This window comes from Salmo salar, chromosome ssa08 (genome assembly GCF_905237065.1).
Source record: "Salmo salar chromosome ssa08, Ssal_v3.1, whole genome shotgun sequence".
Lineage (NCBI taxonomy): Eukaryota > Metazoa > Chordata > Actinopteri > Salmoniformes > Salmonidae > Salmo > Salmo salar.
This window is the reverse complement of record NC_059449.1, coordinates 1,902,794-1,963,741: the sequence shown is the minus strand read 5'-3', so window position 1 is coordinate 1,963,741 and position 60,948 is coordinate 1,902,794. Positions and strand designations below refer to the sequence as shown.

Sequence of the window (60,948 nt, the reverse complement as noted above, 5' to 3'; positions counted from 1 at the left end):
TCTGACATGCACTGTGGGACCTTATAGAGACAAGTGAGTGCCTTTACAAATCATGTCCAATCAATTGAGTTTACCACAGGTGGACTCCAATCTTGTTGTAGAACATCTCAAGGATGATCAATGGAAACAGGATGCACCTTAGCTCAATTTCAAGCCTCATAGCAAAGGGTCTGAATACTTTGCAAATGCACTGTATGTGCCCTTCAGAGGGCACATACAATGGGCAAGGCAAAATATTTAATTGCCTTTGAAAATTGTATGGCACCGGTTTGTGTCAAGAACTGCAACGCTGATGGGTTTTTCATGCTGAACAGTTTCTCCATGTGTATCAAGAATGGTCCACCACCCAAAGGACATCCAGCCAACTTGACAACTGTAGGAAGTATTGGAGTCAACATGGGCCAGCATCCCTGTAGAACACTTCGACACCTTGTAGAGTCCATGCCCAGACAAATTGAGGCTGTTCTGAGGGCAAAAGGAAGGGATGCAACTCAATATTAGGAAGGTGTCCTTAATGTTTTCTTAGTGTTAAAGGGCCAGTGCTGACGGTTCTATCAATATCAAATCATTTCTGGGTATGAATATAATATTCCAGTTGAACTAGACCTACAGTATATACGCAATCTGGAGCAAATTATAATGGAATTAGTTTAACAGTTCAAGTTTCAAAAGTTAAAACAGGACTCATAAATGGTATGATAAATGACTGAAAAAACTAAAGGGACCCTTTCAAGAGTCCATACAAAAGTATCTCTAAATCAACTGCACAACTCTTTATGGAATCAAATTCATAAATACTGAATAATAAAAACACAAAATGAATAGAACAAAAAAACTGACTGTTTGGCAGTCTTTTCTTAAACAGATTTTACAGTATATTGCTCTGAATGCGATGCTATTATCTGAGCCACATTGATTTTGCATGAAAGACCCCTGTCATAAATATATCTTAGCTAGGGGCCCATATTATTCATGTTTTTTGTGGCATTCGGTCACATTTAGTGCACAATACTATTTGAATGTTGCTTAAATGGAAACGTACAATAAATAAAATTGTCTAGCTAGCAACAACCGTCCAACGCTAAATATAATATTTTCTTTGAATCAAACTGCACAACAACCTTCTCATAAATACATTACATTCACACAGAATACAACATCAGCAACTGGTAAATAATTGATGCGTAAGGCCTAAGGACAAAAAAATAAATGCTGTGAAGGCATACATACACTGTATGATAATGAACACACAATATGCCCGATAGTCAATGTCAAAAACATTCAATTCCAGTGGCTCAGCTCATCGAACCACTTAATGATAGGGTATCATTTTATTAGTAGCATTACTGAATTTTCAGTATAGTGAAATTAACGTTACAGTATAGTGCATAATGCTTGGATATAGTGGATTGTTGGTTGAGTGGCAGCTGTAGTTCGAGGCCTGGAAACTACCCTCGGGGGAGATATAAATAAAAGCTGCAGGATGTCAAACACACCAAGGACAGATACACAGATGAGAGACCCCACTGTCCGAAAGGCAATATATCCTGGCTGTCACCAGAGTCTGAAATAGGAACCATATTCTCTAAACAGTACAGCACTAAAGAGAATAGGGTGCCATTTTTACACTAGAATAGGATGCCATTTTAGATGCACGCTTGAAGTGCCCCCATTTCCCTACGATCCATCCATGTTATTTCCTCCTTGGTGAAGTGTACTTCCTGGTTCCCGCCATCAGAGGGTACTCTCGTAGGTGATTGGGGTCTCGGTAATAGTTCCGCTTTGCTCCCGCTCTGCATATCCAAGGAAAAAGGGTAGAAAATAATGATTAAAAAATTGCCTTTGCAGTGTGTGCGCGTGCATGCTTGCATGTGTGTGCGAGAGAAACTGAAGTGCCTCCATGTGAGTATAAACTAAATAAGACTATAGGCCAAATGGTCAATATGGAAAAATGTCTCAGCGAGTGTACAGTCTGAGACACAGTGATGGGCAGGTAACACGTTTTATGAGGACACACAGTGTAGTCAAATAAAAAGATCTCCCTCCAAACCTGAAGAGCAAAAAAAAGCTACCATTGTGTGGTGACAGGGCTGAGACGAAACGAGGCATGAAACAAAGACTACCTGAAGCCACGATGCAAATCATTCTCCAATCCACAGCTTCTCTTTATTAGGCTGAGATCCTGACTGACACGCTCTGTTTCACCACTGTCAACAATGTTGAAACAAAGCATATCAGTTTGGATTCCAGGCTTTTTTGAATAAAGATCATCTCAGTCATAAAGGTACACTGCTTTTCATGAACACGCTTCCGTCCCTATGCTGTGTGGACAAAGCTATGACAAGCTGGTTTTAAAAAAGCACAATTGAATATAATAGGAGTGGAGGTTAAAACCATAATGGGGTGTATAAGGTCACCGTTTACAGTGCCTTGCAAAAGTATTTACACCCCCCTTTGCGTTTTTCCTATTTTGTTGCATTACAACCTGTAATTTAAATGGATTTTTATTTGGACGTCATATAATGGAAATACACAAAATAGTCCAAATTGGTGAAGTGAAAAAAAAAAAAAATATTCAAAAACAGTTCAATTTAATTTAATTTAATTAAAAAAAAAAAAATGTAAGTGCCACGTGGATATGTATTCAACCCCTTTGCTATGAAGCTCCTAAATAAGATCTGGTGCAACCAATTACCTTCAGATGTCACATAATTAGTTAGATTGCACACATGGACTTTATTTAAGTATCACATGATCTTAGTGTGTGTGTGTGTGTGTGTGTGTGTGTGTACATACATACATACATACACCTGTTCTGAAAGGCCCCAGAGTCTGCAACACCACTAGGCAAGCAGCACCATGAAGACCAAGGAGCTCTCCAAACAGGTCAGGGACAAAGTTGTGGAGAAGTACAGATCAGGGTTGGGTTATAAAAAAAATATCCGAAACTTTGAACATCCCACGAAGCACTATTAAATCCATTACTAAAAAAATTGAAGGAATATGGCACCACAACAAACCTGCCAAGAGAGGGCCGCCCACCAAAACTCACGGACCAGGCAAGGAGGGCATTCACCAGAGAGGCAACAAAGAGACCAAAGATAACCCTGAAGGAGCTGCAAAGCTCCACAGCGGAGATTGGAGTATCTGTCCATAGGACCACTTTAAGCCGTACACTCCACAGAACTGGGCTTTATGGAAGAGTGTCTAAGCAAACATGTTTGGTGTTCACCAAAAGGCATGTGGGAGACTCCCCAAACATATGGAAGAAGGTACTCTGGTCAGACGAGACTAAAATTGAGCTTTTTGGCCATCAAGGAAAACACTATGTCTAGCGCACACCCAACACCTCTCATCACCCTGAGAAAACCATCCCCACAGTGAAGCATGGTGGTGGCAGCAGCATCATGCTATGGGGATGTTTATCATAGGCAGGGACTGGGAAACTGGTCAGAATTGAAGGAATGATGGATGGCGCTAAATACAGGGACATTTGAGGGAAACCTGTTTCAGACTTCCAGAGATTTGAGACTGGGACGGAGGTTCACCTTCCAGCAGGACAATGACCCTAAGCATACTGCTAAAGCAACACTCCAGTGGTTTAGGGGAAACAATTAAATGTCTTGGAATGGCCTAGGTCAAAGCCCAGACCTCAATCCAATTGAGAATCTGTGGTATGACTTAAAGATTGCTATACATCAGCAGAACCCATCCAACTTGAAGGAGCTGGAGCAGTTTTGCCTTGAAGAATGGGCAGAAATCCCAGTAGCTAGATGTGCCAAGCTCATAGAGACATACCCCAAGAGACTTGCAGCTGTAATTGCTGCAGAAGGTGGCTCTACAAAGTATTGACTTTGGGGGGGTGAATAGTTATGCATGCTCAAGTTCAGTTTTTTTTGTCTTATTTCTTGTTTGTTTCACAAGAAAAAATATTTTGCAACTTCAAAGTGGTAGGCATGTTGTGTAAATCAAATGATACAAACCCCCTAAAAATCAATTTTAATTCCAGGTTGTAAGGCAACAAAATAGGAAAAATGCCAAGTGGGGTGAATACTTTCGCAAGCCTCTGTACATCATGTGGAGATAACAGCTGTCACTCAAGCTAGGTTAGTAGTAGGTGTGGGTTTTTGTGTGTTTCTATTTTAAAAGCGATGGTGAGGCAGTCCTTTCTGTTGCTGTGTGCTTCTGTCTGTGCATTTATGCAAAAAGTGTGTTTGCACATTCTGTGTGTGCGTCCTCACCCCAGGCAGCGTTCTTTGGTTTCTGCAGCAGGCGAGGTCCTGTGAGTCCTATGACCAGGGCCCCTATGGGGGCGGTGAGCAGGATGGAGAGCACAGCCACTGTCAGCACGTCCATGCCGTACTTCTCCAGCTCCTTATCCTTCTTGGTGCGGGCCATGTCCAGCGCTGTGGAGCCGATGGCCGCCTGGGGAGAGAAGAGGGGAGGAGATCGACACATTGGCCACGTCACCCTCAACATTGTGAGAGCTGGAACTCTGTCAAAGTTAAAATAACGCAGACACAGGTAATAATACGTGTTGCATGTCGCGCAATCATTAGTTAGAATATTCAAATGTTATGGTCGTTTTGCTTGTTAAGCCTTTTTTGTGTGAAGCAAATTTCACCCTTGGATCATGTTTTGTATGCTTATTGGATACAGCGAAATGGAGAGGAGAATGTTGAAAGAGCAGTAAGCTGGATTTGAGCCCATGCTGGCCGAGGTACATCGTACATGTGCTCCAGAGGCAGGGGTTTAGACCACTCCAGGCCACCTTAGTTTCTATTTAACGTTAAGTACCTGTACAGTGGCTTTGGGTAGCCAGGCCAGAGCGATGAAGAGCTTCTCTTTGAAGTTGAAGCCGGCACACAGCACACATACGAAGGTGAAGAGAACACGCACCAGCAGACCAATGGCCAGAGAGCCTATGCCCAGGCCTGGTTGGACAGAGAAGTTAAGGGGGGGTTGAATGATAAACACTATTCAAGTTAAAGTAGGAAAACATTTGGAAAACACCCCTGATAGATTATCTCCAAAGAGTGGGGTATAAATGTATACGCAGTGTGTGTTCTTACTGACTGTGTGTTTATGCGGGTGTTTGTGTTCTTACCGACAGTGTTTTTGTCCAGCTCTGAGATTTGGATCTCGGCCCCGATCAAGCCGAAGAGCAGTGGCTGGAACACCTCCCAGGCAATACCCACTATGTCCTCCACAGGGACCTGCACATACATCGAGTCAGACAGATGCACACGTTACGGTTTCTCAAAGTACTGACGTTTTCAAATACAATTTGTGAAAGTAGAGCAAATGGAGGGGTGAGAGGCGCCATCAAGACAAGTGATAAAAACATTAAAAACCACCTATGACACAAACCAGACTACAGAGAGAGTTCAGCAAACACCAAGACTTCACAACTGTGTTACTCTACTGGAGAATCTGCCTCCCATAGAGACAATACGAGATGTGACTCTGACTGTATATTTGGGATTGGGCCTCTATCCTGATTGGAAGGGTCCCACTGTGTGTTAAGACAGCAGTTTGTGCTGCACTGGAACGTTCAAGCTGTCCAGCTGCTATCCAATGCTTTAGTCGAGTCCACTGTGTTGGAGGTAAGGGCTCAGGGGGCATTTGGGTGAGAGAGTAAGTGCCTAGCTAGAAGATGCAGGGTACGAGGGGTTGAGTGAGTGGTCGGCACGGGATGGGGTCGTTGTGTGTGTGAGATTGACTGACCTTTGACCTTCTCCAGCCCAGGCTGGCCAGGAAGGCGAGGACCAGGGTGCAGAGGCCCCCCGAGCCGGGGAAGCCGGCCACGTTGCTGCCGAACACGGCAAACACCGACAGGCCCAGTAGCAGGAATGAGCGCTTCATCACTACCTTGTCCTACAGGAGAAAGAGTGAGAGAGAGAAGGAAGGATGTATTACTAAAAGTTTTCCAAACAAGGACTATGTCCCTGGAGTAACATTACTGAGAAAAGGAAACGCGACTGAGAAAACTGAGCTCCGTTATAGGTCAACTCCACAGTCCAGTTTCCTCTATTGCACTCCACACTGCCCTTTCACACCTGGACAAAAGGAACAGCTATGTGAGAATGCTATTCATTGACTACAGCTCAGTGTTCAACACCATAGTGCCCTCAAAGCTCATCAGTAAGCTAAGGACTCTGGGACTAAACACCTCCCTCGGCAACTGGATCCTGGACTTCCTGACGGGCCACCCCCAGGTGGTATGGGTAGGTAACAATACATCTGCCACGCAGATCCTCAACACGGGTGCCCCTCAGGGGTGCGTGCTCAGGCCCCTCCTGTACTCCCTGTTCACTCATGACTGCACGGCCAGGCACGACTCCAACACCATCATTAAGTTTGCCGATGACACAACAGTGGTAGGCCTGATCACCGACGAGACAGCCTATAGGGAGGTTAGAGACCTGGCCGTGTGGTGCCAGGACAACAACCTCTCCCTCAACGTGATCAAGACAAAGGAGATGATTGTGGACTACAGGAAAAGGAGAACCGAGCACGCCCCCATTCTCATCGGCGGGACTGAAGTGGAGCAGGTTGAGAGTTCCTTGGCGTCGACATCACCAACAAACTAACATGGTCCAAGCACACCAACACAGTCGTGAAGAGGGCACGACAAAGCCTATTCCCACTCAGGAGACTGAACAGATTTGGCATGGGTCCTCAGATCCGCAAAAGGTTATTCAGCTGCACCATTGAGAGCATCCTGACGGCCTCCGACCGCAAGACAGTAAGGAGGGTAGTGCGTATGGCCCAGTACATCACTGGGTCCAAGCTTCCTGCCATCCAGGACCTCTATACCATGCGGTGTCACCCTAGTCATAGACTGTTCTCTCTGCTACCACGCGGCAAGCAGTACCGGAGCGCCATGTCTAGGTCAAAGAGGCTTCTAAACAGCTTCTACCCCCAAACCATAAGACTCCTGAACATCTAGTCAAATGGCTACCCAGACTATTTGCATTTGCCCCCCCCTTACACTGCTGCTACTCTTTTATTATCTATGCATAGTCACTTTAATAACTCTACCTACATATTACCCCCGCACATTGAATCTGTACCGGTACCCCCTGTATATAGCCTCGTTATTGTCATTTTACTGCTGCTCTTTAATTATTTGTTACTTTTATTTTTGGGGGTATTTTCCTAAAACTGCATTGTTGTTTAACCTGTTATGGATAGGGGGCAGTATTTTCACGGCCGGATAAAAAACGTACCCGATTTTATCTGTTTATTACTCCTGCCCAGAAACTAGAATATGCATATAATTGTTTGATTTGGATAGAAAACACCCTAAAGTTTCTAAAACTGTTTGAATGGTGTCTGTGAGTATAACAGAACTCATATGGCAGGCCAAAACCTGAGAAGATTCCAAACAGGAAGTGCCCTCTCTGACCATTTCTTGGCCTTCTTTAGCCTCTTTATTGAAAACAGAGGATCTCTGCTGTAACGTGACACTTTCTAAGGCTCCCATAGGCTCTCAGAAGGCGCCAGAACGTTGAATGATGACTTCGCAGTCCATGGCTGAAAAACAGTAGCGCATTTGGATAGTGGTCAATCTGAGAATAATGAAACGGGGCGCACGTGAAGAGTCCATTTTACATTTTCAGTCTTTGAACGACTCCCGGTCGGAATATTATCGCTATTTTATGAGAAAAATCGCATAAAAATTGATTTTAAACAGCGTTTGACATGCTTCGAAGTACGGTAATGGAATATTTTGAATTTTTTTGTCACGATACGCGTCGGGCGCGTAACCCTTCGTCACCCTTGGATAGTGTCTTGAACGCACGAACAAAACGCTTTATTATTTGGAACCAAACCAACATTTGTTGTTGAAGTAGAAGTCCTGGGAGTGCATTCTGACGAAGAACAGCAAAGGTAATCAAATTTTTCTTAAAGTAAATCTGAGTTTGGTGAGTGCCAAACTTGGTGGGTGTCAAAATAGCTAGCCTGTGATGGCCGGGCTATCTACTCAGAATATTGCAAAATGTGCTTTCACCGAAAAGCTATTTTAAAATCGGACATAGCGATTGCATAAAGGAGTTCTGGATCTATAATTCTTAAAATAATTGTTATGTTTTTTGTGAACGTTTATCGTGAGTAATTTAGTAAATTCACCGGAAGTGTTCGGTGGGAATGCTAGTTCTGAACGTCACATGCTAATGTAAAAAGCTGGTTTTTGATATATGAACTTGATTGAACAAAACATGCATGTATTGTATAACATAATGTCCTAGGAGTGTCATCTGATGAAGATCATCAAAGGTTAGTGCTGCATTTAGCTGTGGTTTTGGTTTTTGTGACATTATATGCTAGCTTGAAAAATGGGTGTCTGATTATTTCTGGCTGGGTACTCTCCTGACATAATCTAATGTTTTGCTTTCGTTGTAAAGCCTTTTTGAAATCGGACAGTGTGGTTAGATAAAGGAGAGTCTTGTCTTTAAAATGGTGTAAAATAGTCATATGTTTGAAAAATTGACGTTTTCGGATTTTCGAGGAGTTTGTATTTCGCGCCAAGCCCCATCATTGGATATTGGAGCGGTGTTCCGCTAGCGGAACATCTAGATGTAAGAAGTTAAAGGCTTGTAAGTAAGAATTTCACTGTAAGGTCTACACCTGTTGTATTTGGCGCATGTGACTAATAACATTTGATTTGAAAGCTAAGTCCTTTCAATGATGATTCATACCTGGTCTTTGCTGGGAAAGTAGTGCAACAGAAATCCCAGCAGTACCCCAGCAACCATTCCCCCTCCCACCTCCAGTATACCTCTCAGCAGGTTGTACCACATGGAGCCTGCAGAGGGAGACACAGCACAACAAAACATATGAAATTAATATCAAAACAGATGGGATCGTCCCAAATGGCACCCTGTTACTTTTGACCAGAGTCCTATGTGGGCCTTGGTCAAAAATAGTTCACTATATAGGGAATGCGATGCCATTTAGGACACAGAATCCAGCAGGAAGTCAATAATAAAAAGCATGCAATACAGAGGAAGACACAGTAATAGCAGAACACATGCAGTTTGCTCATACTAATGGTCCCGTGGCTCAGTTGGTAGAGCATGGCGCTTGCAACAACAGGGTTCATAGGTTCGATTCCCGAAGTGTGAGGGTGTCATCTATTGGATCCAGGACAGATTGCAGGAAGATTTCTATTAATGCTGCAACAAAAACAGATAAGTTCTATTCTTTTTCTAGTGGTCTCCTCTCATCATTGGCTCAGAGCAGAGGCACAGATCAACAACCTCTCTCTTGATTGGTTTAGAGCAGAAGAACAGATCAACATGCTCCCGACTGATTGGATCCCTACCGGTGGCGAAGGCCATGCCCATGCAGGTGGTGAAGCCGGTGATGGCCAGGATGTCGTCAAAGCTGCCGGCAGCCATGAGGAGGGTAGGGATGCCCTGCTCCAAGCCGTAGCCATCCTTCTGCAGCAGCAGCATTGAGGGAACCACCACGGCCGGGGACACGGCTCCCAGCACAAATCTACAAGAGACGGGAGAGCCAAAGTGAGGGTTAATCATCATATTCATCAGGTTTGGGTTGCCAGGCTGAAGAGCGACCTCCGAAGAAACAACCTGTAATATGAATACTGATAATAATAATAATATTGTCATATGACCATTTAGCAGATAGCCAGTACAAACCTACAGGAGAGGAGACACACTATGAGAGTTCATCATATAATATGGCCCTGTAGAAGATGCTTTCAAAGGCCTGTAAAAGCACTTTGTGAGCAACTGCTGATGTTAAATCAAAATAATGCATTTGATTGATTAATATGAAGACACCACAAACCATGAAGAGACAGGGGAGGGGTTATGGGGGATAATACAATGATTATAGACAAAGTGTTTAATGATGCAGCTTTACTAATAGGAATTCGTTTGAGATATACACTATACATACGAAAGTATGTTGACATCCCTTCAAATTAGTGGATTTGTCTATTTCAGCCACAATCAATGCTGTATAAAATTTAACACACAGCCATGCAATCTCCATAGAGATCACATTGGCAGCAGGATGGCCTTACTGAAGAGCTCAGTGAACCTTTCAATGTGGCAGTTTGTCAAGTTTCTGCACTGCTAGAGCTGCCCCGGGTAACTGTAAATGCTGTTATTGTGAAGTGGAAATGCTTAGGAGCAACAACGGCTTACCCATGAAGTGGTAGACCACACAAGCTCACAGAACAGGACCGCTGAAGCGCGTAGTGCGGAAAAATCATCTGTCCTCGGTTGCAACACTCACTACCAAGTTCCAAACTGCCTCTGGAAGCAACATCAGCACAAGAACTGTTCGTCGGGAGCATCATGAAAAGGGTTTCCATGGCCGAGCAGCTGCACACAAGCCTAAGATCACCATGAGCAATACCAAGCGTTGGCTGGAGTGGTGTAAAGCTCGCCGCTATTGGACTCTGTAGCAGTGGAAACTTGTTCTCTGGAGTGATGAATCACGCTTCACCATCTGGCAGTCCAAAGGACAAATCTGGGTTTGGCGGAAACCAGGAGAACACTACCTGCCCCAATGAATAGTGCCAACTGTAAAGTTTGGTGGAGGAGGAATAATGTCTGGGGTTGTTTTTCATGGTTCGGGCTAGGCCCTTTGGTTTCAGTAGGGAAATCTTAACACTATAGCATACAATGACATTCTAGATGATTCTGTGCTTTCTTGTTTCAGCATGACAATGCCCCGTGCACAAAGCGAGGTCCATACAGAAATGGTTTGTCGAGATCGGTGTGGAAGAACTTGACAGACCTGCAGAGCCCTGACCTCAACACATTCGAACACCTTTGGGACGAATTGGAACGCTGACTGCGAGCCAGGCCTAATCGCTCAACATCAGTGCCCAACCTCACTAATGCTCGTGCCTGAATGGAAGCATGTCCCCGCAGCAATGTTCCAACATCTAGTGGAAAGCCTCCCCAGAAGAGTGGAGGCTGTTATAGCAGCAAAGGGGGGACCAACTCCATATTGATGCCCATGATTTTGGAATGCGATGTTCGACAAGCAGGTGTCCACATACTTTTGGTAATGTAGGAGGGTAGGGTAGTGTATTTAGAGGGATGGATGAATAGAACGATGGATAGATCAGAGTAAGAGACAGTAAGAGTGGAGAGGAAAAGAGAGAGAGTAAGAGGAGAGAGGATGAGAGAAATAGAGAAGACAGAGATAAAGCAAAAGAGAGGGAGAGCGCGAAAAAGAGACAGCAAGGGGCTAAGAGTCAGAGGATGAAATGAAAATGTATAAAGGCTGGGTATCCAATCTTACTCCTGGAGAGCTACCCTCCTGTAGGTTTTCGCTCCAACCCCAGTTGGAACTGACCTGGTTCACCTTATCAACCAGCTCATTATTAGAATCAGGTGTGCTAGATTAAGGTTGGAGTGAAAACCTACAGGACGGTAGCTCTCCAGGAACAGGGTTGGAGAGCCCTGGTATAAAGTATACTTCAAGTGTTCACGGTGAGTTACAGTAGCTGCCAAATACTCTACACCTGTCTTAACGGAATGCAAGTGGTGTTAGGTAGCCCTTTAGTTTTACAAATGCGTCGGGAGGCTACAAATGCGTCGGGAGGCTGCAGAATACTAAGTGGAATTTAGACGACCGACCAAAAGAGAGAGTTTACCCAAGGATGAATCCCCAGATCCAGGGCAGGCCCATGAGGAAGTGGGAGGCGATGGCGATGGTGCAGGCCTCGATAATGCAGGGTCCCATTCCCACGCGTATACACACCATACTCAGCTTCTTCAGAGCCTGGGAAAACACACATGTATACCAACACACCCATTAATAGAAAAATCGAAATGTCATTAGTCCACTGTTGATACAATCCCAAGTTAAAGGAACAATCCACATTTCATTAGCCCCAAATGTTTTGCAGGTCAGCAGTAAAGTTGACATAATGTGGCAAGTGACACTTTGCTTCTTGAAGGTCCTGAAAACTTGACTGCTGAAATGCAAAACATTTCGGGACTGTATCAACAGTGGACTAATGAAAAACATACACATTGTTTTTGAGTGTATTTCTCCTTTAACCTGTTAGGGGGCAGTATTTTCACGGCCGGATAAAAAAAACTTACCCGATTTAAACTGGTTACTACTCTTGCCCAGAAACGAGAATATGCATAGAATTTGTAGATTTGGATAGAAAACACTCTAAAGTTTCTAAAACTGTTTGAATTGTGTCTGTGAGTATAACAGAACTCATATGGCAGGCCAAAATCTGAGAAGACTCCATACAGGAAGTGCCCTGTCTGACAATTTGTTGTCCTTCTGTTGCATCTCTATCGAAAATACAGCATCTGTGCTATAACGTGACACTTTCTAAGGCTTCCATTGGCTCTCTAAAGCCGCCAGAAAGTGGAATGGGGTGTCTGCTGTCTCTGGGCAAAGTACAGCAACAGAGTTTGTAAGTGGTCAGCCTGGGGACAGTGAGACTGAGATGCACGTTCACGAGACTTCTCCACTTTTTTCTTTCAGCCTTTGAATGAATACAACGTTGCCCGGTTGGAATATTATCGCTATTTTACGAGAAAAATAGAATAAAATTTGATTTTAAACAGCGTTTGACATGCTTCTAAGTACAGTAATGGAATATTTCAATTTTTTTTGTCACGAAATGCACTCGCGCGTTACCCTTCGGATAGTGACCTGAACGCACAAACAAAACGGAGGTATTTGGATATAACTATGGATTATTTGGAACCAAAACAACATTTGTTGTTGAAGTAGAAGTCCTGGGGGTGCATTCTGACAAAGAACAGCAAAGGTAATCCAATTTTTCTAATCGTAATTCTGAGTTTAGTGAGCCCCAAACTTGGTGGGTGTCAAAACAGCTAGCCTGTGATGGCCGAGCTATGTACTCAGAATATTGCAAAATGTGCTTTCGCCGAAAAGCTATTTTAAAATCGGACATAGCGTTTGCATAAAGGAGTTCTGTATCTATAATTCTTAAAATAATTATGTATTTTGTCAACGTTTATCGTTGAGTAATTTAGTAAATTCACCGGAAGTTTACGGTGGCTATGCTAGTTCTGAACATCACATGCTAATGTAAAAAGCTGTTTTTTGATATAAATATGAACTTGATTGAACAAAACATGCATGTATTGTATAACAATGTCCTAGGAGTGTCATCTGATGAAGATCATCAAAGGTTAGTGCTGCATTTAGCTGTGTTTTTTTTTTTTTGTGACATATATGCTTGCTTTGAAAATGGCTGTGTGATTATTTTTGGCAGGGTACTCTCCTGACATAATCTAATGTTTTGCTTTCGCTGTAAAGCCTTTTTGAAATCGGACAATGTGGTTAGATTAACGAGAGTCTTGTCTTTAAAATGGTGTAAAATAGTCCTATGTTTGAGAAATTGAAGTTATAGCATTTTTGAGGTATTTGTATTTCGCGCCACGCGATTCCACTGGCTGTTGACTAGGGTGGGACGCTAGCCCATAGAAGTTAACACAGGAACATCAATAATAAAGGAAGTACTAAACACTAAACGAATTGGCCTATGGAGAGTGTGATAGAAAAATTACATATTTACCTGGTTAGTTTGATATTAACAGTTAGCAATTAATACTTTACAAATAGGAAGACATTTCTGTTCTGTAAAGAGATTGTTTCGACTCTAGCTTCCTGCAGTTAGTCTCGGCGTAGGGTCAAGCGTTCTATAGACAAAATGTGGTGTGTGTGACCCAAGATAGAGAGAGCCTGAAAGACCTTAGAACAATGCCTCATTGTTCTCATCTTCCTGGCATCTGGGAATCTAGGGGGGGGGGCAAAACACCATCCTATGTAGATAACCAAGGTGGCTTATGGGAGTTGGAACCAGTCTGACTAAGCATTTTTAAGTCCTATATAAGGTCTCCGTTTTATCATTATCAGTTAGGATCTTGGCCCGTCGACGGTTTCATTATTGCAATAATTAAAACGATATTGAATAAAGATGATTGTTTGAAGAAATGACAAAGTCTCTCTCACTTTGATTAGAAAATTCCACCAAAAGAGTGTTTTATTGACATACCGAGCCATCCAATCCCAGGCCTGCTCGGGCCAGGATGACAGCAAGGGCAATGTTCCTCAGGGAGGAGGACCATCGGTAGTCGATGTACACGGCGTCTGTTACCACGGGGATATTACGCAGCAGGAAGCCCGTCAATAGCATACCTGTAGAGAATGGCAGAGAACAATGATACTTTATCATACTGTTAAAGTTAATACTTTTATAAACAACCATGGTGTTATTCTTTGGACTTTCTCTCACAGCAAGAGGGACAAAAAACGATGTCTTGCTGTGTTGTTCTGAAGACAAACTTGTTTTTATATTAAAAAGAAGAAGAACTAAACAGGGGCTAAGATATCATACCCATCTTCACATTGGTTCAAATGCCAAGAAATACATATTTTACGACACATTCTTTGTTCTGATAGTCTGGGAACTGCATGTTAAAAAGGTTGAAGATCAATTGGTTTAAGATATCAAAAGGCTTCTAGGCATAGGAGTCTTTTGAGAGTAAAGGAAAAACCTTTCCAAGTAGGAATAGCTCAAACTGAAGACATGCGTACAGTGGAGTCTTTAATTTACTGTATGAAACTGAATTGCCTTTGAAGGTCAGAAAGATCAATATGGTCCTGTGTGGTTACATTTACATTTAAGTCATTTAGCAGACGCTCTTATCCAGAGCGACTTACATATTGGTTCAGTTGGTAAGAGAGTGGCATTAGCCAACGTCAGGGTTGTGGATTTGATTCCCACTGGTGGCATACAAAACCGTAAAACTCACATCACTGTAAACCGCTTTGGATAAAATGTCTGCTTAATAGCGTATTATCAATAAAGTACACAACAATTCCATCCCGTTTGGGACGCAAGCAATGACTATTGTCTGAGCAGGGAGGAACCAGTTGACAGGCATAAGAATGTGGCACTGACTGTCGGTTAGCCTAAGTTAAGTAAAAAATAAAATACCTTTAAGGCTGTAACAAAGCTTAAACGAAACGGAATTCATGCTTTGTTCCATTTTAATGCTGCGTCCCCAGGCAACGCAGGCCCCAACATTTTTTTATTTAGTTCAAACAATAAAACGGGGACATTGAACTGGGGATGCAGCATCTCTGGGTTCACAAAAAGAAAATCAGGGGTTGGAGAGACATTAAATATCAAAGATCTATATCCAACAAACAGGACTTAACTTCTGAACTATGGGAGTGGGCTCTGTCGGATAGACACTACGCTAATGATCAACGTTTAGAAATGAAAGACCCACCACAAATACTTCTTTATTATCTACAATCTCCTTTCTGGACTGTTGAAAGTGAGGAGTAGGCTGTGAACCCGAACATCTGACTTCTACCTTCTTGCGGGCTGAATGAGTGTCCACTGTCTTATTAACGGGGTCTGTGCAAACTACAGGACTTTTCAGGTGGTTACCAGCATCAAGAGAGACTTTGGTCAAAGCTCAACCAAGTATTGTTTATTGAGAAATGAAAATACATTTTTCATTCACTTCCTAAGTCAACAAGGGTGTTAATTTGGTTAGAAATGGGATGAGGTGTGATATGAACTCACTTCACTGTCTAGGTATGGTAGTAACACATGTATGATGTACTACACATGATGTACTACACATGAAGTAGCAGTGTTGGCAAAGCCAGACAGAATAATAAGGGGACTGTTTGACCATCCGTATATAGTAAAGAGTAGTAGTGAGGGGACAAGCAAGTGCATGCAGGCTAAATATAGTGAGTGGGTGTGTTTAATCATAATGTGTGCTTATTATAGTAAGTAGGTGTATTCTATCTACTATATCAGCAGATATATATTACCAGCAGCCAGGATGATGGCGTCTCTGACTGTTACTAAGGAGCATGTAGGGCACTCAACACCCTGAAGGCATTTTTTTTCTCATTCTCAACAAGTCAAATGAAGTAAAGGTTACAGAAAATAACTTGTTGTATGCTGCACATACACAGACAAGACAGACCCCATCACCTACAACACACACACTCACTCTCTCCATTCGCATTACCTACCCAGGAGCGGGGGAAAGGGAGGCAGTTTGGGAAGCCTTATGAGGCCCACCAGTTTTCCCCCGGTGACGGAGCAGATGAAGAGCACGGTGATGCCGAACAGGTTCCCCCCCGGCAGACACTCCTCCTCTGTGATGGACCACACCACGCCAAACAGCACTAATGCAATGAGGACTGGGAGGGAGGAGAGGTCAGAAGTCAGTACGTAGCCAGTTGGTTTTGCCTTTTACCTGCCAAATAAAATAACAGATTGCATGTGCTGTACTTGATTTGGTTTGCAAGGTACAATGGTCTCAAAGGTCTACTACTAAGCCTAAATGTTAACTTGTAACTGTCAGTATATCAGGGACAGTGGGTAGTGCTTTAGTCCATCTGTAAATCTACTCCATTTGTGCTATATAAAACGCCTCTGGGTACTGTGGCACTGTTCAACAGCGTGCGCTGGATAAAGAGAGAGATACACACACTGGTTCTACAAACCCCCCATTTTCCACTCGCCCAAGCACAGAATGCTACAAGATGCCAACTCCTGATTCCATAGCAATGACACCAAGGTAACATCTCTACGGTAGCATTAGCCCACCCTGGTGCCCAGAATTAAATAAAACAGACCACAATGGCATTATCAGCACATTGAAGCGTTATGAAGTTTCATGACATTAGGCCACTCTAGTGTTAGGCCTATATTGCATCTCTATTCTGGTGTCCATAGGGCACCAGCATAGAGACAATACTAGAGTGGCCTATATCTATGTTGGTGCCCACCCTTGGTGATGAGGGAGGCCAGGAGGCCTCGGGGCGGGCAGGGGCATGCCCGGCGGAGCCTGCCACAGCAGATGACCGGGGGGTCAGTGTTGGTGCCCGCATCCACCACCGGGTTACGGGGGATAAAGTAGGTCTCCTCCGTGACCTGGGGGTTGGGTTCCGGCTCGCCACCACCTGAATCTGGTTCACACCCAGGAACTACCGGGGGGAGCCATACCGGGGGGGAGCCATGTCAGCAGCCATACTTTTTAACTTTCTTACTACAAAAATGCCATTTCAATACAAGCTTCTGAAAAAGTAACACTACTGGATATTTTTATATTATTTCAAAAAAGATTACTATCGTACTCTAACCATAGTTATAAGGTGCAATATGCAGAAATCGCTCCGCCATTTTCTGGTTACTTCAATTCAAATAGTTTATGTAACAAAACAAGCAATGTATAGTGTAGAGAATCAATGTACCATTCAAACAAAGCACTGTTAAATATATTTTCAATAACCAAAAAGATTATATTTTCAGCTGGTGTACAAAACCAAAAGTAAAAGGACGCAAAAACTAAACTTAACGGAAGCATAGAAATAGTGCACAGAGAACAGATCTTGCTTTCAATGAGAATAATTGATCTATAATTCACATTTCTATGTGAATTTGGACAGGTCGCCCAAAAAGTTGCATATTGTAGCTTTAACTTCTTGAGTTGAAATCATTGCAATCTTTCAAGAGAGTGATTGTGGTCAGGAAGTTGTTTTGGGTAGCCTAGCCTAACTCTTGAAAGTTGATAAGAATGGTACTGGAGCCAATGCTACTGGCTTTTTTGCCTCCATTTCTTTGTCACACCTACAGCATGTTAAGTGGTTCTCATTGTTGACAGAGAGGTTAGTCACACTAACAAGACACTACTGTGTTCCCAGTGTTAGGTTCTAAATAAACGGAGTAAAAACTCACGGACGACTAGCAAAGCTCAAACCAGGTTTATTCACCCACTGCGTTACACAGCAACCTATGACAAAAACACATTTACACAAGTACTGGTATTTAAACCTTCCTCCTATGCGGAGTCTCCTCCGTACACATCTGGACAGCCAATACATCTCTGTTGCTAGGCAGGAAGTTAAGTGATGTGGGTAATAAACTGTTCCTTCTCCCTTAATGTGACCTGGCCTCGGCCCCCATTCCTCACTAATCCACCCTATCAGTGACCACAATCATATGATTGCCTTTCTCTTACTTAGTAACATTCCAAGTCCCTGGCTCATATCCAACCTTAATTGACCCCACCATATACATTCCTCCTACAGATAACCATTAACTTCTGGTGTAGCAAGTATTTCAAATTAAAACCCAACAACTGAAACCAGACTGTGGCCCTTCTCCTTTCCATAGGATACCTGATGTCTAACAATAACATGCTCTGCACTCCCCTCTCTCCCTCAGTACCATGAACAAGGACATTTCATACTTCAAGTTTAGAAGTCAGAACCCATCACCAGTAAATAATAGTTTTCATGCTTATCATAAAGAGTAGATGTTGTGGCACAATGATGTTGTGGCACAATGTTGTGGCACAATGTGAACAGTCAGTGCCATGAACAAGGCTTTTGATCCAACTTACAGAAATACCACACTCTGTGGAAAAAGAAGCTGGCAAAAATCATGAGCAAATCTCCTTGTAGGGTACATCAAGGTGTTTCAAATGCCCTAACAAAAAGTCAGCAATGATGATTTTACTTTTGTTTTCAAGTAAATATTTGACCCCATAAATGCATAGTGCCAAATAAGAGTGCACAGTACACTGCCAATAACACATTTAATCTAATGCCCTCAAAACTGATTCTAGATCAATATGTTTGGAATTGTCTACTATTATGCCGAAGCTTTCGGTCAGCCAATTCTCATAGCTTCAGCGACTCAGCATCATTAAATTATGTAAAGGCTATCTATTAACATTTTGGCTAAAGCACTAGATATACTATACCTCTGCATGGTTCGTTACTGACGAGGCTCCAGGACTGTGTTCTAGGTCCAGCAAGGGAGAAGGTGTAGGCGGCTTCGACTTGGGCTGGTCGTCCTCCATCATGGCATCTAATACAGTTCACTTTCTCCTCCTCACTTCTTCTCGAACCTCACAGCAAACCTGTTGAGGGGTTGGGTGGGCCATCGGTGCACTGCTGCTCTGCTCTTTTCCTGTTGTATCCTAAGGTCTGACTCTGTCTAGCACTAGCTCCCATTCAGTGAGTCGTCACCTGTTTATCAGTCAAAGGCAGTGACAGTGAGTGTTTGCTTGGTGGAACTGGCCAGAGGCATCTGAGGCAAACATGACTGTAGAGATATGAGGTGGAAACAAGCCAAGTGCAAGAGCAATCAAAGCTGAAGGTAAACAGTACTGTAAAACAGTTTTCAATGTTCAGCATTCTGCTACCAGTATGGAATGAGACTGGGAGTAAGGGTATCAATGCATGAATGCAGAATTTCCTCTTCTTTAACTTCATATAGAAATCATACTAAATTGATGTTATTAGCGACATTGCCAACACTCTCCTTATATAATGGCATTTCACATACAGCAGTGTCCATTTTATCTGAGACAAGCTCAGGTTGGATTGCTTTATTTAAACACATTCCAGCCACAGTTATGCTAGTAAAGTCCTAGTGTATAAAAATAAATTGTGACAGCTGTGATGGTAACAGTCAGTTTCGGTACAATTTTATAAATGCGAACAGAACGTTGGTTTGTTCAACATGGTGGGATCTTTTTGTGTCTGTAAAATGTTTTATGCGCGAAATGACGGTGGTTACACCTTTATGCACAAATATTGGTACAGTATAATAACCATCATATCGGCGTTAGCTTGGGAGTCGTGATGATATGGTGTGTGGTCCTCCCACTACAACTTGGGAAACCATTGTGTTTATTAGGCTACAGATTAAATAAATGATGGTGAACTTCACAGGATGGTGACAGTGCACCGTGATGAGCTTGATACCGCTTTCCAGTAAATAGGGTATTATTTTGGTGACATGATAATTGGTGTTTGACTGCCGTTTGACAAATAAAAATATTCCTCGCTCTTCCATAATAATCTCATCATGTAGACTAGCGTACCCGCACGTAAAATTTCCTTTCATAGGATAACCAGAGCCAAAGTCATTATCCATCGGGGGATTGGTTGAGCCTTACTTGAAGGCGTGACATCACTTCGAGCCTTTACCAAAACAATGGCAGGCAATCTCTCTCCCCTCGGACCTAAAACTTCGTAACAAGTGACAACTCTAAAACCAGCAGTAACGACCAACTTCAATGACAGTTCTTAAAATTAAAAATATCTAATATTCCAGCACCACAATAATACTGTCGCCGAGGAGGGCTTGTTAGCTAGCTACAGGGTTTGAGTCACCTCAGTCGTTTTATTATAAAACAGCTCAGCTAGCAACGCTAGCGAAACTGTGTCTAGACTCAGGAGCTCATGGGCACATACTAGACATGTCACATAGGTGTCAGGAGCCAGCTGGTTGGATATGATTCCACCATGGGCAACAGCGACTGGCTACTAGTTCGTTTTCAACAAAATATGTTCAACTCATAGCTACTTAGTTCATCCAGTGACAACCGCATTTAGAAGGATAGCTACTGTCTCACACTGGCCAGGCAGAAGCCATCTCGATAGTTAACAGCTAGCTAATCGTGGACGCCAAAAGAAGACGCTAGCTAGACTCAGAAACTCACAACCTACAATAGCCAACTGGTTAGACATGATAACAACATGGGCAACAATAACTGCCGAATAGTTTGTTTTCAGACAAATATGTTCAACTCAGTTAGTTTAGTCACTGACCACTGCATTTAGGAGTCTAACTAAATTCACTCGCTCACTCACTGGCCAGAAAGTAGCCACTACTAGCCAACTAATCGTGGATTTCCTATAGATGGGTTAAGCCAGGTGGACACTACACGACTTTCAAAATCCTAACATCGCTGAGCCTTTCACATTAAACTACCACCTTTCCTGAAGTTAATTTTATTTTTGTGTTGCAAACGTAGTGGTGAGCACACTGAACGATGTGCCACAGATGGTCACACACTTCAAGATTCTTCGCGAGGATTCTCAATACCAATCGGTCTCGTGAAAATGTGATTAGATTTAACGTAGATACGAGCTGAGGCTCAGAGCAGCATCATAAACATTCAGTCAGACACTCACCATACAGAGTTGAACTATCTAGCCAACATTTTGAATTGAATAACATTGCTTGTGAACTTCAGAGCTGTAGCAATTTGACACTTTAGCAAAGGCAAGTACAAATGCATAATAGTAGTAGTTATCACTCCTGCACGAGATGAGTCATCGTCTCACTGGCTTCTTCTCTGTCGAGCTCTCATTGGCCATTGCTGATCACTTTTCTCAACATGTCGTTGCACATCTCACACTACAAGAGCATTGCAGATTGTGTTGATAAAAATCAAACATGTTTGAAAATATCAGGACGTCTGGACTACTCAAAGACCAGATTGGTAGCCCTCAGCTTGCGTCTCTTGACCCGCTCACATTAAAACGAGCGTCGGTGACGGCCGTGCGCCCCGAGTGGGCAACGACATGGGGATTTTGTCTCCGATCTCCAAAACTTGTCTGGGACAGCTAAATCGTGTGGTTTACACCCGGCGTTAGCAGACAACGTCAGCTGCCATGGGGCAGAAGTCAACCTGTTGTTGTGATTCTGGATGGCCAGATTGCTAGAAAGAATTACCAGAACCTGCCATGTGGGGAATCGTAAGTGGCTCGTTTCATCTCGTTATTGATACCATGTCTTGTTTTTAGGTGTTGTGACTGATTTCATTTTGCTACCCGCACTGTATCTGCAAACTGTTGTGTAGAGCGCACGTGTCATGACCAGAGTGGGCATATTTGCTATTTAATGCAACAGTTTGTGACAAAATTATTGGTAGAGTTTATAATGTGATGGAAGCACATTGAACTTAAGATTTTGAATTGTTACCTGAGAACTTAAGTGAAAAAGTATACCTAACAAAAAAATAAAACACAACATAAAACTATTTCAATGATTTTACTGAGTTATAGTTCATATTGGTGAAAACGGCATTTTTCGGCAGGACAGAGCAGCTACATCTGGTAAGATGAGGGGCGGGGGTGTGTGTCTATTTGTCAATAACTGCTGGTGCGCGATGTCTAATATTAAAGAAGTCTCAAGCTATTGGTCGCCTGAGGTAGATTACCTCATGATAAGCTGTAGATAACCATCTTCCAAGAGAGTTCTCATCTATATTAGTCGTAGCTGTCCATTTACCACCATAAACCAATGCTTGCACTAAGACCGCACTCAACCAGCTGTATAAGGCCATAAGCAAACAGGAAAATGCTCATCCAGAAGTGGCTGGGAACTTTAATGCTGGCAATCTTAAATCCATTTTACCTCATTTCTACCAGCATGTCACATGTGCAACCAGAATGAAAAAAAACTCTAGACCACCTTTACTCCACACACAGAGACGCATACAAAGCTCCCCCTTGCCCTCCATTTGGGAAATCTGACCATAATTCTATCCTCCTGATTCCTGCTTACAAGCAAAAACTAAAGCAGGTAGTACCAGTGACTCTCTCAATACAGAAGTGTTCGGATGAAGCTGTTTTGCTAGCAGACTGGAATATGTTCCAGGATTCATCCAACGGCATTGAGGAGTATACCACCTCAGTCACCGGTTTCATCAATAAGTGCATCGACGACGTCGTCCCCACAGTGGTTGTACGTACATATCCCAACCAGAAGCCGTGGATTACAGGCAACAACCGCACCGAGCTAATGGCTACAGCTTCCGCTTTCAACGAGCTGGACACTAATCCGGACGCTTATAAGAAATCCTGCTATGCCCACAGACAAACCATCAAACAGGCAAAGCATCAATACAGGACTAAGACTGAATCCTACTACACTGGCTCTGACGCTTGTCGGATGTGGCAGGGCTTGAAAACTATTACGGACAACAAAAAGGGAAACCCAGCCATGAGCGGCCCAGTGACGCGAGCCTTCCAGACGAGCTAAATGCCTTTTATGCTCTCTTTAAGACAAGAAACACTGAAGCATGCATGAGAGCACCAGCTGTTCCGGACGACTGTATGATCACGCTCTCCATAGCCAATGTGAGAAAGAAATAAACAGGTCAACATTCACAAATGCGTGGGACCAGACAGATCACCAGGACGTGTACTCAAAGCAAGCGCGGACCAACTGGCAAGTGCTTTCACTGACATTGTCAACCTCTCCCTGTCTGAGTTTGTAATACCAACATGTTTCAAACAGACCACCATACTCCCTGTGCCCAAGATAGCGAAGGTAACCTGCCTAAATGATTACCGCCCTGTAGCACTTACGTCTGTAGCCATGAAGTGCTTTGAAAGGCTGGTCATGGCTCACATCAACACCATCAAGCCAGAAACCCACTCCAATTCGCATACTGCCCCAACAGATCCACAGACTACGCAATCTCAATCGCACTCCACACTGCCCTCTCTCACCTGGACAAAAGGAACACCTATGTAAGAATGCTGTTCATTGAACGCTGAGCTGTAGTCAACACCATAGTGCCCACAAAGCTCATCACTAAGCTAAGGACCATGGGACTAAACACCTCCCTCTGCAACTGACGGCCGTCCCCAGGTGGTAAGGGTAGGCAACAACACATTCGCCACACTGATCCTCAACACTGGGGCCTCTCAGGGGTGCGTGCTTAGTCCCCTCCTGTACTCCCTGTTCACTTACGACTGCGTGGCAAAGCACGACTCCAACATCATTAAGTTTGCTGACAACAACAGTGGTAGGCCTGATCAACGGCAATGACGAGACAGCCTATAGGGAGTATGTCAGATAATAACCTCTCCCTCAATGTGAGAAAGACAATGGAGATGATTGTGGACTACAGGAAAAGGCTGGCCAAACAGGCCCCCATTAACATCGACGGGGCTATAGTGGAGCGGGTTAAGAGCTTCAAGTTCCTTGGCGTCCACATCACCAACTAACTAACAGGTCCAAGCACACCAACACAGTCGTGAAGAGGGCACAACAAAACCTATTCCCACTCAGGAGACTGAACAGATTTGACATGGATCCCCAGATATTCAGCGGTACCATCGAGAGCATCCTGACCAGTTGCATTACCGCCTGGTATGGCAACTGCTCAGCATCTGACTGGAAGGCACTACAGAGGGTAGTGCGTACGGCCCAATACATCACTGGGGCCAAGCTTCCTCCCATCCAGGACCTCTATACCAGGCAGTGTCAGAGGATGGCCCAAAAAATTGTCAAAGACTCCTGCCACCCTAAGTCAGACTGTTCTCTCTGCTACCGCACGGCAACTGGTACCGGAGCGCCAAATCTAGGACCAAAAGGCTCCTTAACCTGTTATGGCTAGGGGGCAGTATTTTCACGGCTGGATAAAAAAACGTACCCGATTTAATCTGGTTACTACTCCTGCCCAGTAACTAGAATATGCATATAATTATTGGCTTTGGATAGAAAACAATTCAAAGTTTCTAAAACTGTTTGAATGGTGTCTGTGAGTATAACAGAACTCAAATGGCAGGTCAAAATCTGAGAGATTCCTTTACAGGAAGTGGCCTGTCTGACCATTTCTTGAACTTCTTCGCCATCTCTATCTTTTACAAAGGATCTCTGCTCTAACGTGACACTTCCTACGTCTTCCATGGGCGCTCAGAGCCCGGGAAAAACCTTGAATGTCGTCATCCCAGCCCCAGGCTGAAACACATTATCGCCTTTCTCAAGTGGCCGATCAAGGGACTGTGGGCTTAGGCTCGTGCCCTGGCTGCCACCGTCTTTGTGATTTTTCCTCTGTTTGCCGAAAAGGAGATTCCCGGTCAGAATATTATCGCTTTTTTACGAGATAAATTGCATAAAAATTGATTTTAAACAGCGGTTGACATGCTTCGAAGTACGGTAATGGAATATTTAGAATTTTTTTGTCACGAATTGCGCCATGCGCGCGACCCTGATTTACCATTTCGGATAGTTTCTGGAACGCACGAACAAAACGCCGCTATTCGGATATAACGATGGATTATTTGGGACCAAACCAACATTTGTTATTGAAGTAGCAGTCCTGGGAGTGCATTCTGACGAAGACAACAAATGTAATAACATTTTTGTTATAGTAAATCTGATTTTGGTGAAGGCTAAACTTGCCGGGTGTCTAAATAGCTAGCCCGTGATGGCTGGGCTATGTACTTAGAATATTGCAAAATGTGCTTTCACCGAAAAGCTATTTTAAAATCGGACATATCGAGTGCATAGAGGAGTTCTTTATCTATAATTCTTAAAATAATTGTTTTGCTTTTTGTGAACGTTTATCGTGAGTAATTTAATAAATTGTTAGTAAATTCCCCGGAAGTTTGCGGGGGGGTATGCTAGTTCTGAACGTCACATGCTAATGTAAAAAGCTGTTTTTTGATATAAATATGAACTTGATTGAACAAAACATGCATGTATTGTATAACATAATGTCCTAGGTGTGTCATCTGATGAAGATCATCAAAGGTTAGTGCTGCATTTAGCTGTCTTCTGGGTTTTTGTGACATTATATGCTAGCTTGAAAAATGGGTGTCTGATTATTTCTGGCTGGGTACTCTGCTGACATAATCTAATGTTTTGCTTTCGCTGTACAGCCTTTTTGAAATCGGACAGTGTGGTTAGATAAAGGAGAGTCTTGTCTTTAAAATGCTGTGAAATAGTCATATGTTTGAAAAATTGAAGTTTTTGTATTTTTGAGGAATTTGTAATTCGCGCAACGCCTATCATTGGATATTGGAGCAGGTGTTCCGCTAGCGGAACGTCTAGATGTAAGAGGTTAACAGTTTCTACCTCGCAGCCAGAAGACTCCTGAACAACTACACAAATCAAATGGCCACCCGGACTATTTACATTGAACCCCCCTTTTTGTTTTTACACTGCTGCTACTCGGTGTTTATGAAAAGTTTTACCATGGTACCGGTACCCCCTGTATATAGCCTCGTTATTGTTATGTTAATTTATTTATTGTGTGTTACCTTTTGATAGATTTTTGATCATTTAAAATTTTTACTTTAGTTTATTTAGTAAATATTTTCTTAACTTTATTTCTTGAACTTTGTTGGTTAAGGGCTTGTAAGTAAGCATTTCACAGTAAGGATAACATACACCTGTCGTATTCGGCGCATGTGACTAACATTTCATTTGATCAGTCAATTGAAATAAATAAATTAGGCCCTAATCTTTGGATTTCACATGACTGGGAATACAGATTGCATCTGTCGGTCACAGATACATAAAAAAAAAAAAGAAGGGAATAGATCAGAAAACCAGCCAGTATCTGGTGTAAACACTATTTGCCTCATGTAGCGTGACATCTCCTTCACATAAAGCTGATCAGGCTGTTGACTGTGGCCTGTGGAATGTTCGCACAGCCATTGAAGAGAAGTGGGACAAGTTTCTGGATATTGGCGGGAATTGGAACACTGTCGTACACGTCGATCCAGAACATCCCAAACATGCTCAATGGGTGACATGTCTGGTGAGTGTGCAGGCCATGGAAGAACTGGGACATTTTCAGCTTCCAGGAATTGTGTACAAATCCTTGCGACATGGGGCCGTGCATTTTGTAAAAATTTGCAAAAAAAACGAATTCTGTTTTCGCTTTGTCATTATGGGGTATTTTGTGTAGATAGATGAGGAAAATGTATTTAATCCATTTTAGAATAAGGCTGTAACGTAACAAAATGTGGAAAAATGGAAGGGGTCTGAACACTTTCCGAATGCACTGTAGGCTTTGTGCGCATGGAACATTTCTGGGATCTTTTATTTCAGTTCATGAAACGTGTTGCATTTACAATTTTGTTCAGTGTAAATTGTGTGCACTATGGTTATCATGCACTGTTTTCAGTTTGGTGGAAACACACCACTGGTGGGAAAATGTGCATATTTTGGAATTTTTGCATGAAAATCTGTTGCTAATTGGATGGAAACTTATCCCACACGTATTATTACCGACATGTAAACCTAATAACAACGTAGACTAATCCACGACCTAGCTGCATAGGGGCACAAGTCACATGCTAATGGACAGTTCCAAAATGCTCACACTCATTTGCCAGGTACGGCTGTATTTCAAATATGAAGACCTGGGTAGCCCTTTTTGCTAGCTGTCCTGATGTATATGAATACATGGCAGGAGTTAAGATATGAATATGTATAGCTAGCTCCCACAGCCATTCCAAGCTAGCTTGCTATATTGAACTAAAATATAAAATATGCAACAATTTCAAAGATTTGACTGAGTTACAGTTCATCGATTTAAATTGACTAATTTCATTCTAAGCCCTAATATCTATGGCTTAATTACAGACAGAAATAATCCTCAGCACCCACAGGCGAAGAAGCCAGATGTGGAGTTCCTGGGCTGGCGTGGTTACATGTGTTTTGCGGTTGTGAGGCCGGTTGGACCTACTGCCAAATTATCTAAAGCGACATTGGAGGCAGCTTATGGTAGAGAAACGAATATTAAATTATCTGGCAAAAGCTCTGGTGGACATTCCTGCAGTCAGCATGTGTAACCGATGTGAAATGGCTAGTTAGTTAGCGGTGGTGCGTGCTAATAGTGTTTCAATCAGTGACGTCACTCGCTCTGAGACTTGAAGTAGGGTTTCCCCTTGCGTTGCAAGGGCTGCGGCTTTTGTGGCGCGATGGGTAACGATGCTTCGGTGGGTGTCAGTTGTTGATGTGTGCAAGGGTCCCTGGTTCGAGCCCGGGTTGGGGCGAAGAGAGGGACAGAACCTACACTGTTACACATGCCAATTGCACACTCCCTCAACTTGACATCTGTGGCATTGTGTTGTGTGACAAAACTGCATATTTTAGAGAGTGGCCTTTTATTGTCCCCAGCACAAGGTGCACCTGTGTAATGATGAATGTTTAATCAGCTTCTTGACATGCCACAAATTTGTACACACCATTGAGAAATAAGCTGTGTGTGTATGGGACATTTCTGGGATCTTTTATTTCAGCTCATGAAACATGGGACCAAAACTTTACAAGTTGTGTTTATATTTTTGTTCAGTATAAACTTCAATAAATGTTTCACTAGTCACTTTAAACAATGCTACTTTTAATGTTTACATATCTTACATTATTCATATCACATGTATATACTGTATTTTATACCATCTACTGCAACTTGCCTATGCCCATCCATATACTTACATGTACATATTCTCATTCACCCCTTTAGATTTGTGTGTATTAGGTAGTTGTTGGGGAATTGTTAGATTACTTGTTAGATATTACTGCACTGTTGGAATTAGAAGCACAAGCATTTCGCTACACTTGCATTAACATCTGCTAACCATGTTTATGTGACCAATATAATTTGATTTTGATTTGATTCTATAACATTAGCTTATACGAGTTACCTTGTCTGACCTCATTGAGTATGGTTACATTTACACAATTATTGTGGATTGTCAGATTAATATAATAGTACGTTTACATGCTTTTCAAAAATAATGACTTCCCTAATAACCCTGTTTACATAGACACATTTGAAATATGGCTACCTGATGGGACTTATATAAATGCAGAACATCGGCAAACAAAATAAAAGTCCTACCAAAGCGACCATGTTATTTTTGCATAGCCTATTTGATTCGGAGTTCGGACATATAAAAAGTTTGTTATGTGACAAATACTTTATAAATGCATACTTTGATTTTTTTCTGCGCTCGTACATGTCATGTTATATTAACACTAACAATGCGATATTCAACAGATTATGGCATTAGTCATGTAAACACCTTACTTTACTCATCTTAAATCGGCGTAACGTCCAAATCGAAGTAAACACACACCGATTAAAAACACTGGGATTTCTGAGCAAACTTTGGAATTATTAGGACATAACTCATTTCGGACTAGTAACCTTAAGGTTGATAGATCGAATCCCTGAGATGACAATGTAAAAATATTTCGTTCTGCCCGTGAGCAAGGTAGTAAACCTACTGTTCCTAGGCCGTCATTGTAAATAAGAATTTGTTCTTAACTAAAAATTATTCGGCGTTCCAGCACTGTATTTGACTTGCGCATGTACCAGCACCGGTAGCCCGAGCAAACTGAAAGCATGCATATTAGAAATCGTTTTCACAAACTGTATAATGTCTTAACTCAGAATCAAAAAGGTTTCGCAAAATTAACATGGTCGCTGTGATAAGCGATTTCTACATGTATTTCTCCCGAGTGGAGCAGCGGTCTAAGGCACTGCATCTCAGTGTTAGAGGCGTCACTACATACCCTGGTTCGATTGCAGGCTGTATCACAACCGGTTGTGTTTGGAGTATCATAGGGCGGCGCACAATTGGCCCAGCGTCGTCCGGGTTAGGCCGGGGTAGACCGCTGCGTCACTCGGGAGCCCCCAAACTGTTCTTAACTGACTTGCCTAGTTAAATAAAGGTTAAATAAATAAAACGTCCCCCGTGATTTCAGGTGTCGATGTAAACTGAATAATAAGGGAAGTCATTGTTCTTGCAAAGCATGTCAACCTTTTAAAAAACTAATACTGTCTATCCACAATAATCCTATGGTTGTGTGCATGTAACCGTGCTCAAGTCTCGCACGTCAAAGCTGCAAAGTTACTTAAAAACACACATTACTGCAAACGAGCCATTAGGCTACTGAAAATGATAACCAACATGACCTGCAACGTTGTTTATGCCAGTAAACTACGTTGACCGACGTTAGTTAATCCAATTTTGAAGAGGCAGACACTAATCAATGCTAGGTTTAGCTCGACACCATATGGCACATTTTAGAACCTAGCTACTTTAGCAAGCTAACATTAATCGCAAGCCTGTGTCATATGGTTCGCGCATTCGCAACAAGCTAGCTTCATTATCGTATCTTTACATTAACATTATTCATATCGACGGTCTTTTAAAATTTTTATTTATTCCTGTAGAATGTGAAACATAGCTACCTAACACTATGCCGAGCTATTATTCCGCCACAGCTGAACGGATTTACCGCGCGCAAACTTTTACAAAATAGCTACAACTGACTTACTATACATGTTTTATAAAATCACACCATAAAGTAGTCTGGACAACGACTGTTACTCACCTCAAAAACTCAATAACTGCCATGCCCACTGATGAACTGTCCGTGTGCCTGCTAGCTAGAAGGATGAGTGATGTCCACTCTGCACGGAGCTGCGACAGTACGTGATTATGATGGGCAGGAGGGATGACAAGACCCCGGCCAATTGGCCCAGCGTCATCCGGGTTTGGCCGTCATTGTAAATAACAATTTGTTCTTAAAACTGCCTAGTTAAAAAAAAAAAAAAAAGTTCCCTTTTGAATTTCAAAAATATTTATATAAACCTAACACGGAAGCTAGTAAAACTGTTGCAATTATACTTACGTCGCTGTTTACTCCTAGCTTTTTCGCCGGTTGACTGACGTTCGTTGGCTTGCTAGAGAGAGAAATTCATCTCGGATCTAATTCGCTAGTTTTAGATTTGGTGCGTAACTACTTCCAGTCTTTGTCGATCCTGTGCAGACAACCCTTCCAAATGGCCCTATGGCTACATCTACTTGGTTGAATCTCCAGGTTTACACAGGTACTACACATAACTAGTTAAAAACACACAAGTGTTAGCTAACGATGTACAGTGAATGAAGTGCTTCGAACACACAAATGCATCGAGTAACGTTAATAACCGGAGTCCACAGCTTTCCAACTTTACGGTGTATAGTATGAAAACATGAGGTTCATCTAACCTGGTCCTTGGCCAGTTGATGAAACTTAATGTGGTGGTTTTCTCCTGCTATAGTTCAAACAAAACGCTACGCAGCATCTTTTAGCTATAACAACTGTGTTCGTTAGCTAGCTGAAGAAATGCCACGTTCACGTGCTGTTCGGGACTAAGCAACTCGGACATGTTTTTCTTCTGTGGATTTTATGGCGGACTACAACCCAAAAATGTGTATTGCCGCCACCAACTGGAAGTTTTTTTTAAAATAAATCCATAAATAATAGTGAAACTAACTTAATCCACCCTAATAAAAATAGTACGTTGCCAAAACAAACAAAACTCCCACTTCTTCCTTCTTTTAATTCTCCATATCGCCCTTCTCAGGCTCTAGGTCTTAGAGCCTGAGAGGGTGGTACGACTTGTGCCAATATTCCATGTAACTCCTTCGCTGAGAAATCTTTCAGCCCCAAGAACCGCTCCGCTGCATCCACTATGATTTCTATCTTCCTGGACGTTCTCTCCACCAGTTTGGATAACAGCCTTCACTTTACCCAGCACTTTCTCCACCAGTTTGGATAACTCAAATGGTTTCTTCAAGATTGGTACTCTGCTCAGCTTCTCCTCATTAACAAACCATACTCCTACTAGATACGAAGGGTCATTCTCATCACTATACTATTTTGCTCAGTTTTCCATTATTTTGGGCAATACTCCAATTCTCCTTGATTCTACCGCCATTGAATTCAGAATCCACTTCATCATCCTCTTCTGCCATCTTTCATCCAAAAACATCCATTGGAATCTGTTCTTTGACTGATAATCGTGATGTACACTACAGTTCAAAAGTTTGGGGTCACTTAGAAATGTCCTTGTTTTTTAAAGAAAAGCACTTTTTTTGTCCATTAAAATAACATCAAATTGATCAGAAATACAGTGTAGACATTGTTAATGTTGTAAATGACTATTGTAGCTGGAAACGGCAGATTTTTCATGGAATATCTACATAGGCGTACAGAGGCCCATTATCAGCAACCATCACTACTGTGTTCCAATGGCACGTTGTGTAAGATAATCCAAGATGATCATTTTAAAAGGCTAATTGATCATTAGAAAACGCTTTTGCACTTATGTTAGCACAGCTGAAAACGGTTGTTCTGCTTAAAGAAGCAATACAACTGGCCTTCTTTAGACTAGTTGAGTATCTGGAGCATCAGCATTTGTGGGTTCGTTACAGGCTCAAAATGGCCAGAAACAAAGCACTTTCTTCTTAAAGTCGTCAGTCTATTCTTGTTCTGAGAAATGAAGGCTATTCCATGTGAGAAATTGCCAAGAAACTGAAGATCTCATATAACGCTGTGTACTACTCCGTTCACAGAACAGCGCAAACTGTCTCTAACCGGAATAGAAAGAGGAGTGGGAGGCCCCGGTGCACAACTGAACAAGAGGACAAGTACATTAGAGTGTCTAGTTTGAGAAACAGACGCCTCACAAGTCCTCAACTGACAGCTTCATTAAATAGTACCCGCAAAACACCAGTCTCAATGTCAAGAGTGAAGAGGCGACTCCGGGATGCTGGCCTTCTAGGTAGAGTTGCAAGGAAAAAGCTATATCTCAGACCGGACAATAAAAATAAAAGATTAAGATGGGCAAAAGAACACAGACACTGGACAGAGGAACTCTGCCTAGAAGGCCAGTATCGCGGAGTCGCCTCTTCACTGTTGACGTTGAGACTGGTGTTTTGTAGGTACTGTTTACTGAAGCTGGCAGTTGAGGACTTGTGAGGCGTCTGTGCCATATCCAGCTACAATAGTCATTTACAACATTAACAATGTGTATACTGTATTTCTGATCAATTTGATGTTATTTTAATGGAGCTTTTCTTTAAAAAACAAGGACGTTTCTAAGTGACCCCAAACTTTTGAACGGTAGTGTACATTCCATGCGACAGTGTACATTCCATGCGACAGTCTATCTGTTCATGCTAACATTTTTACGTTTAGAATCGGTGTTTTTAGGGATGTAGTTTGTTGATTAAGACGACCAACCAAGCATATCCCAAATGTTTATAGAATGATAAAAAAAATAATACAGCCATTGTCGGGTTATGAGTAAAGTATGCAATTTAATATGGGTATAAAGGGAGTACCGTATGGCTGTACCCTAATCAGGGGTGTGGTCACGTTAAACCATGCCTCGTCGTGTGTATTTATCTATAAGTGTGATCGCCGTTTTCAAAGTAACAACTGTGCGACTAACGTACCTGACCATGAGGGAGTTCGATTAATCTCGCACGGGGGCCCGTGTAGGCATGTTTTGCACTGACTGAAAGTTGACTGCATTTGGTTTGGAACCCGGCTGCCTCCCGGGCGTGAAAGTCGATTGTGACTCAAAACAAAAGTGACTTAAGTAAGCATGTGTAGTAATTAAGATTCAGTGTTTTCCCATGCAAAAGTGCTTGCTTTTGATTTTTTTTAAAACAAAAAAACATTTTATCTGCCTTCCCAATTAAAACTATACTGAACAAAAACATAAACGCAACATGTAAAGGGTTGGTCCCATGTTTCATGAGCTGAAATAAAAGATCCCAGACATTTTCCATACACACAAAAAGCTTATTTCTCTCGAATGTTGTGCACAAATTAGTCTACATCCCTGTTAGTGAGCATTTCTCCGTTGCCAAGGTAATCCATTCAACCAGTGGTGGATTTAGGCATAGGCGACATGGGCAGCCGCCTAGTGCGGCATCTTGCTGGGGGCGGCACGGGGCGCCCACACTTGTTATTTGTTTTAAGTAACAAATAAAAAAATCAGAATGGTGACATTTGCGCGATCGGTTTTCTATCGCTCATTTGCACGTCACGTCAGTGATATCATGTCACCGTGTGGGACTGTGGGTCAATTAACCTTGTCGGAGTGGGCGCCCTGATTCTAGTTTGTGAGCTAGGGGGGTGGGCTGAAGGAGGGGTTCGCCCAGGGAGCCATACAAGCTACAACCGCCACTGCATCACCCTAACGTATGGCATATCAACAACCTGCTGCCAATGAATTTAATGTTCATTTCTCTACCATAAACCGCTTCCAACGTCGTTTTAAAGAATTTGGCAGTACGTCCAACCGGCCTCACAGCCGTAGACCACGTGTAATCACACAGCCCAGGACCTCCACATCTGGCTACTCTTTTACTCCAGGACTTGGGGAGGTTGAGGCAAAAAAGATGGTAACTGTTGTCCACTAGTTTTCCAATTGTAAAAAAACAAACAATTGTATTATTTATTTCTATCCTATATCGAATTGATATGCCTGGTTTCTATCAGTTATTATTAATAGAAATACACCTGTGTCATGTAGGTAATTAGTCCAGACAACTTAAAGAGAATGGTTATTGTAAGTAAACATGTTATATGTATTTCTAAAAGAAAGGATTGATCTGCAAATAAGCATAACCCTATGGTCAATAAAGACAATGTCATATCTCAAATCAAATCACATTTTATTGATTGCATGCACATATTTAGCAGATGTTATTGCGAGTGTAGCGAAATGCTTGTGTTCCTAGTTCCAACCCTGCAGTAATATCTAACAATTCACAACAATACACACAAATCCAAAAGTACAAGAATGGAATGAAGAAATATATAATATTAGGATGAGCAACTTTGGAGTCTGGAATATAAATACAGTACACATGTGTGATGGGATGTATGGACATTATGGACAGTATGTGGATAGAATATTTAGAATATTTAGTATATCTGTAGAATACTGATGAATTCTGACTCTAAACTTTAAATATTGTTAATTATCAGGTATCCTATTGAAACATCGAGTTCCATAGTCTGGTTTCTGCACCAGAAGTTAATGGTTATCTGTAGGGGGAATGTATATGTTGGAGGCAATTAAGCTTGGAATGTATTGAGTAAAGGAAAGGCAATCACATGTTTACAGGCACTGATAAGGGTGGAGAGATGTGGTTTAATGAGGAAGCGGGCCGAGGTCAGGTCAGGTCAGGTCAGGAGAAGGAACAGTTTATTGCCTGCATCACTTAACTTCCTGCCTAGCAATGAAGACGTAATGTTTAGAGAGAAGGAGGAGACTCCACCGAAATTGGGGTATATATATACTACCACTGGTAGAAATATGTATTTGTCTTATGCTGCTGTATGACCCAGTGGATGAATTAACTTGGTTTGAGCTTTATTAAGCGTCTGTGAGTTTTACTCTGTTTATTTAGAATCTAACAATACGTAGGATAGAATAGTATACATACTGCAATAGTTTAATAGAATGGCCTTGACTAGAAAACAGTACATACATATGAAATGAGTAAAACAGCATGTAAACATTATTAAAGTGACCAGTGTTCAATGCCTATGTACATAGGGCAGCAGACTCTAAGGTGCATGGTAGAGTAACCGGTGGTAGTCGGCTAGTGACAGTGACTAAGTTCAGGGCAGGGTACTGGGTGGAGGCTGGCTAGTGATGGCTTTTTAACAGTCTGATGGTCTTGAGATAGAAGCTGTTTTTCAGTCTCTCGGTCCCAGCTTTGATGCACCTGTACTGACCTAACCTTCTGGATGATAGCCGGGTGAACAGGCCGTGCCTCGGGTGGTTGATGTCCTTGATGATCTTTTAATCCTCCCTGTGACATCGGGTGCTGTGGATGTCTTGGAGGGCCGGCAGTGTGCCCCCGGTGATGAGTTGGGCAGACCGCACCACCCTCTGGAGAGCCCTGCGGTTTTTATGTACAGTAGCTGTACCAGGCGGTGATACATCATGACAGGATGCTCCCAATGGTGCATCTGTAAACGTTTGTGAGGGTCTTAGGGGCCAAGCCACATTTCTTCAGCTTCCTGAGGTTGAAGAGGCGCTGTTGTGCCTTCTTCACCACACTGTCTGTGTGGGTGGATCGTTTCAGATTGTCAGTGATGTGTACACCGAAGAACTTGAAGCTTTTCACCTTCTCTACTGTGGCTCCATCAATGTGGATGGAGGAGTGCTCCCTCTGCTGTCTCCTGAAGTCTGTTGAGGGAGAGGTTATTTTTCTGGCACCACTCCGCCAGGGCCCTCATCTCCTCCTTGTAGGCTGTCTCGTCATTGTTGGTGATCAGGCCTACCACTGTTGTGTCGTCTGCAAAATTGATAGTTGGGTTGGAGGCGTGCATGTCCACGCAGTCATGGGTGAACAGGGAGTACAGCAGGGGGCTGAGCATGCACCGTTGTGGGGCACCTGTATTGAGGATCAGCGTAGTGGAGGTGTTGTTTCCTACCTTCACTACCATTCTATCTGGGGGCTCCATGCCCGGCTTTGCCACCCCGTAGAGCCGGCCCTGTACACGGATCAACTCAGCCACAGTATTTTATTGTTCAGGCTGCGTATTGGGTATTCATGATATAAAACAAAGGCACAATTAAAGACATTTTATTATTTTTTAAGAGACAATTTAACATAATCCGCATAATCATAAAACATGAACAATCTTTGGACACATCTACTGATTCCGGGGTTTTTCTTTATTTTTACTATTTTCTACATTGTAGAATAATAGTGAAGACATCAAACTATGAAATAACACATATGGAATCATGTAGTAACCAAAAAAAAAACGTTAAAACCTCTACTGAATCGGTGTCCCGAAACCAACGGACACCTGGCAGACTTGATACAAAATATTGTGTAGCGATGTTCTGCAATGGATCCATCTGACACTTTGCAGACACACTGCTGCCGTCTTGTGGACAACATTTAAATTACACCTAGAATCCTACATCACTGTAGGATGTAGGAGAACATAACACATTAGATCTGGTAAGAGATAATATAAACAAAAAAAATACAAACAAAAAAACATGCGTTTTCTATTTATTTTTCATCATCTTTGAAATGCAAGAGAAAGGCCAAAATAAAATAGAAAACGCATGTTTTTTTGTATGTATTATCTCTTACCAGATCTAACGTGTTTTATTCTCCTACATTAATTTCACATTTCCACAAACTTCAAAGTGTTTGCTTTCAAATGGTGTCAAGAATATGCATATACTTGCTTCAGGTCGTGAGCTACACACAGTTAGATTTGGGTATTTCATTTTAGGTGGAAATTGAAAAAAAGGGTCCAATCCTTAAGTTAAACAAATGAAAATATATTTTGTATTTGAGATTCTTCAAAGTAGCCACCCTTTGCCTTGATGACAGCTTTGCACACTCTTGGAATTCTCTCAACCAGCTTCATCTGGAATGATTTTCCAACATACTTGAAGAAGTTCCCACATAAGCTGAGCACTTGTTGTCTGCTTTTCCTTCACTCTGCGGTCCAACTCATCCCAAACCATCTCAATTGGTTTGAGGTTGGGTGATTGTAGAGGCCAGGTCATCTGATGCAGCACTCCATCTCTCTCCTTCTTGATAAAATAGCGCTTACACAGCCTGGAGGTATGTTGGGTAATTTTCCTGTTGAAAAACAAATGATAGTCCCACTAAGCGCAAACAAGATCGGATGGTGTATCGCTGCAGAATCCTGTGGTAGCCATGCTGGTCAAGTGTGCCTTGAATTCTAAATAAATCACTGACAGTGTCACCAGCAAAGCACCCCCGACACCATCACACCTCCTCCATGCTTCATGGTGGGAACCACACATGCGAAGATCATCCATTCACCTACTCTGCATCTCACAAAGACACAGCGGTTGGAACCAAAAATCTCAAATTTGGACTCATCAGACCAAAGGACAGATTTCCACCGGTCTAATGTCCATTGCTCGTGTTTCTTGGCCCAAGCAAGTCTCTTCTTATAATTGGTGTCACGGCTGTTTGAATGATCGGACCAACGCACAGCATGGTTGTGGTTCCACATATTTATTAAACATGAAACTGAATGCAATACACTTAAATACTTGAAAATACAAAAACAACAAACCGTTAATAGGACCTCCAATTAGAGACTACAAAAATCTCTGAAACTGGAAACACTTATCTCCCTCACTAGCTTTAAGCACCAGCTGTCAGAGCAGCTCAAAGATCACTGCACCTGTACATAGCCCATCTATAATTTAGTCCAAACAACTACCCCTTCCCCTACTGTATTTATTTATTTTATTTTGCTCCTTTGCACCCCATTATCTCTATTTCTACTTTGCACTTTCTTCTACTACAAATCTACCATTCCAGTGTTTTACTTGCTATATTGTATTTACTTTGCCACCATGGGCTTTTTTTTGCCTTTACCTCCCTTATCTCACCTCATTGTACATATACTTATTTTTCTACTGTATTATTGACTGTATATTTGTTTTATTCCATGTGTAACTCTGTGTTGTTGTATATTGTCGAACTGCTTTGCTTTATCTTGGCCAGGTCGCAATTGTAAATGAGAACTTGTTCTCAACTTGCCTACCTGGTTAAATAAAGGTGAAATAAAATAAATAAAAAAAACAACGACAACCGGCTGCCTCTAATTGGAGGTCATGCCAAACAAAAACCAACATAGAAATACAAAACTAGAAACTGAACATAGAAATAGAAAAACAGACAAACACCCCCTGTCACACCCTGACCTACTCTACCATAGAAAATAACAACTTACTATGGTCAGGACGTGACAGTGCCCTCCCCCAAAGGTGCGGACTCCGACCGCACCTACAAAAAAAAAAAAACACAAAGGGAGGGTAGGGCGGGTGACTAATGTCTATGGCGGCGGCTCTGATTCCGGGCGTAGTACCCCCACCGCCCGCTGATCCCCCCGCTTCTGTATGTCCGAAGGAACCAGACCATGGATCATCGCCGGAGGCTTCGGACCGCCAACCGCCGCTGAAGACTCTGGGCTGCAGACCACCACTGAAGGCTCTGGGCTGCAGACCGCCGCTGAGGGCTCCGGGCTGAGGAGTGTCGCTGGAGGCTCCGGGCTGAGGAGCGTCGCTGGAGGCTCCTGGCTGAGGAGCGTCGCTGGAGGCTCCGGGCTTAGGAGTGTCGCTGGAGGCTCCGGACTAGGGATGCGCACTGGAGGCCTGATGCGTGGAGCTGGCATAGGTGGCGCCAGACTAGTAACACGCACCTCAGGGCGAGTGCGGGGAGCAGGCACAGGACTTACTGGGCTATGGAGGCGCACTGGAGGGAGAGTGCAAGGAGCAGGCACAGGACGTACTGGGCTATGGAGGCACACTGGAGGGAGAGTGCGAGGAGCAGGAATCGGTCTCACCGGACTGGGGAGACGCACTAAGGGCCGAATGCTCACAGCGGGCACTGGCTGTACCGGGTTATGGATGCACACTGAAAGGAGAGTGCGAGGAGCAGGCACAGGACGTAATGGGCCGCGGATGCGCACTGGAGGTCTGGAGCGTATGGCTTGCACAACCCGCCCTGGCTGGATGCTCAACTCAGCTCGACAACTGCAGGGTGCGGGCACAGATCGCACCGGCCTGTGAATGCGCCCTGACGACACAGTGCGCATCACCGCACAACACGATGCCTGCCCCGGCACTTGCTCCCCACAGTAAGCACGGGAAGTTGGCTCAGGACTCCACCCTGACTCTGCCCAACTCCCCGTGGGGGGCTGCCTCTCGCACTTGCCTCTGGGTGGATATAGCGCCTCATGCTATCGCCGCTCCGCTCTCGCTGCCTCGATCTCCTCCTTCGGACGGCGATACTCCCGAGCCTGCCTCCAGGGTCCTTTCCCGTCTAATATTTACATTTTAGTCATTTAGCAGACGCTCTTATCCAGAGCGACTTACAGTAGTGAATGCATACATTTCATACATATTTTTTTTCCGCACTGGTCCCCTGTGGGAATCAAACCCACAACCCTGGCGTTGCAAACACCATGCTCTACCAACTGAGCCACACGGGACCACAATATCTCCTCCCAAGTCCATTTTTCCCGCTGCTCCATTCCACGCTGCTTAATACTTTGTTGGTCAGTGATTCTGTCAAGGCTATTTGAATGATCGGACCAACACGCAGCATGGTTGTGGTTCCACATATTTATTAAACGTGAAACTGAATGCAATACACTTAAATACTTGAAAATACAAAAACAACAAACCGTGATGCAGAGAGGAAAACACACTACTCAAAAGATAATCACCCACAAAAACAGGTGGGACAAACATCATCTTAAATAGGACCTCCAATTAGAGACAACGACAACCGGTTGCTTCTAATTGGAGGTCATGCCAAACAAAAAACAACATAGAAATACAAAACTAGAAACTGAACATAGAAATAGAAAAACAGACAAACACCCCCTGTCACGCCCTGACCTACTCTACCATAGAAAATAACAACTTACTATGGTCAGGACGTGACAATTGGTGTCCTTTAGTAGTGGTTTCTTTGCAGAAATTCGACCATGGAGGCCTGATTCATGCAGTCTCCTCTGAACAGTTGATGTTGAGATGTGTCTGTTACTTGAACTCTGTGAAGCATTTATTTGGGTTGCAATTTCTGAGGCTGGTAACTCTAATGAACTTATCCTCTGCAGCAGAGGTAACTCTGGGTCTTCCTTTCCTGTGGCGGTCCTCATGAGAGCCAGTTTCATCATAGCGCTTGATGGTTTTTGCGACTGCACTTGAACATTTTTTCTAAGATCTTGACTGACCTTTGTGTCTCAAAGTAATGATGGACAGTTGTTTCTCTTTGATTATTTGAGCTGTTCTTTCCATAATATGGACTTGGTCTTTTACCAAATAGGGCTATCTTCTCTATACCACCCCTACCTTGTCACAACACAACTGATTGGCTCAAACACATTATGAAGGAAAGAAATTCCACAAATGAACTTTTAACAAGGCACACCTTGCATTCCAGGTGACTACCTCATGAAGCTGGTTGAGAGAATGCCAAGAGTGTGCAAAGCTGTCATCAAGGCAAAGGGTGGCTACGTTGAAGAAATATATCTAGATTTGTTTAACACTTTTTTAGTTACTACATGATTCCATGTGTGTTATTTCATAGTTTTGATGTCTTCACTATCATTCTACAATGTAGAAAATTGTAAAAATAAAGAAAAACCCTTGAATGAGTCAGTGTGTCCAAACTTTTGACTGGTTTTGTATATAATTCGAAAAGGCATGTTATTGACATCCCGGTAAGGCAGTCACATTTATATTGCAATAACTAATGACAGTTTTCTAAGTTCATCCTTGTTCTCTGTTCTGTAGGTTCTTCAAAGACCTCCATCCTCCATCGATTTTATACTCTGGTCCAGTTACATAGGCAGACTAAAGGGAGGTGGAAAAAACAGTTACACTTCATTTAAACTCTCCGTCAGCCATAACTAGTAATGTGTTACCTGAAAAAACATTTGTCAACTAACCTCTGACTGTATTAGCAGCTACAAACTACAGCTCTGTCATTTAGCGTGACCCAGTGACTTACTAATGCATGTTAAAACAGATCAAACATTAACCAATATTCAGACTTTTTACTGCGGACCCAAACAACGACAAAAAGGGCAACCTGTATGATGCATAAAAACCCTTCGCAGACAAAGGTAGGAAGATACCGTTTTGTCTGGTTATACAGCTTTGCAAGTCTTTAAATCGCTCCAGACCATAAATACACACGAGGTGGGTTCAAATTTGAAATCATATGCATGTCAATTACTTTACCTGTGCTTGATTGAGCAAACCCCGCCCATCTGGCACTACAGGCAGGCTTAAGTTTACACTCCTCACCTCGTCTGAAGTCAGGTAGACACACAGGTGAACCACCTCCTCGGAAGTGCACATCCTGCCTGTATTGCGACTCATCAGGATGTCAGCCGAGCCTGCATCCTCGGTCATGGCTTGTCTTAGAGAACTTTAGCATTTTAGCTAACCTTATCCCTTTTCCTAACCTTAACCTAATTCTACTAACCTGCTATGTTAATTCTCGCTGCGTAGGTTCTCCTAACATGCTACGAAAAATATTTTATGACCGTAGCTGCATACCATCTAGTCAAAATCTGCATCGTCCCCCTCATAGAATAAGTGTCAACAGTCCCTATAGAGCAGAGAAGACGTAATGTACAGGCCAATTCCATGGTAACAGAATTGCGCTGAGAGTCACATTTTTTACTTAAAAATGTATGCCAAATAAAAAAACATTGATTTCAAAGTTTAACAAGCCATACACCTCTGTTCACAAGGACTACCTTTAACATTTTACACTGAAAAAAAAACACATTACTGAAAGAACTGTGCAGATGCAATGTTTGGTAACAGAATTTCAGTAAAATCTCCCACAGTTTTTTATGTGACCACGTTTTCCAAAAACTCTCAAATATCTGCTCCAAATTAAGATTCAAAGTTGTCTGGGAGAGAATGGTGTCATTCTCGGTGACCGTCTAGTCGGTGACCATCGTTGGTCATCGCCTTTCAAAGTGTGTTGCATTATGGGGATAGAAATTATCCGACTTGCGCCTACACGTCAACTGCATGAACTTTACAAAATCCATGTGATGAAAGGTCATGCAGTTTTTTATGATGTCACCTTCAAGTCGCTGCAGTTGCTTCTCACCAACTGCATCATGCAGCCATCGCCTGCCTAGTAGGAGGCACTATTTGTCAACCAATCACGATCCAAAGATGTGACTGAAAAAGGAATCAACTTTGCAATGATTCTGAAGCTACAGGGGATACTAATTCAGGAGATACTAATTCAAGTGATATTTGAGACATCTCTCTAACCAATTTAATTGTATACACGCTATGTTTTCAGTTGGTGAGTGTGTGATATGGGGGTATAGAAAAGTTTATTTAAACATGAATAAAGATAAACTTTTCTAAACAATAGCAGCTATTTTGATACTGCCATGTTGATCTGAGAATTTCTGTTGGAAAACCACTACAGTGTCTGACTTTTGGCTCACAGATGCACCTCCCCCGACTTCACTCGCTGACTTTTGTCTAAAGTCGTCTTCGTTAGCCTTACTTTGAAAAAAATCGCTTTTGGTTATTGAAGTGAAGTCGATTTACACCCGGTAACAGAATTGCAGTAACAGAATTTCATCATGTACTACACAGAAATGCATAGTTATGGACATGAATGTCATTCTCTTCATGGTGATGTATCCTAAATATGTACACACAGGTATCAATATGCAGTATGCTCCGTTGTATATTTATGTATATTCTACACACTGGCTATTATTTTAACGAGCGCCGCCCCAAAACAAGACCAAATTTGGTTGGTCCGGACCGGGAAAAATCTGAACCAATTATAGACATCTATGTTTCACAAGTTTTGACATTACAACAAAGTAGAGCTCAGTAGAGTACAGCACAGCACCAAACAGTACAGTAGACTTCAGTAGAGTACAGTACAGTAGAGTAGAGTTCAGTACAGTAGAGTACAGTGGAGTATAGTTCAGTACAGTACAGTACAATACAGTACATTAGTGTACTCAACTCTAGTGTACTCTACTGTGTACTGTACTGTACTGAACTCTGCTCTATTCTACTCTACTCTACTGTACATGACTGTTACTGTACTGAAATATACTCTGCTCAAACTTTTTTACTACTGTACTGTGCTCTCCACACTTGTGAAACAGAGATGGCTATGATTGGTTCGGATTTGGTCCTGTCCGAACTGGACCAAATCTGAACCAATCATGGACGTTTATGTTTGGGCCAAATCAAGGCCAATCCAGACCGGACCAAAAATCAACATTTGTGTACGTTCAATTTAAACCGTACCAAAAAAACAAAAATGACGCCTGTGGACCAAGGCGGACCAAATTTCAGCTACTTTTCAACATCCATGGACGTCCGGTGTCGGTTGGTCGGTGCTCAGTAGGTAAGGATGTTGGTTGCAGTAGATGGAAAGAGAGGGGGCTCAAGGGTAGGTGTCAGTAAGAGCCGGGAGAGCTGACTAACTGGAGAGAGAGAGAGGGAAAGAGAAAGAGGGGTTGTCCAGACTGTTTTCACACTTGCTTTGACCACCAGATGACAGAAAGAGAAATAAAACAGTTATGAGCTGAACATAACAGTATGCCAGTGGAAGGGAGGACAGTAGCAGGTGACCCAACTGTGGTTTGTGACTACTATAATTTCCCATTGTAGCCAATAGCAATGATTCCGTTACTGATATTTCAGATAGTCCGTTAGTTTGAATCACTTAATAATTCATAAATCCAATAGATATAAGTGAAACACTATAACTAATTGTTAGGTCTAGCTTTACTTGTTACTTCTGTGAACTTTCATTATCCCCTCTCATGAGGGAGAGAAATTAGAAAATATCTGTGGGTTTTTTGTAACAGAATTTCAAGGCACAGGTCAATGTTTCTTAAACTTACACAAGGCAAACAATTTCCCCAAAACGAAATATAAGTGTTGATATTAGTTCTTTATTTCGAATACATATTAAGACTTTTTCTGGTAGATACAGCTGAAGTTGGAAGTTTACATACATCTGAGCCAAATACATTTAAACTCAGTTTTTCACAATTCCTGACATTTAATCCTAGTAAATATTCCCTGTCTTAGGTCAGTTAGGATCACCACTTTATTTTAAGAATGTGAAATGACAGAATAAAAGTAGAGAGAGAATTATTTATTTCAGCTTTTATTTATTTCATCACATTCCCAGTGGGTCAGAAGTTTACATACACTTAATTAGTATTTGGTAGCATTGCCTTCAAATTGTTTAACTTGGGTCAAACGTTTCAGGGAGCATTACAAAAGCTTCCCACAATAATTTGGGTGAATTTTGGCCCATTCCTCCTGACAGAGCTGGTGTAACTGAGTCAGGTTTGTAGGCCTCTTTGCTCGCACACGCTTTTTCAGTTCTGCCCACAAATTTTCTATAGGATTGAGGTCAGGGCTTTGTGATGGCCACTCCAACACCTTGACTTTGTTGTCCTTAAGCCATTTTGCCACAACTTTGGAAGTAAGCTTGGGGTCATTGTTCATTTGGAAGACCCATTTGCAACCAAGCTTTAACTTCCTGACTGATGTCTTGAGCTGTTGCTTCAATATATCCACATAATGTTCCTTCCTCATGAAGCCATCTATTTTGTGAACACCCCCACAACATGATGCTGCCATCTCCGTGCTTCATGATTGGGATGGGGTTCTTCGGCTTGCAAGCCTCCCCCTTTTTCCTCCAAACATAACGATGGTCAGTATGGCCAAACAGTTCTATTTTTGTTTCATCAGCCCAGAGGACATTTCTCCAAAAAGTACGATCTTTGTCCCCATGCGTAGTTGCAAACCGTAGTCTGGCTTTTTTTTTATAGTGGTTTTGGAGCAGTGGCTTCTTCATTGCTGAGCGGCCTTTCAGGTTATGTCGATATAGGACTCATTTTCTGTGGATATAGATACTTTTGTACCTGTTTCTCCCAGCATCTTTACAAGGTCCTTTGATGTTGTTTTGGGATTGATTTGCACTTTTCGCACCAAAGTACGTTCATCTCTAGGAGACAGAACGTGTCTCCTTCCTGACGGCTGCGTAGTCCCATGGTGTTTATACTTGCGTACTATTGTTTGTACAGATGAACATGGTACCTTCAGGAGTTTGGAAATTGCTCCCAAGGATGAACCTTGGGAGGTCTTGGCTGATTTATTTAGATTTCCCCATGATGTCAAGCAAAGAGGCACTGTGTTTGAAGATAGGCCTTAAAATACATCCACAGGTACACTTCCAATTGACTCAAATGATGTCAATTAGCCTATCAGAAGCTTCTAAAGCCATGACATCATTTTCTGGAATTTTCCAAGCTGTTCAAAGGCACAGTTAACTTAGTGTATGTAAACTTCTGACCCACTGGAATTGTGATACAGTGAATTATAAGTGAAATAATCTGGCTGTAAACAATTGTTGGAAAAATTACTTGTGTCATGCACGAAGTAGATGTCCTAACCGACTTTCCAAAACTATAGTTTGTTAACAAGAAATTTGTGGAGTGGTTGAAGAACGAGTTTTAATGACTCCAACCTAGTGTATGTAAAGTTCCGACTTCAACTGTATTTTCTAATTCCCCTTTTCCATCTGTTTGACCAGAAATCAAAGCCTTCGCTTATTCCTAATATTTAGGATAGAAAATTGTTGAAAAATGTATATATGCCTTAATTTCTAAAAAATATAGACGCAGCATTTGACACCAGATTTGACATGCTCCTATGAACTCACATGTCGGTGCTCATGGGTCCTTTTACATGTGCCAGTTGGTTTCTGCTCACTCGCCAACACCTTATTTGGCAAGAGAGCAGCAACAGACTGGCACACAGGCTAATGGTACACCACAATGTTAAAACAACTATAATACACCTTTTCACAAGGGGAAGCTACCACCTCTACCATAAGCCATTATATGGCTGCCTGCCTGACCATCTCTGTACTGCATGGTCATCTCGAAAACTTTAGGTTTAAAGTTACATGCATACTGGGTTCTTACTGAGACATGATTGCCTACAGAGCTGTTACCTGTTGAGGCTCGGGGGCAGTATTGAGAAATTTTGAAAAAAATATGTGCCCATTTTTAACTGCCTCCTACACCAACTCAGAAGCTAGGATATGCATATTATTAACACATTCGGATAGAAAACACTCTGAATTTTCTAAAACAGTTTGAATGGTGTCTGTAAGTATAACAAAACTCATATTGCAGGCAAAAACCTGTGAAAAATAGATAAAAATGTTTTGAATTTTGTGACTGTACTATTTAGTGTCATTGTTTTATAGATACCATAGTGAGAAAGGATTCATTTCGCAACTCCTACGGCTTCCACTAGATGTCAACGATCTTTATAAAGTTGTTTGAAGCGTCTATGATGAACAGAGACCGGATGGCAATGAAGAGAAGTTGACCTCCCTGGGATGTCGTCACTTCATTATTGGCTGCACCTGCGCAATCATGTGATGCGATACATTTTTCAAAGACGTTTTTCAAGACACAGGAGAGGTCGGGTTGAAACATTACTGATGTTTCACGTTAAAAATGGCTCTAAAGATTGATGCTAAACAACGTTTGACATGTTTGAACAATGTAAATAGATTATTTTTTTTACTTTTCGCCGTGACTCCCCCCCGCGCTACTTTTTAGTAGCCTACCGAAGCGCTAACAACATGGAACAACTTGGAGTTATTTGGACATCAATTATGAACTTTGTCAAAAGAAACCACATTTGTAGTGGACCTGGGATTTCTAGAAGTGCCAATGGATGAAGATAATCAAAGGTAAGGGAATATTGACAATAGTAATTTTGATATTACATGGTTACAGATGGTGCTAACCTGTATAGCCTAGCCTATTGTTCTTAGCACAGCACCCGGTTTATTGCAAATTGTGATTTCCCAGTAAAGTTATTTTGAAATCTGGCATTGCAGTAGCATTTACGAAATGTTAAACTATGAATATTTGAATGACAATAATATAATTTACCAATGTTATCGAATAGTAATTTTGTGATTTGTAACGTTGTTCACCGGAAGCATTTGAGAGAAAAAAAAATCTGATTTTCACCGCTTCGGTAAAATGCTGTTTTTGGATATAAATATCAACTTGATGGAACAAAAAATGCATGTATTGTGTAACATAATGTCTTAGGAGTGTCATCTGAGGAAGATTGTCAAAGGTTGGTGCATAATTCTAGCTGGTTATCCGCTTATGGTGACGCATGTCTTTGAATTGACAAAACATTACACACAGCTATTTTCAATGTACTCTCCTAACATAACCTAACTTTATGCTTTCGCCGTAAAGCCTCTTTGAAATCGGACAATGTGGTTGGATTTAGGAGATGTTTATCTTTCAAATTGTGAGAAATAGTTGATTGTTTGAGAAATTGAAATTATTAGATTCTTGCAGTTTTTGAATTTCCCGCCGTGGTCTCTTGACAATGAATCCCGATATCGGGATAAGATCCCCAACAGGCTAAGGGAACGGCACCTCCATACCTTCAGGCTCTGATCAGGCCCTACACCCAAACAAGGGCACTGCGTTCATCCACCTCTGGACTGCTGGCCCCCCTACCTCTGAGGAAGCACAGTTCCCGCTCAGCCCAGTCAAAACTGTTCGCTGCTCTGGCACCCCAATGGTGGAACAAGCTCCCTCATGACGCCAGGACAGCGGAGTCAATCACCACCTTCCGGAGACACCTGAAACCCCACCTCTTTAAGGAATACCTAGGATAGGATAAAGTAATCCTTCTAACCCCCCCCCCCCTAAAAGATTTAGATGCACTATTGTAAAGTGGTTGTTCCACTGGATATCATAAGGTGAATGCACCAATTTGTAAGTCGCTCTGGATAAGAGCGTCTGCTAAATGACTTAAATGTAATGTAATGTAAATGTAACATGCTGGCACCATTTAGATATTCCACTCTGCTATTCTGTCATAAGTCCTCAAGTGTGTCTGTGTCATAATATAACACAGTATGTGCTGTCCTTGAGTAATAGTAGAGTATATGATTACAATGGAGAAGCACTTTAATCAGACTTTATTCAAGGAATGCGTCCTAAATGACACCATATTCCCTTTATAATTCACTACATTTGACCAGGGCCCATAGGGAATAGGTTGCCAGGGCCCTGGTCAAATGTAGTCCACTATATAGGGAAAAAGGGTACCATTTGGGATGGGGGACGTCAGTGCAGTGCTTACCAGGGCATACGCAGCGAATGCCTTGCTCAATGAAATTGGCTGCTGAGTGTACAAAACATTAGGAACACCTTCGTAATATTGAGCTGCACCCCCTTTTGCCCTCAGAATAGCCTCAATTCGTCGGGGCATGGACTCTACAAGGTGTCGAAAGCGTTCCACAGGAATGCTGGCCCATGTTGACTCCAATGCTTCCCACAGTTGTGTCAAGTTGGCTGGTTATCCTTTGGGTGCTGGGCCATTCTTAATGCACACAGGAAACTGTTGAGCGTGGAAAAACCCAGCAGTGTTGGAGTTCTTGATACACTTAAACTGGTGCGCCTGGCACCTACTACCATACTGTGTTCAAAGGCACCTAAATATTTTGTCTTGCCCATTCATCCTCTGATCAATTGATCTACGTCTCAATTGTCTCAAGGCTTAAAAATCATTTTTTAATCTGTCTCTTCCCCTTCAGCTACTGATTGAAGTGAATTTCACAAGTGACATCAATTAGGGATCATAGCTTTAACCTGGATTCACCTGGTCAGTCTATGTCATGGAAAGAACAGGTGTTCCTAATGTTTTGTACACTTGGTGAGCCCAATGACTGCAGCGTTGGAGGTGCTGTACACACAACGATTCGTCACGCCAACGTTTTGCTTGACTAATTACATTGTCAGAGATAAGAGGATCAGATAGAGTAGATATGGACTATGTGGCCACATCTCATTGGCTGTTCAGGAGTTATTACTGTCTATTCATATCATATCAGAAATATAGTAAGTGAACACAAAATCACATTAATGATACTTTACCTTTTGGGCCATTGATGCATTGTTAAGGATAGCCCCAGACTTCTTGGCCAACATCTGAGTTGAAAAAACAAAGTTTATCAAGAACGGGAGAGGGAAACCAATTAAGGGATGAACTTTATTGAACTTTATTTTAAGTGTTTCACCAAATTAGTCAGATATTAGTAATAACTATTAACTACTCACTATTAAATTGAAGGCGCTGGTGCCCTCCCTATCTACATAAAATTATATATATATATATATATATATATATATAATATAATTATAATAAAAGCCAACTCAAGTTCGACTGAAAGAGTTCAGAGTGGAGGGATGCATTGTATGCTAAGGAGCACTAATTAAGACGACACTTTGTGGTAATTAGGTCAGTTTATGGGTAACCCAGGAGAAGTGGGTAGAGGTTAGCGTCCTATGTCCCATGGCTCAATGCAATGCAGTTAATCTGGGTGGGAGGGCAGAGGAAGGAAAAACAACATGTCAGTCAATTGACCGCAGAACCTCTCTCTCTCTCTCTCTCTCTCTCTGTCTCACCCCCCCCGCCTCTCTCTCTAGAATACAATAGGATAATAGGATAATCACGGAACAACAGGGGCAGAATGGACATATGTCTTCCTGTAATCCTTAGGTCAGAGGTCATGTGGAGTGTACTCATTCGAGGGATGGGGGTGATGGTGTGGGTCAGCCTGCTCATGAGGTACATGCTACGGGTGTTGATGTCCATGGTGAAATCCCAGTCGGTCTCCTTGGAGTTCAGTTTGGAAACGAAATGGACGAACCTGGGAGAGGATGATGATGGGTGGTGGCCAATTTGATGATCCAAAATGGTGGTGTTCCAGGTTGTCATTTTTGCAGTTGCTCTGTGAATCTTAGATTGCTATCATATTAATATGTTTTTTTAGGTGTGAGATATAACGGCATAAAGGGATGACTTGGAGCACCACCAATGGCTTCTCGTTGACCTTTGCCAATCTACCTGATGACACCTCAGTCAAGCTAGTCTGGTTGTACCAGACATTGCCCCACCAAATTGGCATTCAAGTCAACCCTCGTCCACTTCCAGACCAGTGTCAAAGTTGAGGGAGACAAGAGTGCTTATTCACAGGGCATGAGCAAAGTGCTGTGCAGATGAGCCTTATACCTGTGAACAAACTGTCTATACTCTGGGTCTTCTGAGGGTGACACCAACCTACATATCAGGGCAGGATCTTAGTGACCTCCATAAAGGGGATTGCTTGGTGACAGAGTGGAGGTAAGCCCATGGAATTCTGGGATTTTGGAATGTACAGTGACTGCTGGAGATTTACAGTGAGTTAAGAGAGAAGTGCTAAATAATTCATCTGGTTTAAACAAAATAAAAAATGTAAGTAGTTGTTGTTACTGTAGGTTTACAATGATTAACAACAGTGCCATAGCTATTTATGGACAGTGGGTGCAAATCAAATGCTGGAAATGAGCCCAAACTAAAGTGTGGTGGCTCAATGCGTCTTGTTAATTCAATGTGTAAATGTTTTAATTGCATTAGTCCCTACACAAATAAACAATTTCATGAGAGTGAAACAAGACCAGGAAAAAGCTCCACTTGTCACAACGTCGACTGAAGGTAGCGCCTCTCCTCATTCGGGCGGCGCTCGGCGGTCGTCGTCGCCGGCCTACTAGCTGCCACCGATCCTCTTTTCATTTTCTTTTGGTTAGGTCTGGTTTTGTGTGCATCTGTATTGTGTTAGATCGTTAGTGGGGGGGGTATTTAGTCTCTCTGTTTAGGTTTGGGTATTGTGCGTGATTGTTTTTTGTCTGGTTTGGTTAGGTTGGCGTTAAGGCATTTTCCTCTGCCTTTTGTGTATGTAAGGCTGCGTGTTTTGGGCTGCACCCCTACGCTGTTTTCGGGCTCTTTCTGTATTTGTATTTTTGCCCTGCCTACATGTTGTTGGCAGTTTTTGGACTATTGCCTATTAAACGAGTGTTCACGGACCTTGATCTCCTGCGCCTGACTTCACCCCTCCTGCTGCTTTGAGTCCCCTGGCACAACATGAAACAACATTGAAGAATATCTGTACATGGTCAAACTCCTAGGCCAGACCTTCCACCTGGTTCTTCTTGGTCACATCCTCCTCTTTGATCTCAATTGCTATTAAGATACACGTTAACCTGGTTAAATCAAACTGAATACTGGTGAGCACAGCGTTTAGTCTGGCTACATAAACATATGATTAGCTTCTATAAGCCCTACCTAGTACAAGGATATGTGTCATAGGGGGATGTATTGCACGCTAGATCATGTGAGGCGATTTGTGCCTAGATTAACAGGATTAGTAGCTGTGGGTAGAGGAGAGTGCAAGGAAAAGAGCAGTAGGACCATACGCGCTCCTTTTGAACTCACTATCTGAGAGGAACATCTAGTCTATATATACACCAGGCATGGTATGTGAACGACCATTGACCTATACGTTGGATTATCAGTATCGTTGTGGACTATAAACTACTGTGATCATAGACCATGTCATAGAAATACATTGAGTACAGAAATGTATGGCGAGAGGTTAGAAAGGGATTAGCAAGAGATAAAGCCTTGAATTGTGTTTTTATGCAGCCTTTGAAAACTCTATTATTCTACTACCCTGAGAGGTACGCATTAATGAGTTTAACACTGTCAGAGTTGGAATGTTAATGTGAGTCAATTGCTCTCAAATCATAAAAATTGGTCAAGGTTAGGATTAGATTTAGGGTTAAGGTTAGTGTTAAGGGGGAAGCTCAGGCATAGAGTTAATGGACCATCATTGGGAAGTTCTGGGAACCACTCAGATCTGTATAATAAACGTCCTTTTTATATGAAGGAGCACTCTTTCATTCTCAAGATGCCCAGTAGATGTCAGTAGTAAACCATAAGAAACTGCCAGTGTGGCCATTGAGTTCTTTCACTCTACATGGATATCTGTTGCTGTAACTTGGGCTCCATACTTGGCAAAGGCCTACAATATATAGAATATCATGATTTTTCACACAAAATATCAGTGCAATTGTCAAATGAATACGTATTATACTACACATCATGAATACGTGATGACATAGATTGTACAACTTATAGAGTGTTTCTGGGTGCCTAAGTGATCCCTTTATCAAGACAAGACAGAACAGTAAATACATCAACATTCAACACTTTCTCATCCAAATCCATTCCCTTTTCAAATCCATTCTTCTCCTCGGCCTCCAGTCAAAGTGACATCAGCTGCATCATTAGCCATAAAACAGATGATTTGAGAACAAGTCTACACCATGAGAGCAGTGGGTCCTGAAAAAAATACTTTACTTTAGTATGATCTCTTCACTTTGTCTGTCGTAAGTGGCAGATGGAGACTGTATGTAGGTTTTTTCCTCCCCTCACTCCTCTCAGTGTGTTCAGCGTAATGATGGCTTTTTTCCTCACACGCACACACACACACACACACACACACACACACACACACGCACACCTCCCTCAAGAAGCATTGCTTCAAGGAACTCAATCAAGACATGGGCAATATGATCCAATCCCAGCAGTGATTACTAATTAGCAAAGCCCTATAAGTTAGGCCCTTCTTTTCTGGCAAGACATCGCACCAGAGGAAACCAGAGGAACTCTTGGATTTGTGTAATTAATCATTAATGTGCAAGCAGAGCGTGGAGTCTAGAGAGAAGTGTTACATGATATTATTTGGTAGGCGGATAATGTTTGTTCTGAAAATCTACAGCTGTAGTTTGAGATCCCTGAAAAGGTAGCATGTCATGGTAAGATGCTGCAAGGCCTTGGTATCAATTCCCTTTATAATATGTCCAGGGAGGCTACTGCACGTGTTCAAAAGCTGGAAGTTAAGTAAGCCAATTTTGACTTTATTAGTCGATGGGAACTTCACTCTTTCCATCACTTTAGAAATGAGGACTTTTTTTAAATAGACACTTCACTTTGCAGTACTATCGTATACTCTAGTGCTTTGCTCATGTTTCTGGCTGATAAGAACCCTCGGAAACAAACCTGTTGGTACCGGACACACTCACTCACACAGACACACACAGACACACACACACACACACACACACACACACACACTGCGGGGCTTGGCAAGGGAGAGAGTGCACGTCAATGGAAAGAGTGCACGTCAGGATAGTGGAGCCCATGGACAGAAATAACAGTTCAGTCACCAAAGCGACATATGCCTAACATTTATTTGAGTTAAGGCTGGTTTATACCTGTTCTAACAACATGTCTGCAGACGTCTACAATGTGTGTACAGACAGTCGTTAGATCAAGTATACACCAGCCATTACAATAGAAAACTATGTCGGTTCTACCATCCTGAACAAACCAGTTTTCTCTCTCCATATTTTCCACACAGAGAGGGTAGCTACAGTAATAGCAGGAATCAGTCGAAAGGGTCCTAAATGTTCATAACAAATAAGATGCATTAACATTATAAGCCAGAAAATGGGCTGTATCATCTATAAATAATTGTGTATGAAATGTGGTTGTGCAGCAGTGTGGGTGTGATGTGTAAATTGAGTAAATATTACTATGCAGCTCTTCCAATGCCCTGGGCGGCTGCTGACAACACAATGACTTTCCCTTCCAGTCGGCAAATGATGATGCAGGCTTTAAACCCACTGGAAATGGTAATGCTGTGGATGACTAAAAACAATATTATTATTATTATTATTATTACTATTATTACTGTTAAAAATCACAGTCAGTATAGTGAAACTAATGTTGTTGTTGTAAAATATACAAAATACTCAGCAGTAGAGGCTTGTCCAAAATAAACATGCAGCTTATATTAAAACTTCTTCGGGCTAGGGGGCAGTATATACTGAATTTCTGCCTGACTGATGTGCCCAAAGTAAACTACCTGTTACTCAGGCCCAGAGGCTAGGATATGCATATAATTGGTAGAATTGATATTAGATAGAAAACACCTTGAAGTTTCTAAAACTGTTCAAATAATGTCTCTGAGTATAACAGAACTGATATGGCAGGCAAAAACCTGAGGAAAATCCATCCGGAAATGGTTTTATTTTGGAGGTCACAGGCGTTCCAATGGAAGTCTATGGGTCAATATATCAAAATTGTAGTTCCTATGGCTTCCACTAGATGTCAACAGTCTTTATACAGGGTTTCAGGCTTGTTTCTTGAAAAACGAACGAGTAATGTTAGTTGTAGTTTATCCAAGGTGTTGTCTTTAGGAAAGGTAGGCTTTTGGCGTGCGTAAATGAGGGCACGCTCTTAATTATTTTCCTTTCCTATTGAACACCGTTCTTTCGTCAGAAATATTATAGTTTATTTACATATTAGGGTACCTGTGGATTCGATGGAAACATTGTTTCACTTGTTTGGATGAAGATCTTCAAAGGTAAGTGATTTATTTTATCGCTATTTGTGATTTTTGTGAAGCCGGTGCTGGTTGAAAAAGTATTTTGATGTGGGGTGCCGTCCTCAGATAATCGCATGGTATGCTTTCGCCTTAAAGCCTTTTTGAAATCAGACAACTAAATTGGATTAACAAGAAGTTAAGCTTTTAAATGATGTAAGACACTTGTATGTTCATCAATGTTTAATATCACAATTTTGTCATTTGAATTTGGAGCTCTCCAATTTCACCGGACGAATTATCCCGCTAGCGGGACACCTAGCCCAAAGAGGTTCATATCAAGGTAATCAAGGTCTAGACTGAAGACTATCAATCAGGTGTGTTCGTGCTGGGCTGGAACAAAAGCCTGCAAAGTAGCTCTCCAGGACCCTCCCTGTCATATGAGGAGATACTGGTAAGTCTGCAAGCGATATATACAATGACCTTATCCTCTCCCTGTCGTAGTGTTATGTTTTATATGAAGAATACGGAGGCAAATATCACTTTGGTTGACTTTAATGAAACAATAAGTAACATAACACAGGAGACTCTGTTCACTGGACTTGTTACGATGGATGCACGCAGACCGACTTGCCCAATCATCTTTTACCGTGCCTTTGGAAAGTATTCAGACCCCTTGACTTTTTCCACATTTTGTTAGGTTAGAGCCAGCCTTATTCTAAAATGTATGAAATTGTTTTCAGTCATCTACACATAATGCCCCATAATGACAAAGCAAAAACTGTTTTTTAGAAATTTTTGCAAATGTATCAAATAAAAAAAAACGATATAACATTAACATAATTATTCAGACCCTTTACTCAGTACTTTGTTGAAGCACCTTTGGCAGCGATTACAGCCTCCAGTCTTCTTGGGTATGACACTACAATCTTGGTACACCTGTATTTGGGGAGTTTCTCACATTCTTCTCTGCAGATCCTCTCAAGCTCTGTCAGGTTGGATGTGGAGCGATGCTGCACAGCTATTTTCAGGTCTCTTCAGAGATGTTCGATCAGGTTCAAGTCCGGGCTCTGGCTGGGTCTGTGTGCTTAGGGTTGTTGTCTTGTTGGAAGGTGAACCTCCACCCCAGTCTGAGGTCCTGAGCGCATCGGGAGCAGGTTTTCATCAAGGATCTCTCTGTACTTGATGCTGACTAGTCTCCCTGCTGCTGAAAAACATCCCCACAACATGATGCTGCCACCACCATGCTTCACCATAGGGATGGTGCCAAGTTTCTTCCAGACGTAACACTTGGTGTTCAGGCCATAGAGTTCAATCTTGGTTTCATCAGACCAGAGAATCTTGTTTCTCATGGTCTTAGAGTCTTTGTGCCTTTTGGCAAATTCCAAGCGGGCTGTGATGTGCTTTTCACTGAGGAGTGGCTTCTGTCTGGCCACTCTACCATAAAGGCCTGATTGATGGAGTGCTGCAGAGATGGTTGTCCTTCTGGAAGGTTCTCCCATCTCCACAGAGGAATTCTAGAGCGCTGTCCGAGTGAACATCGGGTTCTTGGTCACCTCCCTGACCAAGGCCCTTCTCCCCTGATTACTCAGTTTGGCCGGGCAGCCAGCTCTAGGAAGAGTCTTGGTGGTTCCAAACTTCTTCCATTTAAGAATGATGGAGGCAACTGTGTTCTTGGGGACCTTCAATGCTGCAGAAATGTTTTGGTAACCTTCCCCAGATCTGTGCCTCGACACAATCCTGTCTCGGAGCTTTACGGACAAGTCCTTCAACCTCATGGCTTGGTTTTTGCTCTGACATGCACTGTCAACTGTGGGACCTTATATAGACTGGTGTGTGCCTTTCCAAATCATGTTCAATCAATTGAATTTACCACAGGTGGACTCCAATCAGGTTGTAGAAACATCTCAAGGATGATCAATGGAAACAGGATGCACCTGAGCTAAATGTTGAATCTCATAGCAAAGGGTCTTTATACTTATGTAAATAAGGTATTTCTGTTTTTTATTTTTTACAAATTTGCAGAAATGTCTTAACCTGTTTTTACTTTGCTGAGATGGATTTGTTTTATCCATTTAAGAATAAGGCTGTAACGCAACAAAATGTGGGAAAGGTCAAGGGGTCTGAATACTTCCGAAGGCACTGTATATGATATCATGAATATATTTGCGCCATGCGCTATAATAAAACAGTTCCAATACAACAGACCTGTTAGGGTATGTCAAAAAAATGTTTATAGCCAAGATGACTGTTTGCAGCAGGTGTGCTAAAACTATCACTAGTGCAAAAGGTCGAAGGCCACTGAAGTACTATCATTCATGACAAAGTCACGAAAAAAGTTGAAGACATACCACATCAAAATACCATTTAATCTGTGAAGGGCTGGCTCACTGATTAAATACTTTGACAACCCTTGAAGCCATTTCAGAAGCTCTCACCACTTTTTAATCACTAGCCTACCATGACATTTCCACAGTTCTATTTCAAAACACTTTCAATTATATTCATTTAAAAGTAAATAAGATCAAATGTTTTATTTCACTTATTCAGTTTGCCAAATTGTGACTGCAAGCAAAGGCATTCTTTTGATCTATAGTAAAGTGTGTGTAGGGAAGATAAATTGGCGTTTCCAATGAAATTCATAAGTCTAGACAGGCCAAAATAACTTTGTAGGACTTGAAACAACTTACCTTGGATCTACAAAGACACCTGACTAGACAAGTTTAATGTCAATGTCAGGATGTTGTAGGGTGACATTACGCCTAGATACTGACCTGGGGTTAGTTTTTCATTTCCCCCACTAATGGTTAAGGTTAGGATTGGGGGAGAGGAAGCTGATCCTAGATCTGTGCCTAGGGTAAACTTCAACAATTAGCTTCAGACCCTCGCTATCTGACTGACAGCTAGCAAGATGAAAACACATTAGAGCGGTGATGTGGTGGACATATCTGCACATTTGGGATGTAGTACACCATTTTCGGGGACCACTTTTTAGTTTGTGGGGCTACTTTCAGAACTACTGGTTAAAAGTATACAAAACTACCGGAGAATATGTTTAAATAATTTTTAAAAAATGGTGTTAATACAGATAGAGATTTTCAACCTTCTCTGGTTTCAACATATACATTTTAAATGTCATATTATTCTTAAAGAAACTCTTAATCACGTTAACAGATGAAATATAATAAACTGTTTAAACACATTGTTTTGTGATGAGGATATTTGGTGTATAGTTTGCTAGGACCAGACGTCATATCCACTTGTGTTATCTGGGTAAAAATAGAGGAAGTACCCAAATACATGCATAAGCAAACATGAAAACGCTCATCCAGAGAGGGCGCTCCTAGTGGCCGGGGACTTTAAGGCAGGGAAACTTAAATCCATTTTACCTCATTTTTACCAGCATGTTAAATGTGCAACCAGAGGGAAAAAAACCTCTAGACCACCTTTACTCCACACACAAAGACACGTACATAGCTCTCACTCATCCTTCATTTGGCAAATCTGACCATAATTCTATCCTCCTGATTCCTGCTTACAAGCAAAAACTAAAGCAGGAAGCATCAGTGACATGGTCAATAAAAAAGTGATCAGATGAAGCAGATGCTAAACTACCAGACTATTTTGCTAGCACAGACTGGAATATGTTCCTGGATTCTTCCGATGGCATTGAGGAGTACACCACATCAGTCACTGGCTTCATCAAAGTGCATCGATAACATCGTCCCCACAGTGACTGTACGTACATACCCCAACCAGAAGCCATGGATTACAGGCAACATCCGCTCTGAGCTAAAGGGTAGAGCTACCGCTTTCAAGGAGCGGGACTCTAACCCGTAAGCTAATAAGAAATCCCTCTATGCCCTCCGACGAACCATCAAACAGGCAAAGCGGCAATACAGAACTAAGATTGAATCATACTACACTGGCTCCGACGCTTGTTGGATGTGGCAGGGCTTGTAAACTATTACAGACTACAAAGGGAAGCACAGCCGCGAGCTGCCCAGTGACACGAGCCTACCAGATGAGCTAAATTACTTTTATGCTCGCTTCGAGGCATAAGACAGGCCTGCCATGCCTACGATGTCATAGGCGCACATGCATAGTCTTGAGTTCTGCAGCCCAATCAATTCTAGTGCCTCCCTAGTGGGGGACCTAATGAAACAGTGGGAATAAATAAATCAAAAGGAAAAGGACCGAGGCACCACTTGACATGAACCATCATTGGCCGAGACACAGATGAATGACAGTGGTGAAAACAAAGTTATATACCCTTCCGTTATCAAACCAATGAGTAGATGGCTTGACGCCATAGGCTACTGCCCTGGTCAAAAGTAGTGCACTATAAAGGGAACAGGTAGCCATTTGGGATGCATACCTTTTTCATTCAAAGAAAGCTGACTGTCAAGGCTGCGCCTTGGTCCTATCCTTACGACGCCCTTGACACTCAGAGTATGAATTAATGTGTCATGTTTGTTAATGCATTGAGAAAGAATCTCTGTGTTATTACTTGAGGGGGCGGACCAAAAATCTATTACATTTCCCCTAGAAGATGAATGTGTATTGCAATTGGTTTATAACATTTTTAACAAACACACACGCTTAAAAGCATGAACTTGCGCTGTCAGATGCACACACGTGCGCACACACACACGCACGCACACAAACACACACACACACACGCAGAACTGTTATTTCCGTTATGGTATGTTTATCTTCCAGAATATCCTCACCTTAACCAGACATTACAGTTGAGACATCCTTCCACAGTGATTGTCTGTTATCGGGGACATGAGTAAAAATAAACACTTACTGTAATTAATTTGTTCTCCTTGCATTCATTTCTAAAAGTCTATTGACGCACCCGTACGTCAGTCTAAGTAACATAGTAAAAAAAATCCCCATTAAAAACCCTTCGGTTTAAGCTAGAGATATCAGGTGCATGGGCTGTGTCTCAATCCACCGCATCCGCCTATGTCAGCCTTCCGCATCTGCGGTGGAAGGTGGCCGAGTTACAGGGGTCATCCCGAAAATCGGTCTTCTCACAAAAACATCTGTATCGTCCAAACGATTGATGTGTCAACTTCTGTCTGTAGAAACAGTCAAATCATCGGAACATTATCTCATAAAATCTAACCCATCACCACAGTACAAAAAGAGGACTCGCAATTTCAACCATTCACTGCACATTTCCCATAAAATATGCTTTAATCAAGCAACACGTCAACATACTTAACAAATTTGACAAAATCATTGCATATTGCCATGCAAAATGTAAAAATGTCCATAGCAAAAGCAAACATTTCTGCCCGAAAATGTCGCAAAAAATCCCTGTAAAATCCTGGAGGGACTGAGCAGGTATTTCCTTCATTACAAATTTAAAAGGGAAAATAATTAATGAAATTAGCAGACGGTAGGTATAAAAGCTTTAAAGAATTGTCAACTGATGGAGAGAGTGCTTACAAAGAAATTAGGCAAGTAGACCTTGTTATGTTAAGTTATACAATGGGTGGGTCCATTCCAGCCGTTGGCTATTCAACAAGTTACCACCGGTGGCTATTCAACAAGTTCCGTCTGACTGCGCAATCCACTGTCTCATAAGTTCAGCCAGGCAATTCATATACCAGATCCACACTGTAAAAAGCATCTAGACATTATCTCCCATTTCTTTTAGACTAGCATTTGGTTTTCAACAGCAGAGATTTGTAATAACCTTGCTGTCTGTCTCTCCGACATTTGCAACATTGTTTCCAGCCATCATGGCAACGGAACATTTAGATCGAACGACTGGGTCCATAGATTTTTATGGATATATACAAAGACATTTCAATTGAAAAAAGGTAAAATGAAACAAAGTGATTGTGTTAGCTGTCAGTGTCCTGACGAGTGAGCACCTTTTCTATACCTCGCAGAATTTTGCCTCATTAGCTCATTGTTATGGATGTATCCAAATAAATGTCACTAGAAAACAGCTTAAACAAACGCAAATGCAGCTACTTTGCTGTTATTCTGGCTGCACTTTTTGACGCGACTGTAAGTTAGCCATAGTTGGATAGCTAGCAAGCAAGGGATAAGAACATTGCCAGCCAGTATGGCAATGGAACATTTAGAACGAACGACTGGGTTGCGTCCATAGATATGGAACAAAAATACGTAAAAAAAGAAAGACATTTTTTTTTAAATGTATGTATTTGCTACTGTAAGTCACTCTGGATAAGAGCGTCTGCTAAATGACTAAAATGTAAAATGTAAATGTAACGATTGGGTCGCATCTCTGGCAACCGAACCAATAGAACCAACGACCAGCCGGCTTGGGTAGCAACCTTAGCTTTGTGTCGGGACTATATCTTATGGAAGGATGAAATAGTATAAATATATTCATCAGAATAACGTTTGTAATGAAAATATGTCAATCATTATTTGAATATGTTGGTATATATTGAATATATTGGCACCCGTATGAAAGTGCTAATGCCCTCAAAGCTGGTGTTTGGAGGATATTTTGGCACCTCTCAGGCCTAACAATACCAGTGCCAATGTATCCAGTGCCAATGTATCCAGTGCCAATATGTATGACAAGATTAAGAATAGTATACCAAGCACATTGGTTGATTTAATAAATAG

General features: G+C 42.1%; 1 pseudogene; it reads right to left on the bottom strand.

Annotated features, from left to right (window-relative positions):
* Positions 1–758: 758 nt before the first annotated feature.
* Positions 759–22,748, bottom strand: LOC106610027 (sodium/hydrogen exchanger 9B2-like; annotated as a pseudogene).
* Between the last annotated feature and the right edge of the window lie 38,200 nt (positions 22,749–60,948).